Here is a 70,295-nt window from a genome sequence, read left to right on the forward strand (position 1 = left end):
GACCTCCCTGTCCCCAGGGGAAGAGCAGGGTTATGTGGTCAATGGCAGCCACTCGTTAGAGCACCAAGGAGTCTTAGATTCCAGCACCAGGGCACAGCAAGGAAGGGGCATTGACAGCATTGGGACCGCCCACTCCTTTACAGCCCCAGCCGGCTCAGGCAGGCACTCTGGTAGATATAAATATATAAAACAAACAGCCCACTCTTAGTTGCAAACTAAAAATAGGAAGCTTGGAATCCGACTTCCCAGACGCTCCTGGCCTGGACCACACAGGTGTAGCAGCGGATATTGGGGGGACATGGGCCCTCACCCTGCACTCTGCAAGGGTCCCATGGGCAGGAGTTGAGGGAGGTCTGGGCCTCTGCCAGTGAGGGCTCTTACACTCATTTCATTTATGACCCCGGGCTGAACGGAGCTGAACGGAGCCACTGAAGTGCTCCGTGCTGGGGTGTGGTGTGCAGGGGAGAACTGTTTCTTCCTGAGGCCATGCTAGGGGTCTGGCTGTTTGTGGGAGTGCAGTCTGGGGCAGGGAGGGGTGCTGGTTGAGAAGGGAGGCAGGTCTGGGTCTGTGTCAGGTCCCTTATGTCTCATAGCATCAGCTCCTCCAGATTTCTCTTCCCTTGGCTCCAGCAGGACATGAACTTCTCGGGACAAGAGTCAAAGGCTTTGTCACAGGGGCCTTTCTGGGAGCTGCTTCTCAGTCTGCCACTAAACCAGTCACAAATCATCAAGATAGTGGATTCCTTGATTCTCACATGAGACACTGAAGACCTCAAGGCTTTTAGGCTGGCACCACCCTCCCTGGGCGAGCAATTGATTACGGACCATGCAGGATCAAGCCTGAGGCTCCTGAAGCTTCCTCCCCTGGAGCTCAGATCTTTCCAGGTTCCTGTCTTCTGGTGGGGCCTGGGAGCTCAGGGTCTGTGTGTGACTGTGCTAACATCTGGTACATGTGACCAGGAGGGTGGCTGTGCAGGGCAGAGACAGGAAGCTGCTACCACCGGGGCCACTGCTGGGTGGGGAAACTGGGGCGGGGCAAGAGCGGCTCTCTTGAGACCGGGGAGTTCTTCCTAACAACAAAGCAGGGGGGTTTAAGATGAGGAGATTTGGTGGGGTAAGGGGACTGTTCCTTTCTCTCTGCTGCCTGGAAGCCAGTCCTTCCGCCACCCACAGGCCTCAGTGGCAACTGCATGGCTTCCCCCAGCTAGGACTCTGCCTCCAGCTAAAGGGAGACATCTCTTGGTCTGTTTCCTTTTGACAAGTGGGATGCAGGTGACAGGAGGTAAATAAAGTCAGGGGTTTTGCTCTTCAATTTTAGGGGCCACCTACATGTCCACCCTCAGATAAACCAAATAGAAGCATGTGGGTTGTGAGGACAGTTTCCGGTTCTAACCCAGGGAGAGGTCCTGCTGGGTGACCCACCTAGGGTGTACCCTCGGACAGGACATGCATCAGCTGTGGCTGGAATCCTGTGGCACTGCCGGGTAGGAAAGGGTCCAGGGAACTGGACTGGGAACATAGGAACTTCGTGTTGGGGGTTGATCTTAGGCTGATAACTACAACAGGACAAGATCTTGGAACGTTGAAGTAGGCACCACAGAGCTCTATGTATCTTAGGAAAATCTGTATGTCCCATCTGGTCAGGGACGCAGGCTAGGGGTGGGGCTCTGGGTGGAGGTAGATTATCAAGCTAGGTCCCCACACTATTATTCACAGCCTCACTGTTCAGGCTATGGACTCAGCTCAGCAATTCCCAGCTCCAGGGAGCCACGGAACCCATGACAGCTCCTTTGCTAGTCAGAACGAGCTCATCTCCAAACGACTGCTTCCCAGTCCCATCTTCTCTGCTGTTAGTATTCCAGCAAGCAGATCCCAGTGGGGGCGAGAGCTGCTGCTATCTCACAGGGGCTCCCAGAGGGATCCTTATCCCCAAACCCCCTCACTAGGGCTTCCCAGAGAGGACCCCACTGAGAACCTGTTGGCTGGCTGTTCCTTCAACCTGTCCCTCCCCAAATCTGCATCCAGGTGACAGATAGGACCATGCTTTTGCCTCTGTGTGATGGGCATAGCCAACTGAGGAAGAGAGGGTGAGTGTAATCTTGAAGGCCCATCTGATGTTCTGGGGTTCTAGCCCAGCCAGGGTCTCTCTAACTGCCTTGAAGAAGTTGGATGGTGGACTTCCCAGCATTGGGGTATCTCCCCCACACAGCCAGTCCAACCATATCCAGTCCCCCCATTTCCTGCCCAAGAGTAGGGCATCTCACCCTCCTTCATAACTCTAGAAGCCAGGCACCGGTCCTCCACAGATCTGTTATATTATTGTAACAAATACAGCTTTTCTCTTACAGTTAAATAGTACCCAAGATGGGCAGTTGGTCTGTACAAGCACGTTGTGCTAAAAACAACAAACAAACAAACACACAAGCAGCCTATAGTGCAAAGCAGGCCCTCCCCTGTCCCTCAGTTTGGAGACCACTTCAGGAAGACCTGCCCACAGCAGGCAGGATACCTTAAGGATCGGTACCCACCCACACACTTAGAGCAACATCGTATCAACCTTTCAGGTTCTTGTGCTTTCTTTCTTTGTAGCCAGTGCTTTTCAAGTAGCACTTTAAAGTAGCCTTGCAAATAGGAACCACTGGTTTTTAAACCCCTCTAGGCTGCCTGAGCCTACTGTAGGATCCACAACAGACTCGGCCTTCACTGTTAATCAGGGATGAGAAAGGAGTTGATGGGGGCAGGGCGACTTTTCTATCTCCACACACATTTTGGGTATCAGGAAGGGTAGTTGTCTGGGATGGCTTACACAGTGCTAGGTGCTGGGATCCTGAAAGTACCTTTCTTGGTGATTTGGGACAGTCTGCACCATGGACCAGTAGCGAAGCGAGTAGGAGGACAATGGGTCTTAGCTGCTTCCTGAGAAGAGGTGAGAAGGCCCCTCTGGGTGCAGGGAGCTAAAAGGTTATCCCAGCTACTTCCAAGAGATAGAATTTTCTTTTCCTCCAGTAAGAATGGGACAAGAGAAACTGCAACCAGAGGCATTTGCTCAGGATTGTGGGGACCCCCGGGACCCCCTGGCCTGCTAGAGTGCATTCGTGGCCGTCAGGCCCAGGCAATGGGGCAAGCCAAGCTCCTGCCAGAGACCCTCACTAAGGAGCCTTGTAAAGGACATTTCAATGGCCACAGAGTACGTGCCTCACTGAGTTTGAAAAAAAACCAGCCGTGGGCCAGCTCGGGTAACAACTTTTTAACCTATCCCACTCACCATCTCCCACAGATCTAAGCTGACATCTGACCTCTGCTTGGACACCGCTCTGCTGCTGCACACCTCGCCAGAGACTCCATATGGCCGCCTGGAGTGTCTGGTCCCCCTCTGAGAGGAATGTGTGGTGTGGAGGTGGCAGGATCCTAATGACATCACGCTAGCAAGGGGTTGGGCTTTCATACACAGGGACGGCCACCTGTCAGAGGTTTTAGATGCTTGAAGGAGTCACCTTTCTTTTTTTTTCAAGGTTGTTTGCTTCTAGGGTCAAACAAGTTGGGAGTGGGAGTATGACCTGGGAGGCCAGGCCCAGAGCAGCCTTGGCTGGACCTACTGAGCAGGGCTAACCACCCTATAGATCCCCAAGGTTTAAGACTTTCTGCCAGTAGGCAACTCAGGCTGGAGTGTGCTGGACAGTGTTGAGGCCATCCTTGTTTTTAGGGACCTGCCACTGGAGATGAGTCTGCTCTGGGGCCTGGTGTTTTCAGGTAAGCTAGACCTGATCAGGGGCTTCTTGCCTGGAGTTGTGGGGAAGTCAAGTTGGGGACACTTGTGTGTGTGAGTCGTGGCTCCTCCACGAGTCACACGAGAAACCATCTCAGGGGTTGGAGTTTCCAGTTGACAAGTATGGATGCAGAGAGAGGGTTGGTCCCCAGGGTGCAGGGTGAGAGGAAGTCCAGACATCTCTGAGCCTGAGTTTCTCTTGCCTCATGGGCTGGGGTAGCCTCCGATTCTGGAATTAATCCTGGGCATGGCTGAAGACCACAGAGGTGGGTTTGGGGTGCACAGGGAGAAAGGACATTGATTTGGGCGGCGCAGTGTCCTGTGGGAGGTCCCCACTTCCTCTGTTCAAAACTTGTGGCTGGACAGAGCTCTAGGAGCCATCGCCAGCTCTGGCCCCTGGGACCAAGCCAAAGTCTTTTTTTTTTCTTGTAGCCTCGGGCTGGAGGGGCAGATTCCACTGACCCGAGAGTCCCTAGGGTGCTCAGTAGGGCCGCCACACGGCCTCGTCCATGCGGCCCGGTGTGCTCAGGGCCGTGGGCGAGTTGCTGTGACTGCCGTCGGCTTCCACGCCATCAGCCTGGCCCAGGCTGGGGTTCATGAGATTGCCTGCTGACACCGAAGCGCCGCTGGGGCAGGAGGTCAGCATGCGGGTGGGCGAGCGCTCGCCACCTCCCGCAGCTGCCATGGAGAACTGGTAGGAGCCGGAGGAGGTGCCATAGAAGAGGTGGTAGGGCGCAGGGTTGGCCTGGAAGGGCCCGCTCTGGCTCTGCGGGGCCCCGGGGTAGGGCGGAGGGAGGTAGGTGTGGTGGAAGCGGCTGCTGGCCGGCATGCCCGCCACGCTCAGGCCGCCCAGGCTGGTTCCCGATGGTGTGGCACTGTAGGGGAAGGCGGCAGACATGGCTCCCGGGTAGTGCATCCTTGGGTCCGGGAAGCGGCTCTCTGTGAGACTCTGCAGCGTAGGGAAGGAGCGATCAAACTGGCGGGGGTCCGAGAAGGGGTTCAGGTCTGAGGAGCCTAGGGACAGACAGCAAAGGGGTCAGGTGCATAGGCCAGGCCCACTGCGGGCTCTCTCGTACTGTGGGGTGGTGACCTTCCTGGGTATCTCTTCCTCGGGCTGGGCTGTGCAGGGCTGTGCCCTGTGCAGGGGACTCTCCCTGCAGTATGAGTGGAACTCTTGGCCAGAGCAGAGGGGACAGTCCTCCCTCCCTCCTGTGTGTCTTTCCCAGCCTGCTAGAACAGACACTAGACTGGGCTCCCACTTCCTTCTGAAGAGCTGGCAAGATCAAAGGTGTGAATAGAGTCCCTGTGCGTGCGTGTGCGTGTGCGTGTGCGTGTGTGTGTGTATGTAAGTTGGTTGGTAGGTTGAGGTCTTAGCTGAGGGGGGATCTGCTTGACCTCACCCCCACTTCCTGAGCCTATGTCCCTCAAGGCTGCCCTGCAGGCTGGTTCATGTTGGTCACACAACTACACTCATGACACCTTCATCTGTCTCTGTTGAAAAATACTAGCTGGAGGCAACTGGGGGTCCCAACCACACAGCAAAACCAGGGGTGTGGAATTCTCAGGGAACTCCAAGATAGGGGTTGCCAATCTACACACCTACTTTTGGGATCATGGGAATCCCAGCATTCACACGGGCTTTGGAAACAAACCTAAATTCATTGGTGGGGAAACAGGGACCCAAGCGAGGGAGAGGCATGAGGGTCACAGAGCACACTGTCCTGGGCCCCAGCACTGGCCCGATAGCTACAGCTGGATCTCACTGTGGCTTCTGGAGCCATTCGGTCACCCTGGGTTTGACTCTCACTCCCATGTGCCCCTTGTCAAGTCACTTAACCTCTCTGCACCAATTTCCTAAGGATCTAGATCACATTTAATAAACTTAAAATGTGGAGAACAGAGCCAGGCCCAGCAGCCTGTGGTGTTCCCTTTGTCTCACTGCCGCCGCTGCCACATCTCTTGCGCTGGGTCCCCACAAGTGGCTGCTTTGGGACCCTGAACATGAAACCCTGACCTGGGGCCCTCCTGGTACCCTGGCACCAATGGCAGGGGATAGAGTGGTGGCCCAGAGCGTTGGCCTGTCAAACCTCAGCTCTTCTGTCTCCTTCATCACAGATGAAAGGCCAGGGGAGACCCTAGCCCTGGGCTAGCATGGTGGTTGCTACTCTGGGTGAGCCCTCTGGCCATGATCAAGATGTACCTGAGGAGTCAGAGCTCAGGCCTCCTGTCTCTGGGCTCTGCCCAGGGTGTCAGGTGCCCTCAGGTGTCTGGTATCCCTTGGGTCTCTGGGGTATGCATCAGTGCCTCTAGGCCTGGCTGCGGGTCACCATGAAGGGCTGCCGTTGCCTCCAGGTGAGGAGAACAAACAAGGGGCAGGCCATTGGAGCTTTCTGAAATAAAACCTGGGGACTCCTTGGCTGGTCAGTGTGTCTTGGGGCCTGGGAGGGAGAGGTGCCTGATACCCATCTCCTGAGGAGAGAATGCTGCAAAGTGAGAGGATGTTCCATACTGATGTCTGCTGGCAGGGGACCCTGCTCTCAAAGCAGAGCAAACAAGACTTGTGATGGGACAGTGGGACTCCGGTCCTGCAGTGGAGCTGTTACTGCTCCCTCCTGCCTCTGTCCTCACCGCTCCAGCTTCTCCTCCAGAGTGATGGAGAACTACCTGCCCCAGGTGCCCCCTTGGACCCTCAGCAGCTTCCTCAGACTCCTGTGCCCACGCTCAGCCTCGCAACCCCAGGAAATCTGAGCTGCTGAGGCCACTGTCAAGCAGCCAAGCTAGCAGCTCAGGGAAATGTTTATTTTCTCCAAATTGCCCCAACTGCTGCCTACAGCTGAATGAGCCCTTTGAGCTGTGAGAAGCCCCCATTGTGGGTGTCTGCAGAAGGGGGTGGGTACCCAGCCTTGGCATTGCCCGCAGTGTCCAAAGCTAGGGGTCAAGGCTGTTAACAGGCACTGAGGGAAGTGGTGGGGCATCCTGAGGGGAATCCCACCAGGAGAGAGGGCCAGAGAATGTGACTCTTCACTCATGAGCCTGCCAAAGCCGCTCTGTGATAGAAGCCTCTTCACTTTGTGGATGACAAAACACAGGCTCAGAGAAGTTAGGCGACCTGCCTAAGATCACACAGCTAGCATAAGGCAGAACTCGAAATGATCAGGTTGACAAGATGGCCAAGGATATGTTTCTTCCCTAGGGTATCTAGGACTCTCTCCTAAACACCAAAGGGCCAGTTGGAGCCACCGCGGGGCTGAAGAATCCTATCTCCGGATTCAGTAAGAGAAGGCATGCTGTCCAGGCCATATTAGTTAGGTGAGGCCCAGGGCTGTGGGGAGGCTGATTCTGGCTCCTGGGAGCGCACAGTCCAAAGACCAGGCTCTCTCACTTGACAGAGCAAACATGCATTCTTCTCTCCTGAGAACCGATGGACAGGAAGCACTCTTGAGCACTGATGGCCTCTGGGGGGTCCCGGGCTAGACCCCATTCCTTTTAGGCCAGTCTATGTAGATGCTGGCCTGTGGCGGGGTGAGGTAAAGGCAAGCTCCTGGAGTTAGGTATGAGGTAGACGCAGAGCAGTTTTCTAAAGGGCCCAGGGCTCAAAAGCCAAATCTCCAACTCAAAGGTCCCTGGGTTCAGGCACACTGAGGGATGGCGCTATGCCCCTGACACTGTGTCACGCACAGAGCATGAGAATAATAATATTCTCAGCAATGCCTTCTCCCCTGCCCCCATGGAATGACTGGTGCGGAGAAGGGCAGAAGGTAGGGCACAGAGATACCAGCAAATAGCCCAATCTGACCCTAATGTTTAGGCCCCTCAGGCCTCTAGATGTCCCCACCAGGGAGACACTGGACTCAGCCACCAGAAGGCCCTGGTCCTCTTCAGCTTCAATTCAATCAGGGCCACAGTGGCCCTGAGCCAGCACTGGTGATCTGAAGGGACAGGTACCACACGGGGCAGCAGCTAGCCCTCTGGCCTCTGTGGTTTGGCATCTGCCCCTGACTGGCCCGAGCCAGCTGCATTTAGCCTCCTGTCTCTGGCTTCTCACAGAAGCATGATGCCAGCCACGGGGCTGGCGAGGCACCTGCCCCATGTGGGCCAACGGCACACTTGCAGCCCAGCTGCCTCATCTGAGCAACCCGGGCAGAACCCGACCTCAGTGCTCTCTGTTCCTGTGACTCTGCATGGAGAGACTGAGTTAGGCATCCTTTATCATAATTCCCGGTGTGACTAGCACCCAGCCCTGGGAAGAGATAGCCTCACCCCATTTTTCCTCATGCACTGTGAGAAAGCCGAGGTAGCAGGGCTGTGTGTAGAGTGGGGACACAGTTGCCACGGCTCTATGGACACCGCAGGATTACCCTCATGTCCCTGTGGACCAATGAACTTCAGAGGGAGGGATGGCCACATCTGTTCACACTCATCCCAGGGTCAGGCACCGTGCATGAGTCAGGGAACATTTGCTGAGGGAGTGGGCAAAGGCTTGGTACAGAGAAGCCCTCAGGAGACCTGGGAGTGTAGACTGCAGACTGCCCCAGCTGTCCACCAATAAACATTGGGGGAGCCATCTTCCCCAGGGAGTTGGCCTGGATCCTAGATCCTTATCCACCCCCTGCCTGTTCCCTGCGGGTCTCTGCTCCTCCGTACCTTGGATTGGGGTCTGGGCCTGGCTGCTGAAGTGGCTCGTGGTGCTGAGAGAGCCACGGGGGCTGGGTGTGCTTGGTGTTACACGCATGCGCAGGTCTCCGAAGCGGTCGGGGAAGGCTTTGGTCTGGTCCTCTATCTTCTGCCGGTGCCCTGTGAAGCATGGGGAGTCCATCAGTCACTACAATGCCTTGCCCTGCTGGGAAGTTCTTTCTGGAGTCTATCTTAGGTCTCTGTGGAACTCTCTGATTTTCTGAACAGAACTGAGATCGGGCTGTCTGATCTCTCCTCAGAATGGTCATGCTTAACATCACACCCGGGGCTCTGACTGAATGAGCACGCCGTGATGTTCAGCTCTGATTTACCTAAACCTCCTCAACATGGTCTGACAGGTAAGAGTACCTAGGCAACAGGCCTAGCAGAATGGTTCAGGTGGGCACGTTGCCAAGGAGTCAGAAGCCGCCAGAGGTGATACCACCCTTTACCCCTCAGCACCCTACACTCCTTGCACCCCCATATTTCATGCATCACTGTGAGGTCATGAGGCTGTGGACCGATGGTCACCTGGCCCTGACCAACCTAGCCACCCTCCGGCTTGTCTCCCCTTGGGGCCTCGGGGAGGGTAGAGGGGTGTGTGGGCTTCTGGTTCCTGCGAGGGCACAGTGTACCTGGTGGAGTGTCACATTTAAGAGACCGCCAGCCCTCACCACCACGCTCTGCACAGCCACAGTTTGGGACAGCATCCCAGGCGGGCTGTGCACCTGCTGAGGCCTGAGGGACACCTGGAGTGTCACTGAGTGCCACAGGCACTCCCAGTCACCTGTCTCTCATTTCTCAAACAACACACCAGGTTTATAAAACAAAAATGAGCCCTGGCCACCGAGGCCCCTCGTCAGCGAGGGCCCATAACCAGTAGCTCTCACGGTTCTCTTCCCAGCCTCTCTTTGGGTTCATGTGAATGGAAACCACAGAGGAAGATGGCACTCATGGAACTTTCTAAACAGGGTGTCTGATTGTGTCACTTTCTCCTGGAGTGACACTCCTGGAAGCTCAGTGTCCAGGCCTCTGAGGTGAGAACAAGGACCAGCCTCTCAGAAATGCCCTCACTGCCACCCTGACTCATGAGGGTGACACAAAGAGCAACATTACTGGATGTCCCCCGAGCCTGCTTGTCACAGCCCCTACAGGTGTAGCTGCCTTTCATTCCTGTCCTCAATAGTCAGCGATTCTGAGTGTCCCCTTTTCGGTCCACCCAAGCTCAAACCTCCTGTTTGGCATCTCTGCCCAATTCCCAAACACTAGCCCCTTCTGCCTCAAGGCTTTCTCTGTGACAACAGGGACTGTGGCTCAGAGACATGTAGAGGCTTGTCTGAGGTCACACAGCATGTCAAGAATGGCAGGGAAAGTGTAAGAGGGTGTTTGGTGTGATAAGTTTGCCCGAGTCTTTGGGTCCGGGGTGACGTGGATTCCTCTCAGATGGACAGAAAGGTGGGCGGTACAACCGAGTCTTTCCCTGTTCTTCCTGAGGATGAATAAATGGCCCCAGGGCTGGAAATACAGGACTTGATCACTGACCACAGACCGCTGGGATGAGGGACCCTGAGGAAGCCATGGAAAGAGCCTAATTCATGACTTTGAAAAAGGGGCCTCATGGTTCTGGGACCTATGGACCTCAGAGCTCCCATACCTGCCTGTCACAGGTCCAGATGGGCACAGGACAGCCTCAGAAACCGAGCAGGGGGTCCTGAAAGGCACAGTTGCAGGTGGCCAATAGCGGGGGAACACTGCTGTCCTTTCATGAGGTACCAGCCAAGTCCAGCGGTCTGCTTGGCAGCAGCTGTCACCACCCCAAGACTCTAGGAAATGATGGGGAAGGTGTGGCCTGAGGGGACCTGGGGCTGGCTGCAGACTCTAAGTCCTGCCCCACCCCACCCCCAAGTCTGTGATGAGACAGGCAAGATGGCTGGGGACTGGGCAGAAGGAGGGGCTTGTGGCTCACTGAGGATGCCTGGCTGGTGTCATGATGATGTCATGTTGTGTCATGGCATGTCTCTGGTTCAGTAGAAGTGGCGGAGCCCAGCTCTGAGGCTACTAGAGATGTGAGGGGTGATGAATTCCAGGACATCTCAACAGGCAGGAAGCCCACCAGATAGACGGAGGCTGAGGGCTGACCAAAAGGCAGCTTAGTGCAAGGAGTTGGGTGTCTCAGTCAACCACACGCTCTAAGGCAGCCAATGAGGCTACAGGAATGCTGGCGTGTGAAACCTCAGGCCTGCTGTCACTGATGAGCGAAGTCCCCTGGTTCTGAGTCACAGTACACTGTGTTTGCAGCTGTTCCTTTGGCCATCAGGAGAGCAGAGCAGGCTTGGGGTGAGAGTGTGCTCAAGGATGGGCCCCAACAGGTGTGATCTGGAGCTCATTTACTTCACTCGGGTCTACCCTGAGCTACAGTGGCATCCCTAAGACACTGACCACAGGAAGTGTTCCTCCAGGCCCAGGGTTCCTTCTGTACTCTCTCTCCTAGGAGTTCCCACTGGTCAGAGCTGACCCTGAGCCTTCACAGCCAGTGGGGACACCCCCCCCAGTGGCTTACCCAGTGCTCCCCCATGGTGAAGGGCCGACTCCCTGGGAGAGAGGATACCACAGGATTGCTTCCTGGGGCTGTGCAGTACTGAAGCCATTGCTGGGGAGAGGCAGAGGGGAGTCTGCTGACCCCACATGGCCAGGGCGCCAGAGAGTCTCAGAGCCACGAGGCTGAGGCTCTCATGCTGGGAGCAGAACTGAACGGAAGTGCCTGACCTGTGCCCCGGGAGGAGGTGGGCCACAGAAAACGCCTTTCATTCCTTTTCCCACCGCAAAAGAGCGTGGAGCTGTCTGGCTCCCTCAACCACTTGGGTCTCGCCCTTTGGTGCTTCATACTCCAGTGGTCGTCCTCCCACCACCCCCACAACCTGCTCACTTATGTCCCCTGCCTTGGAGAGTTACTGACTTAAAACCACAAGAAGTTAGCATTGGTCATCCGGGGCTCCAGTCCCTAGTGGAAAACTCCTTTACAACCTCTGTCCTCAGTGTGGGACAGCCTCGGCCAGAAAGGCTCCTGGCCTTTGGACCCACCCCGAGAGCCCTGTGAACCTCCCTGAATGCAGTAGGAAACAGAGGAAATTGGAATCTGCTGGGCACAGTGAGCTCTGTCCATAGCAGGCAGGAGGCACACCCCTGCTGACCCTCATGGCCTTCCCATGAGGGAGGACCAACACATTCCCATTGTACAGGTGGGAACACTGAGCCTGGGAAGAGCCACTGATGGCTGATGGCTTTATATGAGACAACTGGGCAAGGCTCTCCCCAGAGCCCATCTCAGGAAGGGTCCTGTGAGGCTCAAGGCATGAGTGCCACAGTGTTGGGGCCCAGCCCAGAGTGCTCTCTGCACTCAGAGGAAAAGGATTGGGTGTCTTAGTTACTTTTTATTGCTCCGATAAAACACTGGGAGCAAAAGTAACTTGGGAGGAAAAGAGTTGTTACTCCCAGGTCACATGACTCTGTCACTGAGGAGCAGGCCAGTCAGTAGGCTCCTCCATGGCCTCTGCTCTTCAGCTCCTGCCTGCAGGTTCCTGCCCTGACTTCCCTCAGTGATGGAGTGTGACCTGAGAGCTCCAAGACAAGCCCTTTCCTCCCCAGGTTGCTTGTGGTCATGGTGTTTTATCAAAGCAAGAGGAACCCTAACTAGGATACAGGGTCTCAGTGGACGCCTGAAGGGTTCTGCCTTGCTTTGAAACTCAGGGTTGAGTCCCAACCACACGACTACTTCAGCCCACCTTGCTTTCCTCTGAGCCTTGCCTCAGTTTCCCTATCTGTCAAGGGGTTGCCATCCTAATCCCCGCCCTGCCCCCAGGGGTAGATGATCTGGTAAAATAGAGTCCTCATGGGGAGAGGGATGTCTGGGGAATGGCCCTTGACCTGTAGGACTTTGTTTGAACTGCTTCAAGCAGGGAGTCTCTGATCACAGTGAGTGTCTGGGTCCCTGGCCACAGGAGGGCAGATCCCAGCCAGCTCACTCCAGGGCCAGTGACCCCAGGCCCATTGCAGACAGCCATCATTCAGTGGTAGCTCTGGGAGAGTTGTGGATTCCCACTGGGCTTCCCCTGTTCCTTCTATAAAATGGGGACACTTAGAGCCTCCCCTTCACCGTAAGGGTGGAGTCAGGTTTAAGAGGTACACAGCCAGGTGGGACCTACCTTCATGGGAGGTGTCAACCCTGCTCTGACCCACCTCCCACTCCTGGGTCAACAGCTCCCATTGAGCAGAGCTAAGCCATTAGTGGACCCTACAGACAGGTGACAAACACCGAAGGCTCTAGACTGGAGATTTCCCAGGGATACAGAAGTAGTCTAGTTGGGGTTCCCTATGGCTCCCAACCAGGCTAACATTGGTTTCTCCACCTGCCAGAGCCCTGGTGTCTCCTGAGCCAAGCATCTGCCAGGGTTAGTCCCTGCCGGCAGCAGGTGGGGCAGGCGGCTGGAATCACAGTGCCTGGCGGACCACACATGTGACTTTAAGGCCACCACCCTTTGAAAGGCTCCCTTTCCCCTCCCAGCACCCCCACGCCCACCCGAAGTCTCAGAGATGGAAAGGTCTCGAGGTGAGGCTAAAACCTGGAGCGAGTGCCTCCAATCGAGGAGAGCTGGGCTCCGGCTGGCAGGGGGCCAGTTCCAAGTCTGGCCTCAAAGAGGCAGGAGGTAGGATGCAGAGGGTGGGGGGAAGTCCGGTAGGGCCCTGAGAACAAGGTGAGTCCCAGCCATCGGCTTCTGGGCTGGTCCGGAGCTTCCAGCAGCCTCCCTACAGCCTGCAACCCACACACAGCAGCCACTGTGCGCCTGCCGCCGCCCGCCGCTCGAGCTTGCTCTGCGGCCTGTGGGGAGATTTACACCGGACTCGGATCAGCCGCTCCGATGGCAGGCGGGTGCCGGGCCTGGGGTGGTCTGCTGTGAATTGGCCCCCTGTGAGCAGATGAAAACCAGTGGTGGCTGGGCAGGGAAGCTGGCTGGCAGAGGGCCAGTGGCAGGGAGGTAGCAGGCTCCCGCCCAGGGCCGCAACTGGGGCTTCCAGGCCTGGGCCTGATTAGGGGAGCTGGGAGGTCTGAGGTTAACCCTTTCCCTTCTACAGGGAGGGTTCTTTCGAATCTGCCAGGACTTACTTGGGTGCTCCCAGGCTCTGGGGGACGGAGTGACCAGGAGTGGCCGTCTCTCTGGGCCCAAGCATCCTGCTCTCAGCTTGCCCACACCTGGAGTCCAGGATGACACCACCCTTCAGTTGTCTCCAAGGTCCAGGTATGGCACTGGGCCATTTTGCCTGCCCATACCAGGTCTCAAGAGGCCACACAACTATTGGACTACTTCCTTTAGGACTGAACCTCAACCAGGAAGTCCTCCCATCCTGCCCACTTTGCCTACTATGGCTTCCTCTCAGCTTTGCTGAAGGGAACACGTGATGTACTTAGCTCACTCCTGACCTATTTAAGGAATATCAACTACATGCTCCTGCGGGCATCCTCAGGGCCAGGAGCAAGAGGCAGACATGCAAAAGAGAACACTGGTGTGGTGGAACATGCAGACTAGCACAGAGGCATAACTCTGGTGTGGGAGCAGCTGTGCGAAGGCCCTGAGGCAGGACTGTTCCTGGCAGAAGCTAGCAGCTGGAGTGGGGACGAGGGTGCAAAAGAGGAAGAGGTCACCACCAGATTTGGCAGGGTCACGAACACTTTAAAACCCGTTTCCCCCTTCCTCCTGTGGAATGTGAGGCCCAGGAGAGTGAGAACCAGCAGGTGGCAGGTATAGCTTGTGCCTGGGAAACTATTTGTGGAAATTGCATATGTGCATATTTAGAAGAGAAGCTTCCAGGCTGTATCCTCAGCCTCCAGAAAGGCATGGAAGCTGGATCCCACACTTTTGGTAGCAGCACCTGCTGAGCCTGGAGGATGGGGTTAGTTGTTCCCCTGCTGCCAGTGTGGCCAGCTCCCACCCCACCTCCCATCCCAGTGCTGGATCCTGCTCAGCCGCCTGCCCTGCATCTGAACCAGTCCCCAGTGACTGGGAGGAATCCATCAGAGACAGAGGCCACACAGGCAGGAAGCCACTGAGCCAGCCTCAGCCCCAGCTGGCCACCCGGCTGCAGGCTGGGCACACTCTGCAGGGAACTAGAGGGGACCTACCTGGCCACAGAAGCCACAGCTGGGCCTCAGGGATGCAGGACTGCCATTCAGGCTCAGGACCAGCCCTACCCACCCACAGAGGCTCTGACCTCGCAGGGGTTGGCAAGTAGAGTGAGGGGAAACTGCAGAAACCTGAGAGCCAGGAGGCTGGTCAGGTCTCTAAGGGGTGTGACACTTCCTATAGGATAGTGATAAGTCAGGAACCTTATGATCTCCCTAAGTCCCAGACCACACCCTCGGCTTGTACCTCTGGGAGACCCGCTGGAACCTGGAGCTGCTAAGGTAACCTCAGGCAGTGGCTCTACACCCCCCAGGGTATGGGATGTGACTGAGGGTCAGTTCATGGAAACACTGCATGAGGCTGTGGACACAGGGTTCCTCAATGCTGCCGCTGTGTGTGTAGGGTCTTCCCCTTTATATAGGGAAACTGAGTCCAACAAAAAGGAATGCTAAGCATGTTGGATCTAGAGAACAGAAACTGGAGACCTGATTTCTGGGCCAGGTAGGTCATAGGCAGAAGTTAGCATATCCCAAGGATGGGATAACCTGGAGTAATCGGGAGAATAGCCCCTCTCCTCTGCTCTGTTCAAAAAAAAAAAAAAAAAAAAAAAAAAAGCTATTAAGAAAGCCCAGAGAGGGATACAAAGTGTCTTAAGTCACACAGCAATCTCAGCCTCTGACCCTACCCACCTTTTCTTCCTGTTTTGTCCCCTCTCCCAGCCAGCTTATTCCTTAAAGGGCCCTCTAAGGTATGATGGGTTGGGGAACCAAGAGAAGTGGTCAGAGGACTCACCAGTGGCTCCCTGGGCAGGCTGACCCACATCCTCACCCACAAGCCTCAGGAAGCACAGGGCTAACAGGTGTACACAGGATACCCTTGGAACCTGCAGGCACTGCCTGGCCACTTGGAACCTCTCTATCCTGTCCCCTCCCCACCCTCTGACTCCCAGACCCACTGTGGGCCAGGATCAAGTCCGATCAACCTCCTTCACAGAGAAGGCATTCAGTGCCCGTCTCCTATGGTTGCTGAGGTCCTGGCTGAGGCTACTGCCTTCAGTCACCTCCATAAGTTGCTTTGTACAATGTATCCATTGCCTCTGCATAGCAGCAGCCTAGGTAATTGCTTGTGCAAACCCATTTTTCAGACAAGAAACATGAGGCTGAAAGGGACCAGCCCAAGACCCGCAGTTCAGGGGATGGGAGACGGTGACCCTGAGGAAAAGTGACTTCCCCAAGTCCATTGTCCATCTCTGGACCCTTCCCAAGAGCTACCTGCTGGAACACTAGGCGAGGGCTAAAGCCTGACTCCCAGCTGGAATGCTCTCCCTAATGTAGCCCTGATGAGCCACACTCCTTTGAGTTTCCTGGGCACCAAGCAGAGGTCCCAGGTCCTGCCCTCCTGTCCCAATCCCTGGCAGCCTGAAGCAGGAGCACATCCCTACTGGCACAGATCAAAGTCCCCATAAGCACTGGGCCATCACCTCCCTGTGCAAATTCCGCCCCCTGCCGCAGACACGGATGGGCTCTGATGGACCCGGAATTGTGGTGTGCAGTTGATACTAGTTGATACTTAGTACACACCCACTGCATTCTGGATCTGCCTGGATCCTGTAGCCAGTGTGCCTGGGCTTTCAAGAACCAGGCCTTTCAGAAGTGGGTGTGGCTTCATGGCACTCTGGGTAGCTGTTTCCTTACAGAGGCAGAGGCAGCTGGGGTGCAGAGCAAAGTGGCCTAAGCCCCATCTCAAATGCTGCCCGTTACGGTGTCCTTCCTCTTTCCTGCTGTCCCTAGAGAGGCTGGGTCATCTTGGTCTCCTTGCTGACCCTGCAGAGCCTGGGGCTGAGCCCAGAGGGCTTAAGTTTAGCACAGAGATCCTTGGAGTTCTTGGAGGGGGACACAGAGCTACAGGTCCAGCCCCCTGGTGCCCTTCTCCCCTGGACCCTTTGCCCTGACTAGGGCTCAGTAACACTTACGTCGGGGTTCCCGGGGTCCATCCACAGTAACCTTGATGGCTCGGTGGTAGGTGGCCACTTGGGTAGGGTTGGTGAACACGGTGATTGTGAGCGTGAAGCTCTTCCCTGCAGAAATCAAGGCAGGAGTTGGATGAGTGAAAGGCTCATGCACAGTCCCCGGGCCTCCCTCTCTGCCACCAGACCCCAGCTTTAGTCCCTTCCGATCATGGAGAGAAGGCAGGGAGAGTATAGTTCAAGATGCTGGGCTTGGAATTCAAGGCTACAAAAGGTGTGGCCCTAGCTGTCCTACTACACAGGGCCCTCTTGACTTCCCCCCTCCATCCTAGGACTATATTTTTGCGATATTCTTTCTATTTAGGGACTCGTGATTTTGAGGTAAAGATCTCAGATGGGTGTGTGCTTTTCCCTGGGAGTACTCAGTGATCTTTATAGAAAAAAAAAATGAGAACACAAAACATATTTTAAAAGAAGAAGAAATCCCACCCCCAGTTCCACTGGCTGAGACGGACAACACCATTTGTCCTTTCTCTTCCACTCTTTGAGGCGGAACAGTTTTTACACGGTTGCTATGGTGATAACGTCCATAGCCTTTCTTCTTTCCTTTTGTTTGCTTTTTCGAGACAGGATCTCTCAATGTATCCCTGCCTGTCTGGGAACTCAATGTATAAACCAGGCTGCACTTGAACTCACAGAGATCCACCTGCCTCTGCCTCCCAAGTACTAGCACCTGTCTTGTTCGTTTGTTGATTAATTTTATTTATGTATAAGAGAATTTTGCCTGCTTGTATGTATGTGTGCCGTGTGTGTGATCCGGCACCCACAAAAGACCAGAACAGGACGTGAGATCCCCTGGAACTGTAGTTACAGGCTGCTGTGAGCCACTGTGTGTGTTGGGAATCAAACCCAGGTCCCCTGCAGGAGGAGCCAGCGCTCTAACCACTGAGCTGTCCCTCCAGCCCCCTGTCTTGTTTTCTTTCCTTGTGGCATTACAAGTTCTCCGGAAACTCCAATTTTTAATGGCTGCGAAGTATTCCCCTGACAGAAGTCTCAGCTTTGATTGGTCCACCCCCTTATGTCACCTTAAGTTCTTGCTGTTGTATGCAGCCGGAGCTGTGAGAGGGCCGACAGGGGAGTGGTAGACAGGATTGTTATTTCCAGAACCCTGTTCTATTTTTAGATAGACGTTTGGCTTCAATGTCTCCATTCAAAATTCCTCAGAGGGGGAAAAAATCTTTTAAACTAATACTTTTTTGGTTTTTTTTCTCTTTACCATTTAGAATATGACCTTCCGTGTGTCAAAATCTCTTGTCTACATCTCTTCTCCGTAGACTTCCTCCCAGTGAATTGCAAGAGGTGTTGAGGGAGTGTGTCAGAGACCCGGGATGAGTTTGTGGGGGGCCAATCTTGACTCTCTTGGGACACAGACCTCATCATGAGTGACGTGAGGCCACACACGTCACCCAAATGCCACTGGCTTCTGTCTATCACAACGGAAGATCTTCAATTTCTCTTGATTTTGTTTGCCTTTCTTGTATTAGTGAGACTGAAACTTTGTCTCCGGTCACTATCCATCACCAGAATCCATCACATATCACTACCTCCGTTCCTGAGACTTTCCCCTTGGGGCTTGAGGGCCTTTGACAACTGCTCCGACTGAAGCTTGTTCACAGCTATGGGCTGTGTGAGTGGCAGCTACCACAGTCTGATTTCTTTCTTTTTTTTTTTTTTTTTCTTTTCTTTTCTTTTTTTCAGAGCTGGGGACCGAACCCAGGGCCTTGCACTTGCTAGGCAAGCGCTCTACCACTGAGCTAAATCCCCAACCCCCACAGTCTGATTTCTAACCTCAGCCCTTTCTCACACTCAGTTCTCTTTCTCTCTCTTTCCCTCTCTCTCCTCACCCCTCTGTGTGTGTGTGTGTGCGCGCGTGCGTGTGTCTGTCTGTCTGTCTGTCTGTCTGTCTCTTTCTGTCTCTCTCTCCCCCTCTCGTTCTCTTTCTCATTGTTAGCTTCTACAGTCCATGTTAGAGGTCTCCCGAGGCAGGATATAGATGAAGGTGTACTTTCAACATACTCTACCATGAAGGCTCTGAATGGTACACAAGGCCACTTCAGGGTGAAGGGACATCAAAGGGCAAGCCTGATTTTTCCACATCTTAGTCATTCTATCACTCTGTACGCTGGCTGTGGCCAGGGCTTCGTGTCTCTGCCTGCTTCCCCAAGATCTAGGCCAGCATCATTACCATTTAAGAGGAGACTGGGTGGGTGGGGAAAGGATAGGACTCCACAGACATCCGAGCCTGCGGTCCCCTCCTCCAGCTTTGCTTCTGGGGATTGAATCTCAACCCCAGTTAGAGGCTTGGGAACCCCCCTGGGCAGCCCAAGTCCAGGCATTTGTGCCCCTTTGGAGTGGCCCCCAGAGACACCCTGGAGCTACTGGAGGCAGGTCATGGTAATGGTGTCCTTAGGAGAGGACCAGTCTTCATAGTCCTGCTGTACAAGAAGACACAGGCAATCTCATTGTTCTCTTTGCTCAAGGGAAAATTCTAGCCCCGGAAACAGGAGCCGCCTGAGCATGGCTAAGGCAGCCAGTCAGCCAGCTGAGCCTCCAAACTCAAGGGCTTCTGGGAGCATGCAGCACACCCTGGGAAATAGACCCCCTCACTGGGAGGAGGTCTCTGAGGCAGCCAGCAGAGCCCAGGACACAAAGGCATTTATCTTTGGAGGTTTGAATTAGGAAAGTCAGCTTAGCCCCACCCGTAGGTCAGAGACCATTTGCTTGATTTCTGGAAAGAGAAGTGCAGACAGTCTGGGGACACAGGGCAGGTGGCCTCAGACTCCTTTCTACTCCCCCTGGGGACACTCTTCTCTCTGCCTTCTCATTTTGAGGTCATTTCTCTCCTAGACTCCTCCTCCTAACCAATGAGGCACCAAGGGGAAGTTGAAGTGGCTGTCTGACCTCATTGCTTCTGGGGCCACAATGAAGGGGGTGGGTAGGCTGATACCTGGATCCTTAGCTGCCAGGGCTCCAGATTGAGGGCTAAGTCTGTACCGGAGAGTTGCCTTTTCAATAAGGACTTTCCCTAGCTGCTTTATTTAAAAGGTGACGTTTCAGAGGCCAGGGGTGTGTGACTTCAGTGGTAGAAGGTTTGTCAAGAATACTTGAGACCCTGGGTTCCATCCCCTGGGTCAAAAACCCTTAAACAAACAGAGTGGAGATTTTCAATTTGGCCTCTGTGGTTGACCCTTCTTAGGCATAGATCGGGCTAGGGATCTGGGACAGGAAAATTTGCAATCGTATTGTCCCCAACCCCTAACTGGAAGAGCCTCTCTCAAGCCAGAGTGCAAGCCACAAGCCACAAAAGTATAATGAGAAAAGCTTGTGACCTTGTCACCAACAAGCGACACAGACATTTACAGATCACGTGCAGTCCTCCTTGATTTCTCTGAATACTCTTGATGTTCCTCATACAGTCAATGTTATGATCGTCACCAGAACCACTGCCAGAGCTTACTATGCTGTCTGTTCCACAGAAAACCAAAATACCATGATCCTCTCCTCCATGGCTAAATGTAGCTGTTCCCCTCCACAGCTCCATGTGCCTCCTGCCCCAGGACCTGTATAAAGTTCCTTTGCAAAGTTCACAAAGTTCACTTCAGAATCTGCCTGTTCTCTCTCTCTCTCTCTCTCTCTCTCTCTCTCTCTCTCTCTCTCTCTCTCTCTCTCTCTCTCTCTCTCTCTCTCTCTCAAGCACAAGCACAAGCACAAGCACACAGGAACCAGAGTGTTTCCCTATCTCTCCCATCCTACTCCCAGTCCCCAGGATGCCACCCTATGTATGATAGAGACTGAATTAAATATTTTAAATGCACCAATTTTCCAGATGCAAAGACTGAGGCTCACAGAGGGGCTGTGGTTGCCAGTTCACACAGTATCTAAGCAGGACCCACAATCACACACACAACTATACACCTGCCACCCTGCCCCAGGAAACAAACCACACGCCACTCCTGAGCTCACCAGCAGATCTCAACCACCCACAGAGCAGAAAGGGAGTCAGGACATCAGGTTTGGGGCTAAGAGCAAGAAACCTTAAAAAAGATAGTGGACCACGCTGCCCCCAGTTCCCAGTCCTCCCCTTAGTGGTGCCCAGTGTGAGCATCTGTCTGGTGCAGAAAGCTGAGAGGAAGATGAAGGACGTGGCTGGCTGGGCAGGAGCCCCAACCATGCTATGGGGCCAGGTCACAAGGCCAGGAGTTGAGACCATGGAACTGTGTAGGCTAGCCTAGCTGGTGGGGGTTGTGGGTGGGTGTAGAAAGGCTGTCCGGTTCAGGTGTGTGGTATACACTGCAGCCCTGACCAATCAGCAGCCTCAAGAGGGGCAGGAAGTATGATTGGGATAAGCCCCGCCCACAGGGCGGGGTTCCTGGGGCCTCGCCTCAGCTCCGTAAGCCCCACCCCCAGCTTCAGCAAGACCTGTTAATCCCTTGTCTAGTGGTCCCAACAGGCTGCACCTACAGCTCTCACCCCAAGCTTCTCTTCACGCACTTCTGCTGCTTCTTAGCCAGTTAATGACAGGGTGCGCTGAGACTCCTCCGTGCCTAGAAGACAAACTGGGGATTTGCCGTGGTGAAGGGGCAGGAGAGCAGCAGCCCTTGGGTGGATGTGTGCTCACTAGAGTTAATGCACATGTGGACAGATGAGTGTGTGTGTGTGTGTGTGTGTGTGTTACACACACACGCCTAACACTACATAGGGCTACAAAGAATTTTTCCTAGAAGGGAAAAATGTACTTAAAACAAAAAAAACTACCACCACAAACAACAACAACAACAAAACTTCCTAAGCCATAAACCTAACTCAATTTTACCTAAACGAAAGCAAAATTGTGGGTTCTTTTGATAACTACTGAATTTTTCAGAGGATGGGGGTCTTGTTTTGTTTCTGTCTGGAGGGACCAGGCTTTGAAACCCAGCTCTGAAAAACAGCCAAAACAGAACACCCCGCCCCCCTAAAAAACCCTCCTCACTACTCTAGAGAATTTCCCCATCTCCAGCAAATCCTGGCACAGGCCACACACAGGACACTAGGTCACATTCTCACTTTGAGTCCTGTCATCCCATCCCGTGTTGAGGGGGTTCTGTGAAGCGAGTGCTGTCCCACTGCTTGCGTGGAGGAGGCGGAGTCTCACTGGGTCATTTACATATTCAGATCCGCATCTGCAATGAATGGCTTTTCTTTGGAGCTACTACGGAATGACGGAGATTGGCGATTGCTGGTAGAAGGTGACCGTGGCCCCTGAAGGAAGCTGAGGTGCGGATTAGGAGACATTGAGGGCAGGGGGCGGTGCAGCGGCTGGCCTAGGCGCTGGCTGGCTAACACTCCTTTCCGTTCACACCTGCAGTATTGTGAGAGTACCGGGGTACTGGTGCATGCCGGGTGCTAATGCATGCCTTTCCTTTTTGGAAAGGGTTCTGGGATTCAGACAGAAATCAGGATTAAAAAAAAAAAAAAGCCAAAATTCTTGGGTCCTCTAGCCCGACCTAAAGTGGCTCTTGGTGTCAGTCCCAGGCAGGTTTTCAGGCAGGGATTTCCCAATTGGTGGGACAGGCATGGCAGAGCTGTGGCACCATGCCCTCTGGACCTCCTCACCACCCTCCTCACACTAGCACCTCTACTTCTTCCACTCAACAGCGCACACCTTCTGGGTTTCCCCCACCCCCGGCCAAACCACACTGCAATCAGAGACTCAGTGAGTATCAGCGCTCAAAGAGACCTCAAAGGCTCTTCTAGTGCCAACCATTGAAAGTACAAAATCTCTCTCATGTACCTGGACCTCAGTCTCTGAGAACCCATACACTTATACTAGTGTCTTTAATCCCCCCATCTCATTAAAATGTGCTATTATCACCCCCCCATTTCACAGATAAGGAAATGGAGGCACAGAGAGGTTAAGTCAGTTTCCTAACGCCATCCAGCAAGTCCCTAGCTGGCTTGGTACTCAAGCCAAGGTCAGCCGCCCTAGCTCAGACGGGAAAACCAGAAGCCGAGAGCTTTGTCTTGAGTTCTGTGGGCATGGGGATGTCATGGGGCTTCCTCCTCCCCTCCAGGACCAAAAGATCCAAGAGCACGCAGTTCAGTGATGAGGGGCCTTGGATCTGGGGTTACAATTCACTGAGCGATCATCTGTGGGCTGGGTGTGGTAGAACACACCTGCCACCCTAGCATTTGGGGGGCTGAGGCGGCACTGACAATCTGGGGTTAATCGCGACATAACAACTCCCAGGCCAGCCTAGACTACACCATGTGTGAGACTGCCTCAAAATAAAGCAAAAGTGCTTCCCAACAGCGGAGAGGCCACAGTAAGTTAGAGGATCAGCCATTTTTTCTCCCCCCTCCCCACCTCCCAGGAGAGGGAACAGCATGGAGGGAGAGGGGAGCTCTGAGTGTCTAGTACCTTGTGGGGTTCAGGGATCCCACTTCACTTTCTACCAACTTCCCTAGGGACTATGCGCTAATGAATCCCCGTCACCTGGACCCTATACCCGTGACGTGCCACTCAGGGCCAGGCCTTCGATTAAGTTGCAAAGGGCTCAGGGACTGGGGATGACAAAGGGGGCTTGGAGACTAATTAGGAGCAGCAAGGAAAGCTTAATTCATAAAAGCAAACATTTTCCACCCATCAACCTGCAACCAGTTAAGGGCTACGTTTGAAAGAAATCTGTGCGCGGGGAAGGGGGCCAACAGGAACAGGAAATGTTCGAAAGAATGTAAACTATTTCAGTTTCATAAAAAGTAACAAGTAAACAGTTATTACATGCAAATAACACCCTGGTTCTAATTAATGCCGAAAAGTAAAAAATATGTTTGACATTTGTATGTATATACTGAACGGCTGCAGCGCACAAAATGGTGCCCAGATGCCCGGTGGGAGTAGGCTGGCAGCTCCCAGGGAACTCCAACCTTGAGAAGGTCTTGTTTATTGGTGTTGAAAAGTACCATCTCGCCCCAGCCGTAGCAGCCAGGAGCCGGCTCACTTCCTAACCCGGAGGGCTCCCAGAGCTCGGGAAGGAGATTGCTCAGCCACAGGCTTAAAGCCGCAGATCCCCCTATCCTCAGGGCATGGGAACAGGGAGGGCGCCTCCACCCCAAAGTTACGTGATGACGGGTTTCGGGTCCCAGCAACCTCCCACTCAACAGCCCCTGGCGGCAGCCACAGCGGCGTCTGGTCCCGCTTTCTTGCTACTACCAGGGTGGATCAGACTGGGGCAGGTCAGCCAGCGTGAGCCTGGGGCTGAGACGCGGCGCAGCCTTCAAACTTCTCTTTCCAACATCCATCACCCCACTCGGAATTCTCTTTTTGAAAGAACCTGAGCTCTGGGGAGACTGCGTGCCTGGGAGATCACAGAGAACTCCTATCCCCCTGCGGAGAGTGGCTGGGACGCCTCAGCCCCAACTGAAAGACATCTACACCCTTCTTGAGCTGCGCACACAGGAACTTCCCTCAGCATCTTTTGTGAGATCACAGATGCTAATGGGGAAAGAAGAGCACCAGAGGCTACAGAAGTTGCTAAACCCTAGAACCTGGGAGAAAACTCCCCTATACTAGTAAGAGATCACAGACCTATCCACATAAAAGGGCGGTGTGCTGCCTCCCGGAGGGAGACTTGCTACCAGACAGCACCGGGCCTGCAGATCTGTTTCCGGGGCTCTTCCTGAGACCCAGAGGTTTCCCCCAATTCCTATCCCCACCTTTGCCATCCCAGAGTTCCTCCTGCTCACCTCGCCCGCTGCGGCCCACGAAGCGGAGGTCGTTGAAGCGGGCCACTTGGTTCTTCATGACAGCGGAAGCGTTGCGCAGCTCGGCGGAGTAATTCTCGTCATTGCCCGCCATCACCGTCACCACCGTTCCATCAGGAACATCCCCCAGTGCCACCACCTGAGGAAAGAGGACCGCTTAGGAAGGCCAAACGGAGGGGCTCACGCAGCTGCCCGCCTGGGTCCCAGGCTCGCTGAGGAGTTCTGAGTCCGGGGTGGTAGAGGCTTAATGGTGTGTAGATCCGTTCCCAACACAACCAAACCCAAAATGATGAACTTTCTAACCCCCATACCCAAATCTTGGATCCAGTGACTGATGAGAGCCCCAAGAAGGCACCCGTTTTTATTAAATTAGGTCTAAGACAGAGCTGTCAATCAGCAAGGTCACAGGTAAGGGTGGGGCGGCAAGGAGGCTACACTGCTCTCCGCCAAAGAATCGGCAACGGGGCTAACCCTTGCAATCAGTTAAAGCATTGGCCCTTTGGGGTACGAAATATGGTCCTGCAGTGTGACCAAGGCCCAGTTAGATGGCCTCAGCGGAGCCTGGATTCGTTCTGCAGAGAAAATGCAAAATGCAAACCAAACTGCTGTTTTGCAAGTTGATCTAGAAAACCTGGGGCCAGAGGCCGGGTGGTTTCGATAACTGAGCTTGTACCTGCTGGGAACTGTTGGATGGGTGGGCGGAGATGTCCCTTAAATGTCATCTCTCCCCCCCTTCCTTCCCACCCAAGGCGCATCAAGAGGCAGATGCTTTTTGAACCAGACTTTAAACAGAGTCACAGCCATTTAAACGTGGCTGCCGTGTGCAGGGACTGGAGATCCAGATGGTAAAGATTTCAAGGAGAAAATGTTTGGGGTCTGATTAAAAAGGCCAGATTTCCTGTCAACATCCTGTCTTCTTTTAATTTCAAAGATTCCTTTTAAGCTCCAAGTGACAGTAAAACCTCCGATCTGACGATTACAGTCACACGGGTCTCCTCCCCCTCCTCCCCTCCTCCCCTCCTCCCCTCCTCCCCGGGAGATTTCCCCCGCTGGTATTTTAAGATGTCACCCGGGAGACCTCAAAGAGTCACTAGTCTTTTTTCCCCCCCTTTCCAATTTGAAATCTTTTTTTTTTTTTTTTCTTTTTTTCGGAGCTGGGGACCGAACCCAGGGCCTTGCGCTTCCCAGGCAAGCGCTCTACCACTGAGCCAAATCCCCAACCCCCCAATTTGAAATCTTAATGGGAGCAAGGAGGACCTCAGCTGCCTGCAGCCGGCGTTTCCAGCCACCTCGGGCATCACTACCTCCCCAGCCGCTGTCCTTCCTACTCTGCCCTTTCACACGGCAGCTGCGAGAGGTTTAGGGGAAAACCAAGGCGTTTTCGTTTCATCTGGCTGCCCCCCTTACAAAAAGAAAAGAAAAAGAAAGAAAGAAGAAAACGAAACAGTTGCCTATCCCTGGTATAGTTGAAAAAGTAAATTCTCTGAAGGACTCCGGGCTAACAGGATGGAGGCGCTCCCCAAGGCTCTGCCTATCATTAGGGATGCAGAAGGTCGGAGGCAGCCCTTTAGGACCGGCCTACGGTCGCCCTGTGCAAAATTTCGGCCGGCGACGTTGAGAGTGTGGGAAGGAAGTGTTTCTGCAGGAGGCTCGGCGCCTGCCGCGGGGTAGGCCAGGCCCTCCTCGCCCTCTGCACCCCCCACACCTCCCGGGTCCTCGCCCAGCTCTGGCGGTCCTCATCCCGGTTACGGGTTAGGCTGTGCCAAAGAATCTGGAAGTCCCAGCCCACCGGTTTCCATGCACTGTGCAGGGCCCTGCGAAGGCCAGGTGGAGCGGGGTATGGCCCCGTCAAGCTGTCAGTGCAACCGAGAAGGAGCGCCCCAAGTCTCCGTGTCCTGCGGGCAGCGAGGCCGCGGTGCACCGTTCTCAGCGCGGGGTTCCGGGTACTGGCTCTTGCAGTGGGAGCAGCGGGAGTACTCCCCACGCCCAGTTCTCCTGGACGCCCTTCTGGTATCTCTCCTGACTGATGTCACCATATTTCTCTCTGGACCCGGGCTCAGGCAGCGGGGACACCCAGGTTCCTTTCATGTTCTGCCGGGCCTGGGCTCCTGCAGCGTGGGTGACCAGGCACTCCTGTGTTCTGCTAGCCGGGTGACCCCCTTTCCTCCCACCCCAGTACCTCCCGTGTTCTCTGAGTCTTGCGGGGTCGCCTGGAGTCCAGCGGGGGGTCCTTCCGGGAGTGGGATCCTGCAGTAGGGGCGCCCGGGTACACCACGCCGGTGTCTTGCCAGCTGGGTGACATCCCCTTCCTTGTCCTAGCAGCTAGGTCTCCCCAAGTCCTCCCCTGTCTGGGCTCCTGCATTGGGGGCGCCCAGGTTCTCCGGTGTCCTCCCGGCTCGGCCCCTGCACTCACCTTGAAGGCGACCGGCAGCGTCTTGTTGCAGCGCCAGTGCGAGGGCAGCACGGAGCAGAGGAAGTTGGGGCTGTCGGTGCGCACGAGCTCTCCCGCGTGGTCGGCCAGCACGTCCACCATCGAGCGCACTTCGGGCCGGGTGCGGCCGCCGGGGCCCGCGGCCGCCTGCGCGCTCAGCGCGCCGCTGTTCTCGCCCATCTTGCCGCCGCCGCCGCCGCCGCAGGGGAAGGCCGTGGAGGGGGGAGTGAAGCGGCGGCTGGTGCTCGGGTCTACGGGAATACGCATGCCGCGGCCGTCAGGGCGCGGGCGGCCGCAGCCGCGGGAAGCGGGAGGCGGGAAGGCGGCGGCTCGGGGCCCGGCCAGCGCGGGGGAGGGGCGTCGCCGGGAGGGGGGACGCCCCGACGGTCGGCCGCGCGCCCGCTAGTCCCGCATCCCGCGCGCGCGGCCGCCCCACCGACTCAGCGGCCGCGGCCCCAGCCTGGATCCTAGAGAATCAAGTGGCGGCGCCGCGGCCGCCCGCGCGGGGTTAGTACCCGGGGCCTCGGGGCGGGGCCGTGCGAGCGACGCGGGGCGCAGCCAATCGCAGCCCCCAGGCTCGGGGTTCGCCGTGGAGGACCGGGTGGCTCGGGCCCGCGCGAGCCAAGCAGGGGCCAGGCTCCGCCCTGGAGGGTCTAGACGCCCGGGTCCCGGGAGCCGCGCGGAAGCCGCGGTCCCCTGGAGTCAGGAGCAGCCGCTGCGACCTGGGCAGAAATCGGTTTCCAGCCTCCTGGGTGCGCCTCGGTTCCCCTCCCTCGAGTCGCAGCCTGGCTGCTTCAACTCTAAGTCACCGCAGCCCGGAACCTGCACCCTCAGCTGGTCACCGCGGTGACACCCAAAGACTGGTTCCTCACTCCCTCTACTCCACAAACGATTTTGACCCTAGAGTTTCCACCCCACGAAGGATTCCACAGCTCTGCGCGGCCTTGGCCCTCGCCTCTGTGGCCTCTGTGTCAACCTTCGAGGCAGACAGAATGGGGGTTGTCACACAGACCAGCAGTGGGATGGGGACAACCACCCTGTTCCTGCCCACTCAAAACTGGTTTCAGGATCGCGCAGGCCTAGTGGAGCTGTTCTCTGTCGAGGCAGCTCGTGGCTCTTTGAAAAACACAACAGGGCCTACAACGGTGTGCATTTTGGAGTCATATCACCCCACCACACACGCACGCAGTATACCGTCCGGTGTAGTGGAAGTGGTTGCGGGTCTGTGACAGAAAGAAAACTGTCCATGACTTAGCGAGCAGCCGGACCGCTTTCTCCCCGTGGATAGAAAGGGGTCCTCCCAGGGCCGAGCCATCATCTTCTCGGCCTTAGTCCGCTGAGTCCACAGCGCTGTCAAGTGCCCTGTGGGAATTCGACCCTGGGGTCTCCATTGTTATTCTGCCTGGTGGCCCAGCCCCTCCTGGGGGGAAATGACAGCAAATCTTCCCTGTCCCGTCTCCTAAGCCTGGCATGGGTGTACATACAGCTAAAGGGCCCACAGTCACTGACGGCCGCCCTCACTCCGCGCGCTCCTCCCTGGACAGCTGCAACGAACGCACATGTTTCCCTCGGTGCTTTGGAAATTCGACTGCATTTTCGTTGGCAGTGGCGGTGGATCTGTCTACAACGACCAATTTCAAGACCCAGAAGCGACACAATCTGGGACCCGACTGGGAAAGCGTCGAGACCTAAGCCTGGCTCTGACCTCAGCCCAGCACACTCCATTTTGTCAAAAAACGAAATCAGGCCCTGGGTGCATGATGGCGGGGTACCAGCTCTGTCCTGAATCTAAGGAGCGCCAGAATTGTCTTCTGCTCCTCTCTGAGCCTTATGCCAGGGCCTCAGGTCACCAAGGAAGCAAGGACAGTGAAGGTCCTTGCTGGACATTTTTGAGAACCTAAGATTCGGAGTTGCGCATCACTAGGCCTTGCGCCGCTATGGAAACAGTCTCAGAACCAGAAGAAATCCAGGGAGCCTGGCCCTGATGCAAGGGCCCTCAGGGGTTCTCCCGGAGAGGGAGCACTGCTAACCACCAGGTAGGACCCACACCCGCGACCGACGAGGTATCTATTCTGCCCTCGAGCGCCTGCGGGCCGTGACTGGCCGCCTCTGTGATGTGTAAATTCGATTTCTTAAGTGATTCCAGTTTGCATCTGCCCGGTTTAACTAATCCCTCCGCCTGATATCTATTTCTGACCTTACAACAAATTAATAACCCGGTCTCCCGAAACTGGGGCTACAGGGAAGACCCGACAGCTGACCCTGGACCAGGACTCAGCTACAACCCTCGGAAGACGCCGGCCCAGTGTGGGCACCAGAACCAAGAGTTGGGGAAGTGCCCCTCGACCTCTGAGCACGCAGCCTGAGGTCGAGGGTGCAGGGTCGCCCGGGCTGAAGCAATGACGAGAACCATCCACTAGTTGGCGCTGGCGTCCTGCTGGCTGCTCTGTTGCCCGGTCAGATGCAGAGCGTGCAGCCCGGGTTTTCCAAGGGACCGACCAGGCGTCGTCGGGGGAAGAACTACTTCTGGAGAGTGCGCGCCTGGCTCCTTTATACCTGTGGTCACATATCAGATAAACGGATGGTGCCGAGGGCTGCCTGCCCGGATTCTCAGGAAGAAATGGCCTTCTCTGGAGTCTCAGGCACCGAAGGGCCTGCGACCTGCAGAACTCTCTCTTCAACAGAAATGCACCGCACAGTTTCCTTAGTTCTGTTCCGAGACCCATTCTGAGAGTAGGACAGAAGGCGCAGACTTTCATCCCTATGCCTGTCTAGAATCGAACTAGCTTCCTTCTTCTCTGGACCGACACACCTAGAACTATCTATGCATTGTCAACTTTTCAGACCAGGAGAAGGACTGCCACTAACCAGGACCCATCGCCCTTCCCCTCTCCCTTCCCCACGGCGCAATATGTTCCGTCTCCCTTTCTGTCCCACCTATGGAAAACAGTCTGCCTTCTCGCAAATGCCCCATCTAAGAGCGCCTCACCGTGTCCCCTACAGGGACAGGAAGCAGAGATCAAGGCTTCTTTCTCACCTACATGTTCGTTGCAGTGTAAATTGGACAGCCCGGGTCATCTCCAGCAGGTTCTTATCTTGGGAGGAACTCCCAGCTAGAAGAAGACTCTAATGGCTTCTTGGCTGTGCAGTGTTGCCTCTGTCTCTGAGGAAAAGGACCAAGTGGGTCTGATACCCTGGGAGTCTAGAGTCTGGGAAGGGTAGGTCTTGGCACAGCTGTTTCTGACTCTGTTAAGTCTGCTTCCCCCAATCCCTCTAGTCCAGGGACCTTGCATCAGATATCCCTGAGCCTTCCTTTCATCTGTACAGGGACAAGAGCTGTACCTGGGCTCTTGTGGAAAGCACTTGGCACAGGCCTACAGAAGGATGCCCTATCATGCCAAGTGTCTTTGGCAAGTGTCACACCCTCAACTCTAAACCATCCATCTGGTTGTAGCTTCTACAGAGCTTGCCAGGACTCGGAGCCTAGGCCGTGACTATGGCCATCTTGTTCCTCCTTCCTCCTAGGCTGGCCTGAGGTCCACTGCTGCCAAAGACCTTCTGGTGCCCGCTTTTCTATGGAGCCAGCATTGGGGGCAACCTTCAAGGGACTTCTTGCCTTCCAGGCTCCCAGACTCTCACTACCGCCCTCCCACGCGCAGCCCTGACCTAAGTAAGTGACCTTCACCATGGACATCATAGTCCCTTTCTCTCCCCCAGAGGTGTCTGTTCCTTCTAGAAACTGAACTTCTCCATTCTGGACCTGGGACCCAGTGTGGACCCTGCCTTCAAGCAGTCCCTAGAACTCTCAGGGAACTTTCCTATCCACAAGGACATCTTTCTAACACTTTTTCTTGGGGGAGGGGGATGAGGGGTTCCTGCTAGGAGGAGAGGGGCAGTGAGCCGCCCACCCTAGGCTGAGAAAGAGAAAGCTAGAAAAGGCTGTTAGCAAACCAAACTCCGCATCCAGTTTTCAGATGTGTGTAGTCAGCCACATGCATGGTATAAATATCGAAATACAAATACGTCTTGTACCTTGTCAGTGCACACATACTGAACCGGTCAGAACCAGCGACAGATCACGGTACTGTAACTTAACTGAGGAGCGATCTCCCAAGAGGTAGAGATTCCACCTCAGAGGTTCCAACACTGGGTCACATCTCCTGACTTGAGAGGAGGAATGGGTGGGTGGGTTTTCCAATTACAGAACTAGAACTGGACTTAGAGGTAGGACGGGAGGGGAGGGAGGGAGAGCTGGGAGATGGGACACCTTTCCTGGCTCTGTCATAATGGTGGTGGGCTGGGGAGGGAGTGCTGGTCCTAAAATGGGTCCAGCTAGAAGACCAGAGACCAGACTAAGAGTCAGACAGGCCGCTGGCCTTTGAGATACACTGCGGTCCTCTGTAGCTGCTTAGCCCATTCGGTGTGATGAAACGGGGCATCAGCAGAGCCTTCAAACCTGGAGGACACAGGAAGTGCCTCTTGAAAAACTGAGGAAAAGGGCGGGGTGCAGACTGGGCTGAGCTTGCCCCTGCCTAGTGCAGTGCTTCCGGGTCCTAAGTAGGGGCCAGGTGGGCTGCCTTCAGAGCCTGAGGGAGGGAGGGTGCAACCTCGGCACACAACAGGGACGACGGGGAAGGACATATCCTGGGTTAGCTGGCCCTCCAGCCAAGGGGACACCGGACACCCAACGGACTTTTTCTGTGCTCAACACCTACAAGCCATTCCTGCACTCTGAGTCCGGGCGCCTTTTAGGGGATAGAGGACCCCCATTCCCTCCTATCTGTCCTATCTGGATGCAGATTAGCTCTGAGGAGGCAGGCTTGAGGGAACCCATTGGGTCTTAGGGATGGAAAGGAAGCCCTGCTGTAGCCTCTACATCTGGAGGGAGTTGGTCCAGCCAGGCAATGCAGTCTCTGCCTCCCATGGCTGCTGTGTGGGTAGGCTTCGAGAACCCTTGTTCTTGAACTACCTGCTGACCTGCTCAGCGGGGGGCCCACCCATCTGAGAGGCCGACATTTTATTCTCTGCGTTCCCAGGATGACCTGGGCTCCCAGAAGGATGAGCTTCCTCTGCAGGGACTCAGCACCTCAACAGCACCACTCCCCAGTGACTCCTCTTGGCGCTGGCTGTATCACAGCGGGGAGTCCCACTGTGCCCCTGGAGCCCAAGAAAGCCCTTGACAGAAATGTGTCCTTTTCCCTCAGCTCCGCACCTACCATGCCCACACAGCATGGGGCAACTGCTGCAGGGGGCAGGGACAGGAAGAGCACCTCTAAGTGACAGTCACCTCTGTCACATTATATATCCCATGCCTTTTACGCCACCCAGAAGTATTTTTTTTTTCTGGGATCTTGGTCATCACGTCCATTTTACAAGAGAAAAACAGAAAGCCCAGAGAGGTTAAGAGACTTGTACAAAGTTGCACAGCTGGGAAACCACAGTGCTGGGATTTCATCCAAACAGCCTGACCCCAGAGCCCACGTTCCTGGCCACTCTGTCTCAGGGAGAAGAATCAGATTTGAGAAATGACAGCCGTGGGACAGAATTAGAATCCTGGCAGAAGAGTCCTGGGTTGGCTTCAGAATTCTAGTGTCACTCATGAAGCCCCTAAGACGTCAAACCCAAGACTCTGACATTGTCAAATAGCAGAACCCAGACCTAGCGAGGGAAGGGTCTGTCGAGATCACAGCCTAGGCCTGAGTAGTGTCTGGGCACCTCCTGCTGCCACTGCCTGCTGGCTGGGTCCCTGGATCTTGTCTGTCCCGGTAGGCTGTAGGTCCCCCTGTCCCCAAAGCCCACCCAGCAGTGCCTGGGCCACAGGGTCCTATTAGGGATTTTCCACCTCTCCAAAAAGGTCTTAATGCCTGTCAGTCCTTGTGAAACTTTAATTAATCTCAGGGGCCGATGGCTTGAAGGAGAGCAGCCTTGGTCTCCCTCACAAGGCTGAAGATGACGGCTCCATTTATGTGGTGCAGAGGAACGCTGCAGACATTCCTGCAAGCAATAAAAGCCACATGGCGGCCAGCGTCGCCCTTGGAAAAGAAAAAAAAGTGCAGCCCTCTGCGGGAAGAAAGCAGCTGTGTACTGTATGCATGGCGTGAGATAAAAACAGGCGTTCTGAGGTGGAGAACAGTCGGCCTTTTATGCCTCCTCCATGACCACCGACAGTGGCAGGGCCCAGTGGTCACCCTCTTGGCCACAGGCAGCTCGGGGAACAGGGTTGGCCCCAGCGTAAGGCCTTTAGCTGCTAAGGAAAAGAGCGTCAGCCCTTCCACCTGGGCTGGGTCTAAGCAACCCAGCTGTCTCTGAGGTAGTGCCAGCACCCTAGGGTGTGACCTGTACCCCATGTCACAGGGCCCTATTCCTTGGAAGGGCGTGCGGTATGTTGAATGCATGCTCTGCCGCAACGACTTTGAAAGCTTTAGTTCCTTGTTGAACAAGGATATATATTATATTTTTCTTGGGGTCCCCCAAATCATATGACCACATTCCTGGCCACAGAGTCCCCACGGATCAGGTACCTACCCCATGCCATGGCTGGGCCTGTCGGGTGGAAGGGTGTTGTTCATGTTGCTTAAAGTAGCTTAGATGAACTTCAAAACTACTGTGGAATGAGCACGGGCTCACGGCGTCTCATGCCAAAGAAGTCAGATTTGAACTCAGTTCTCCCAGACTCAAAAAGGTGGAGTGTGTGTGTGTGTATGTGTGTATGTGCACCTGAGTGTGCCTGTGCCTGTGTGTGTGTGTGTGTGTGTGTGTGTGTGCATGTGTGTGTGTGTGTGTGCACTTGAGTGTGCCTGTGCCTATGTGTATGTTTGTGTATATTTCTTTGTGTATAGGTACACAGAGGCCCAAGGTTGACACCAAGAATCTTCCTTGCTTACTCTCCACCTTATTTGCTGAGGCAAGGTCTGTCAGCTGAAGCCAGAGCTCACCACATAGCTTCTCTGGTTAGCTAGCTTGCTTCGAGGATCCCCTGTCTCCGACGGTGGGCTGTCACTCTCCCCTGGTCCCCCTAGCCACTCTGCCTTCTGCAATGCTCCTTATTTGCTGGGCCAGGCGAGCATGCACAGGGTCAGGCTCCTCCCTTATTACCAAGTAGTAGAAAGCACAGCATAAGGCCCGGGAACAGCCTGGTTAGCGAGGACCTGGCCCGTGTCCTCAGGGCTGGGCTGTGGGGTAGTCCTGTAACTGTGCCATTTATAAACCTCGGAATAGGTCATTGGCCTGACCCTGGGATGTAGAACAGAGTCAAAGGCCATCGGTCTTCTCCTTCTCTGGGTCTTGGGCTCTCTTTCAGGGACACAGTGGCTCCTGCCTCATCCCTAAGACACTTAGAATGTATCGGCCTACAGTAGATGTGGTCATTTTCCATGGCTAGAGAAACTGAGAGCTAGCAAGCAGCTTTCACCCCACGTCCATAGTGGCCCTGCTCTGTCGGGAACCCCAAGTGCGGAGCGTGGAAGTGACAGTCACACTTCCTGACCGGTGAACGGTCCCCACTGTGGTCCCCATGCATGGCCCTAATTCCTAGCAGACTTCCTCCTAACTGTGGCCTTAGGTATTAAGGCAAAGATCTCTGGGAAGGTTTTACATGGAGAGCTGTAAAGGAAACGGCCCTTTTCCTGCTGTTCTGGAGAACGCAGGGACAGGTGACATCATGGAACAGTGGCTCCGGCCCCCACAACTCTGCAGTGCCTTGACCTCGGACGTCCTATTTATGGAGTGGCAGGAGTAAGTGACCTCGGCTCAATCGATTCATTGGGGCGTCATGCGTGGATGAAGACTCCATTTCTATCTTGTTCTTCCAGAACAAGGGCCCTATTCCAGGGTTCTTGGAGTCTCCGTCATGGGGGAGTGGACTTGTCTGGCAGGTGAAGTGGGAGGAGACCCTAGCCCTGCCCCCGAGCCTCCCACGTCCTCCACAGTGACAGTCCACCTGCCCGGTTCAGAGAAAGGTGACTCATGGGTAACGGGACCCTCCAGGCACCTCCAGTCCTAGAAGGCAGAATGTTAGCCTGGGCTGGACACTGGGCTCCTGCTTAGAGTGACAGGTTTTTTTTCCTCAGCTTTGTCTCCTGCACCTGAAAGAGGGAAAGGTTCCTGTGCTCAAGACGGGTTGTGGGGCTCTGGCAGCCAGGAGCTCAGAGACCACAGCTCCTCTAGCTGATGTCTTGGAGAAAGGGAATTGCTGAACTTGTCCTGTTAAGGCCCTGTGACATCCCTGGGGACTTTGTTGTGGGGAAGACTATTGAGGCCATGTCACATGACAAGCTGTTAAGGCAACAGGGGACTTCACTCTGGAGAAGGGCCACCTGGGTAAGAACTCCTCTTTAAATGAATAGGTTCCGTTTACTTCTGTGTATTTGCTATGTGTGTGTAAATGCGCATGTGCAGATAGGTTTGCATGGACATGCGTGTGCACGCCTGTGGAGGTCGGAGGTTAATGTCTTCTTCTATTTCTTTCCACTTTACGTATTTTTTTTTAAGATAGGATATTTCATTGGCTCGGAGCTTACTGGTAGTGCTAAATTGGTTGGCCAGGCAGTCTCAGGCATCCTCCTGTCTCCACCTCCTCAACACTGAGACTGTAGATACACGTGCTACCACACCTGCTGTTTGAAACGTGGGTTCTGAGGGAATCGAACCCAAGTCCTCATATTTGCACAGTAAACACTTTATGGACTAAATTGTCTTCTTAGCCTGGGCTGCTATCATCATCATCATCATCACCACCACCACCACCACCACCACCACCATCACCACCACCACCACCACCCCACCACCACCACCACCACCACCATCACCATCATCATCATCCACCACCATCATCATCACCATCATCACCACCATCACCATCATCACCACCATCACCATCACCACTATCATCACCATCATCACCACCACCACCACCATCACCATCATCATCACCACCACCATCATCACCATCATCAAGACAGGACCTCATATATCCCAAACTGGCCTTGAACTCCCTGTGTTGCTGAGGATAACTCCTGTTCCTCCTGCATCTACCTCCTGGGTCCAGAGACCTCAGGTGTGGGCCACCATGCCTGACTCCCTTTCAGAAGAAGCCTCTGTGGCAGTGACCACAGGATGCTGAGGTGGAACCTGAGACAGTGAGTGTCCGGCTCTGCACAAGGGGAGGAAGTGCTGAGAATGTTCTAGAAAGAGAATGGAGTTAGAGAGCCCCATTCTGGGAGGACAGGGACACTAGACAGATAGGGCAGGAGCTTAAGCCAGGCCAGGGCAGTCAGCTGATGGGAAAGGTTTATTGAATAAATGAGAGAGAAAGACCGAGGCTGCGTTATGATCCTGCTGAGTTCAGGCCTGGGAGGCCCATCTCTGCCTCAGGCTGTGTGGCCTTGGCGTTCCCTGAGGCCAATTGCTCACCCTTTCCATGGAGAGGACAAGTCACCTCCCATCCTCTCCTTGGCCTCCCTCACTCCCTCAGGTCCCCCAGGGTCGGTCTTTACTTCTCCCTTGCTTCTGCTCTCACAAGCCCATGCAGCCATGTTGGTGCGATGGCTCAGAGGCGCTTGCTGCTAAGCCTTTGAGATCTGAGTTCGATGTCCCGGGAGGGAATCCACATGGAAGAAGGAAAAAACCAGTTCCTGCAGGTTGTCCTCTGACCCTGAAACATGTGCTGACACATGTGTATGCCCACAGGTAAATAAATATACTAAAAATGAACATAGAAAGAGCCCAGTATATGCAGAGGCCGGACGGTGGTCCCCATCCTGTAAGGAGGTGTGTGTCTGGAGAGAGGCTCTCAGGGTAGGAGGGGCCGTGGGTTCTGACCATCACTTCAGCCACCTAAGCAGCTAAGTCCCCTGTGGGCCCAGAGGCCTGGCTCTTTTTTTTTTTTTTTTTTTTTAAATCACTGCTCTTTCCTTGTTCAACAAAAATCTTTTTTATATGCGCTTCTTTACTTAAAACCTTACAATAAGTATTATAAAAGCAAGCAATATATATTACATGTCTACAGCACACATCCGTTATGCAGCTGGGTACGCTGAGTTCAAGATCAAGCTCAGGTCTCGCAGGCTTAGCCACGAGCTCCTTCCCACCTCAGCCATTGCACCAGCATGGCTGCATGGGGTTGTGAGAGTAGAAGCATGGTTTGATGAAGACTGCTTCTAATCCCCGCACTCGGGACGCTGAGGCAGGAGAATCTCTGTGAGTTCAACACCAGCCTGGTGTTCATAGTGAACTCCAGAGCAGCCTGAGCTGTGTCGTCGAGCGCTGTCTCAAAGCACATTCTTACAAAACAAAGTATACGGGTGTGTGTCTGTAATTCCAGCGCTTGAGCGGCGAAGCAGGGAGATCAGGAGCTTAAGGTCACCCTCTGCTACATATGGAGTTTGGGGCCAGCCTGGGCTACATGAGATCCTGTTCATAAGTAAATACATAGAAAGGGCTTTAAAGCTCCTCTGTCTTCCAAACCTCAGCACCCGTGGGGGACACAGATAAAACAAGACTACATTTAGGTGCGCACTCAGGAGCCAGAGGCAGGCGGATCTCTGTGAGTTCGAGGCCAGCCTGGTCTACAGAGTGAGTTCCAGGCCAACCATGGCTACACGGTGAGACCTTGTCTCAGAAACAACGAGAACAACAGCAAAAACAAAAACAACAAAAAATCACTCCCAACAAAGCACAAGCAAATAAAAGCTCACATCTACATTGCCATGCTCCAGAGCTATTGTCCCAGCCCCAGGTATGTTGTTATTCTTGGCTAAATAACTGTTTCACCTGCATTGCCAGTTTACCTAACTCACTGCCTGGCTCTCGGTCCAATTGCCTGATAGTTCTTAGAGCCATCTCAGGGCAGCAGGCTCGCCCAGGGCAGCAGGCTCGCCCAGGGCAGCAGGCTCGCCCACAGGCATCTCCTGGTACCCAGCAGGTAACCAGTGTCCACTGAGCATGCTCCCCGGCAACCTCCACAAATCCCAACAGGAATCCTCCCTGCCCTGCCATGCCTCACTCCCCAGGTGACAGTGAGTGAGTGAGTTCAGCCTGGGAATTCAGCTTGGGAGGGTAGGGCTGGGATAGGAGGAGCACTCTAGCTGTTGACACCCGGTTGTGTGTACCAACCCCACCCCCACCCGTGGACCCTGGCTCCTAACATGCATCAGGTTGCAGACCGGATCAAGTACTTGTCTCAGAAGCCTTAAGGATTAGGCATTTCTATCTTCACCCCCTTCTCTCAGGAGGAAGCTGAGGTAAAGGCGATGACTTGGTCCAAATTCACAAGGGAGCAGCGAGTGTCACAGCTGAATCCAGTCTCCAGAAGCAGGACAAGTCTGTGGCCTTGGCTCCACAGAGGATCCCAGGGATGGAAGGCCGGAAGGGGTGAATGGCGAGGACTGGGGAGGAGGGGAGGCTGCGTGGGAGGTCTATTCTCAATCTAAGCAGTGATGTGTACCTAGTGACTGGCTGTCCCTTCTCAATGTGTCTATGGCCTTTGGGGAGGGAGCCTCTGTGGATGTGGGCAGCTAACCCTGGGCTGCAGTGGGCTTATAAACCCTGCCCCACCATCCTGGCCACGGTCTCCTGACAGCGGTGCCCTTTGTCATTTGTTGCTGGGGCCAGTTCCTCACTGGTGACAGTGTAGCATGCCCAGAACGTTCACATGTCCCCAAACATCCTCAGACCCAGAGTTTCTCTCAGAAACTCAGAGACTTAAGTATCCAGTTCTCATCCCAGCCTGGTCCCCAAGGCTTGCAGTCTTGGACTCAGGGGCTGTGTGCTCCCATTGAAAGGTAGAGATAAGGAAAAAGGAGACAAGATGGATGTACTAATTTCCACTTCCTGAGTGTGCCGTGGGGGTTGGGGATACAGCAAGGGACATAGCAGCTGGCAGGGAAGACTGAGACCTGCAAAGATAGTGTCTTGTGACACTGCTGAGACAGATGGTGAAGACAGATGTGGAGTGACCCAAGGTTGGCGCTGAGGGGTGGCCACCAATGCCTTAGGGCAATCAGGGAGGGCCTCCTGGAGGAGGTGACTTGGGCTGAGCCCGGAGGGTTGGGGAAGATTTAAAGAGCCAGCAGCTGGTAGCCAAGCTCACCACAGGACACCAGCTTCCTTCCCCCGCTGGCTCCTGCCATCCTTCCTGTCTGGCGGTGGGTGTCCTCTGTCTTTTATCTAGTCTGTCCTGAGAACCAGAGGAGGATTCAGGCTCCCGGAAGCCCGGGAAACTGAGGCAGATGAGAGGAGGGATTCAGGTGGCGCTGCCTGAGCTACTTGTGGCCCGAGTCGGTGGCTGCGGCTCCTGCGGGTCACGGGCTGCGCCTGGGAGGACCAAGGCTGGTGCTGGGCACGGTCCCCAGCGGAAGGCGCCCGGCCCTGATTGGAACAAGGTGGCGACGCCCCGCCGGGCCGCATTGATCTCGCCCGGTGTTCCAGCCGCGGGGCGGGGCCGCGCTGGGCGCTCTGCCGGCTTTCCCAGGTGTGGGGACACCCCGGGGAAATGGCTTTTCATGTGGTTGTGGCAAAGCCTTGCCACCCAGCATGTGGGGGAGGACGGGGAATCAGGGCATGCTGGCAGTGGGGAGGAGGGTCTGGAGGCTGGAGACCCACAGCCAGCCAGTGCCACACCCCGGGAGAGGGTCAGGAGACCGGGACAGGGGGACGTAGGGGCTACAGAAAGGCTGTGGGACATTGTGTTCCCTTACTGTCCTATTCCCACTGTGTGCCACATAGGTTTGGGACTCACCCCCACTTACACGCAGGGACACTGCTCTCCTGTGTTAAGGGATCTGTGTCAGAGGTTCTTTGTTTTAGTTCTGGGCTGCGGATGTAGTTCAGTCGGTGAGGAAGCTCTGGGTGCACTTCCCAGCAGCTCCCAATAAACTACTGGTTCCCAGTCGAGGCGGGGGTGGGGTGGGGTAGTGAAAGGTCAGATGTTCAAGGCCATTCTCAACTACCCCAGACCTTCCCTCAAAACATACAAAAGAACCCAAGAGCCCCAGGGCCAGGTTTTAGATGTGAGACTGACAATTGGTTCACACTGGAGGGAGGACTTTGGGCGGAATACCCCTGTGTCCAGCTCATCTTGCTGGAGACACAGGTATACAGAGGAGGTGCTGAAGTGACAGGGACCTGGGAGTCCCTACTACTAGTCTTAATGGACACTTTCCTTCGGACACACAGAAAAGTTCTCTTAATTAAAACAAAATTGTATTCCATCTATTTACTTGCGTGTGTGCATGCACGTGTGCGGAGGTCAGAGGACAGCTTGTGGGAGTCGGTTCTCTCCTTCCACCATGTAGGACCCAGGGATCAAACTGAGGTCATCAGACTTGGCAGCAGTCGCCTTTACCCCCTGAGCTACCCTGCCCACCACAGTTCTTTTTAAACCTCGAACTCAGATCCCTCCTGCTTCACAGAATCCTCTCTGATCCGGGACTAGAGCAAGGAAGTCTGGCCCTTGTTGTCAGTAAATGCTGCTGGTTTCCTAGTGTGATGCCTGGGGAGAGTGTGGCCTCTTGTTAAATATGGTGTTCCCTTAAATAGGGTGACACTGACAGACCCTACTACATGAGTGACCGCTGTCACTAGCTACTTATCAGCATGGGGTTGTGCTGGGGACAGAGTTGGGGACAGTGGAGCACAAGGAGGCTTGGGGGTGCCACTGATTGCCTGCCCCTTTCTGACTGGCCTGGATGGGATTCTGTGGGTCTTGTACCCTCCTGTGTTCTGTTTTTATCTCTTTCTATGCTGTTCCTCACCGCCCCAGTCCATCCACTGAGGCCTTCAGCCCGCCAGTCTCTTCTACTCTCTGCCTCAGGGCCTCTGCTGGCCTGCCTGTCCATCTGTCTGTCTGCACAAGTCAATTCAACTCTACCTGGTCCCTCCTCCTTCTCTGAGGCCCCTTTGCAGTGAGAATCATAATGATGTCTACATCCTAATCCCAAGATCTGGGGATAAGTCATTTTATAGGGCAAAGGGGGCTTCGCGGATGCCATGAAGGTTAAGGCTTGGGGAGTAGCCTGGGCTACACAGGTGGGTGTGGAGGTAGTGATGAGAACAATCAGAGGGCTGTGGGGACAGCAAGGGGTCTGGCGTTGGGAGAAGACTGGACTCATCAGCACTGGATGAGAAGAGGGCTGGAGGCCAGGGGCCAGGGACGTGGGACATGGGACGGGGAGCGGGAGCAGGACCCAGCGACTAGGGCAGCATCAGAACAAAGTGTAACTCCATCCTTGGCCCTCATCGGATTCCTGTAGGGATTTCTGGCCGTACTGGGTTCATGGCCACTCCAGAGAATGGCAAGGACTGCCCTGGGTCCTGGCTCCTCTGCTGACATCAGTGCCCTGCAGGCAGCTCTGGTCTCCTGGGAGACAAGAGCTTTGCTCTGACTGGAGTCTCCCATGCAGAGGAGATGGAATAACCATAAGCCTGTGTCCAGTGCAGCAATGTTTCCCTTGTTTACCTGAAGCCAGGAAGCCTGGGTGTCCTGTGTTTTACATGACTCCCCATTCTTTCCTCCTCATCTGAGGTGAATCCTGCTTATACACCCGGAGCGTAGCTCAGCGCATGCTCGCCTAATGGGTGGAGTGAGTGGGCGGACGCTCTAGTGCATTGACCACTCCAGACCATGGCCAGGAAAATAAAAGCAAATAGTCTGGCCCTTGGGAGAGCAAGGGAAGAGGATTGTGGCAAGTTTGAGGCCAGCCTGGTGAATTGTAGGCCAATCGGGGCTATGTGGCAAGTCCCTGTCTCAGAAAACAAACCAAAAATCCAACCATCTCTACATCAGGAGCTCTGGGCATTCTCTAATGATCCATGGGCAATGGACCCGGTGATGTCATTAACCCATTTTCCAGGGAACAAAAACTAAGGCCCAGGAGACTTAGCCATAGAGTGTTAGAGCTGGGGAACTCCAAGCTCTCAGAGGAGCTGCTCCAGCCCCCGTCTCCCTCCTTACTCTCGTCTCACAGCAGAGTCTCTTTTAGCCCAAGGTGTCTTCATTTTATGACTACCAAACTCCTACTCATACACCAAAGCCCCATCGTCATTTTCCCTCTTTGTGAAACAACCTCCAATACTCCCTTGGCTCCCTGTCCTGGTAACTATAAGGACTTACTGGTGGCCCTTTCCTTTCCAGAATTGTGATGCCCTGAGGACAGACATGGGTCATTTCCAGTTCTCTGGAAAGGAACAGAGGCTTCCTGGAGCTTTGCAGAGCAGGCAAACGAGTGAAGTCTGCCTTTCCCACTCTGGGCCTCGGTTTTAGAGTTCAGAGTCCACAAGAGGGAGAAGGGAATCCTTCACTCCCTTGTCTCTTAAAACAAAACACATATTTTTCTGGGTATGAAAATAATACCTATTCATTAAGGAAAAATTGGAAAATAATAGAATTATGGAGAAGAAAATTAAAACCACCCCAACTCTGCCACCCAGAACCATTGCTGGTGTCTGCCCTTCAGATGCTACCCTTCCTCCTGTGTAGCTCTTACTGCCTCCCTCATGCCTCCAACTCCCCACCTCCCTTACTGCCTCCCTCCCTACTCCCCACCTCCCTGCCCCCACGTCCCTGCCCCCCACGTCCCCGCCCTTCTTTGCATCTTCCTATAAGGCTGTTTGAAATGACTCCACACACTGTCATCCAGTCCTTTCCATGATAGCAGCAGCTAGAGGCTACTGAACTGGGGCCCCCAGATTGGGCCACCACCCTATTGCCCTGGGACAACAGCCCAGCTGTCTAGGGTGTCCCTGAATTTCCATCATTGTGAGGGACACCCCTTGCATGGAATCAGTCACATCCCTGACCCCACCACCCTTAGAACAAATTCTGGGACTGAGACGGCTGGTCCAGGAATGGGTGCCCTGTGCTCTAGCCCTCCACCTGTTTCTCAGGTGTCCCCTCAATGTCCCTACTGGACAAGACGGTTCTTCCCAAGAAAAGCCCATTCACACCCAACGACTCCTGATTCTGTTCAAGTGGAAAAATACCCAACACCCACCGAGGCATGCCAAAAGCTTGTCATCCGTCTCTGAGATGCTCAGCCCCAGGTCCCAGTCCTAGGTCACCCCAGGCTTAGGATACTGTGACCTCAGGCTAGACAAAGCTCACTTTTTTAATAATCCATGAGCTGGCCAAGCATCAGATCCTGGAGAACTGTGTTCTTGGAGGTGGGGAGTGGTTACCTCCTGCCCCACGGCACAGAACACAGAAACACCATGTCTGGGCCTAACCCGCAGAGAATTTGCTGAGGCCCATGTAGAGCTGATTTTCCACCACAGGCTGCTGGTGCTGTCACAGAGAGCTGAGGGACCGGGGCCTTGTGGTCTGGGTAGCTGAGGGGATGCTCTGTGACACCTGCAGCTAGCTGTCAGTGGCCACAGTCTTATCTTTGCTGGGAAGCTTTGGCCTGACAGCAGGCGAGGTAGCCTGGAGTCCCCTTCTCCAGGCCTGTGTACTCATAGGCCTCATCCCTGCTGTGCCGGGAGGCCCCCCACCCCTCACCTCGAGGCAAAGCATTCGCCCTGCCTGGTGATATAAACTCTTTTTTAGGCTGCTTCACAGGAAGAAGAGGCCAGAAATGAGCTCTGGGGTTGCCCAGGACCCTGGGGACACTTTCTATTTGCATGTCTTCCCCTCACCACCCCAGAGACCTGTGGATTTCACCACACTCCTGAGAGGCTTCCCAGCTCTGGCACAGGAGGCTGTGGCGGCCAGAGGTCCATGGTGTCCCCCTGTGTGAGGGCTGAGGAGCTCGAAGCCCAGTAGGGTGCCAGCTTCTCTGTAGCCCTCTTGACTCTCAGGCACCTCCCCCCCACCCCGTCCCTGCCCATCACACCCGTGTTTATGGTTTTAGACAGAAGCCAGGGGTCTCTAAGAGGTTTCCTGTTAAGAGAAGCAGGTCTAGCACTGCTCCCCCACACTCCCCCGCCACAGCTTCTCCATAGCCTCTCTGGGATCCCTAGTTGGTTGTGCCTACTGTGGCAGGCCTGGCTGCCGATGTGACTGCAGTGACCTTACCTCTATGAGGCTGTGTGCATACGCATCACACAGAAAGTGGGCACAGGGCCCAACACCCAAGGCCGAGGGCTCATCACACAGGGCATGGGGTAGCTATGGGTCAAACTCTGGCTGCTGTGCTGATCTAGTACAAAGGAAGACCCAGACGGGAAGGGTTTGGGGAGGGACAGTTCCACAAAAGGTAGGGGTGTACCTTGGAACTGCTTGGAAGACGGGAGGGCTGCCAGCTCTGTGCTGTGAGCCTGGGGCAGCTGGATGTGGGGGATGTTTGCTGGGGGAATTGCCTTGGTTGGCCTCTCGTATTTATTGTCTGTTTAAACAATGGCGTTAATAAAAAGCTTTAATTGAGCTGCCATCCTACCCACACTGGGACACGAATCACAAGTGAGAAACGGGGAAATACAGACAAATGACCAAAAAAGTCAAAGCCCCAAGATCTCATCCCCTGAGAGAACGGTGTGTGTGGGGGGGTGGGGACGTCCCAGGGACGGGGCTGGGCTCTATAGTACAACAGCGGCTAAGTTAGTCACCAGGCTCCACATCCCTTACGGGGCCTCTGTGGAGCTCAGCCTTGTCTCTGTTGCCACTGACAACCTTGAGGTGGGTGCTGTTCTCGCCGGGTGCAGTGATCAATATCGAGTCAAAGATGGTTGGGTACAGCCCCTGGGGCAGACGTCAGAGCTGAGAGGAAACTAGGGATTGGTGAACATGAGTGTGAATTCACCTAGGCTGAATTGCAGCCGGGCCTCTGTCAGACCTGCCCTCGGATCCCACTCTGTGTGGTATGTGCTGTGAGAAAGACACACACGTCTCCCACACGAAACCCTGGATGCACACAAACCAGGCCCCTGTCATGATCCTAGCTTGGTTCCTTGTCCTGGTGCCACCGTCTTCAACCTCAGCCCCAGTCGCTGATGAAGCTACCCTCCCACTACTCTTGCTTACCAGGCCTCTTAGAAGTTTCCCTCCCATGCCACAGCTCAAAGTCAAGGGCAAAAGGCTTTATTACCAGCCCCATTGTCTACTCAGGCAGAGCAGGAGGGGTGGCACCTCCTGTCAACCAGACCTGCTACTCTAGGCCACGTCCCTGAGCTCCAGGTGCCCTCAGGTCTGGACAGGCTGGGAAGGCCACTGGGGCCTCATCGAGCTTGGGCTGTCCATGGCTGGTGTGCAGAGTTGGCTCAGGGGACTGACCACAGAACCCCCCCATGTCGCCACGTCCTTCCGCTCCTCTCCTTTCCCCGCCCACACCCCAGGCAGGGGGCTGGTGTGGTGTGGACCTGGGGTTGCACGGAGATCTGAAGGAGTCTGCAGGCCCCTCAAGTAGCGTCCAACCAAGCTCACTCTGACTGAAGGCCCTCTCTCGGTGCCTCAGTTTCCCACTTTTGTCCATCACCTTCTGAGAGTTCACAGCCAAGGTCCATGACCTCGTCCTCTGGGCCCTCAGACCCATTCCTCAGGCAACAAAATGTCTCCCACCCCCAACCCTCACCCCACCAACATTCTTCTTCCTCTCTAGAGTTTTTGGAATCACGTGACCAGTGCTCATGGGAGCCTGTGGGAGCCAAAGAGTATTCCTTCGTGTAGGGAAGCCCAAATTTCTGTTGTGGTGAGGTGTGAATGCTCCCAGGCCAGCTGCCTGGATTTGAACCCAGGCTGGGTGGTCTCAGGGTGGAACAATCTCTTTGGGTCTTAGCCTCTTTATTAAGTGGGCTTCATACTAGCATTTCTCTCTCTCTCTCTCTTTTTTTTAAAGATTTATTTATTTACTATATGTAAGTACATTGTAGCTGTCTTCAGACACACCAGAAGAGGGCATTGGATCTCATTACAGATGGTTGTGAGCCACCGTGTGGTTGCTGGAGATTGAACTCAGGACCTCTGGAAGAGCATTAACCTCTGAGCCATCTCTCCAGCCCCATACTAGCATCTCTTAATAGGCGTCACTGAGCAAAGGCACAAAATTCACTCAGGACCTGAATCCTGTGACTATTTAAAAGCCGAGCCACGATCGACCATGTTTTCTAGAGAGTCAATTTGCAGCTGTCTTGGCAGGAATGAGTGTGCTCTAAAGAGATCCCGATGTCCCTCTCAGAAACAGGATTGTCCCCTGGAGTCTAAGGCCAAGAGAAGGAAAAGGCTGAAGCCTGGGGCCAGACCAAAGAGAAACAGATTTTCATAGTCTGAGGACTCGACCAATCTCCTAGCTAGAGATACCGGAAGCCAGATGGTGATGGGCAGGAGATGGGCGGGACCACACCCCACACCTTGACCTGACTTAGCCACGCCCCCTTGTTCTCTATTTAAACTGAAACCTCCTGTCAGGACCTGAAGGTGGACATTGGTTCTTTGTTCCCCTTCTTAATGTGACCTCACTAAGTAAGTCTCTCTCTCTTTTTTTATTACTCTTCTCTTTAACTGGTCTACTGAGGGCGCGTGGCCGAGCCTGGCTTGTTACAGCCGCCAGGAGCCAGGCTTGACCCTAACAACTTCAGAACCACCGAGTGGATTTCTGAACTTTGCTTTTGTACTTTCTCCTGGGCTCCCTGCAATTCCTGGGCTGGTGCTGGTGTCATGGGGAGACATCACGGCTTCCCCTCAAACAGCCTGCCCCAAGGTTGGCCAGGGTGAGCCTTCTAAAGACCGTGCTTGATAGCAAACCAATGCTCTGACACAACCCTGTATGCTACAACATCTGCCATCTTTCGGACTGTGAGCCCTCTGTCGCTGTGTGCAAGACCCGATACCTGTGCTGAGAACACACAGGGACACCCCACGTTCATCTCCTTGTCTCTAGGAGACAAGACAGGAGTTAGAGCTTCACGGCACAGCAGCTCACGGTAAGGGAAGAGTGGTCCCTACTTACAAACATCATTCATGGTCCTCCCATCCCTCCTCCACGGTCTGACTCTGCCCACTGTAAACGCATGGTGAATGAGACCGCCCATGGTCTGAGAGAACACAGGAAGCAGTTGGGCATGCTTTTTAGAAGAATGGTTAAAACGGAATTAATAGGGGGCTGGAGAGATGCCTCAGTGCTTAAGAACTCGTGCTGCTCCTCCAGGGGATCCAAATTCTGTTCCCAGCACCTATGACGGGCAGCTCCCAGCTGCCTGGAACTCCAGCTCACACACGCAGACTCCGTCACATACCTGTGCACACGTTCACACCCAGACTCACACGTCTGTGCACACACTCAGAGACTCACACACCTACACATAATTCAAATAAATAATATGAAGCTGTCCTCACGACACAGGCATCCCAGGTACTCGGGAGGCTGAGGCAAAAAGGTTAAAAAAATTCAAGGCCAGCCTGGGCTCTAAATACAGAAGGGTTCACAAGGCTAGCCTGGACTATATATACACACAGACTGAATTCACAAGGCCAGCCTGGGCTATATATACATACAGACGGAGTTCACAAGGCCAGCCTGTTTTAAAATAAAAAGCAGAAAGGAGACTGGGGCTGTAGCTCAGTGGTAGCCTGCCCAGCATTTATGAGGCCCTGGGTTCAATTCTCAGAACCCCAACGACAAACATGCGAATGAATGAATGAATGAATGAATGAATGAATGATAAACATCCAGTGTCTTGGTCACACCAGGCTGTGTATGGAGTGTTCCGTGTTTGTATGCAACAGTGGTCATGAGTGGGTGAGCAGCCACAGAACACTCTCACCCGCATGACCCTGAGACAGGATTCTTCTCATCCTGTGGGCATGATGACTGCCAACAGTGTTCCCAAGGTTCTGGGGTACTCTCCGTGCGGCCTCACACATGGTGGGAAACCACCCCATGGAGCATTCTAGAAGGAAATACACCGAGTGATGATGCTTTTGTACTAGGTCTGCCGCTTGCTTTTAAACTCTGGGTTTCGTAGGTGTTTTGTGACTGGAAATGCTATGGGGTAGGGGTTGGCTGGACTTTTGCCCAGATGCTGTCACTGGCTCTGAAATCTGTGGTGCTTGCTCTCACCATAGTCTCATACCTCTGTGTGTATGTGCGTGTCTCTGTGTGTGCGCGTGCACATGTTTATGTGCATACGTGTGTGTGCATGCCAGTGGTGGCCAGAAGTCACCACTGCATCTGAATCACCTTCTGCCTTCGTCTCTGCCATTCAAGTACTGACCGGGCCTGACCCTGCTTAGCTTTTGGGATGATACAAGATGGAGTACATCCCGGGTGGTATGGTCATAAACCACCTTAGTCTCTGAGACAGGCTCTCCCAGTGACTCTGGAGCTGGCCAGTTGATTAGACTGTCCCAGGAATCCCCCTGTCTCCTCTACCCCGGTGCTGGGATTACAGGTTGTCAGGGTCCAGCTCTTCTGTGGGGTCTGGGAATCCGGGCTAAGGGTCTCATGCTCACCTAACAGGCTCTGTTTCCTCAGCCCGTTCCTTCACCAATCACGTGCAGACCAGGAGGCTGTGGCAGCCACAGGGAAGTGGAGGCAGCCAGGTTTCTCAGGCCCAGGGTCCCTCGAAAAGAGGGCCTCCAGCCCTGGCTTTGTGTTCTGGAGTCTGCTCTGAAATTGTGTTGCTGTCTGTTTTTTATTTAAAACATAGTTTTAAATGATGTGTGTGTGTGTGTGTGTGTGTGTGTGTGTATGTGTGTGTGTGTGTGTGTGTGTGTGTGTGTGTGTGTGTGTGTGTCTGCAAGTGAGTAGAGGTGTCTGCAGAGGCCAGAGGTGCTGAATTGTCTGAGTTGCCATTCCGGGAAAACGTGAATCTCCTGAGGTGGGTGGTGGGACTTGAACTCAGGTCCTGTGGAAAGAGCAGTGTACTCTCTTAACCATTAAGCCATCTCTCCTGTTCTCGGTGTCTGTTGTTTTCAGATAGGGTTTTAGGTAGTTCAGGCTTGCTTTGAAATCTTGATCTTCCTGCCTGTGCTTTCAGAGTGTGGGGTTATAGACCCGTGCCACCATGAATGGCTGTCCTGAAAATCCCCCTGCACCCTCGTGTGTGTGTGTGTGTGTGTGTGTGTGTGTGTGTGTGTGTGTGTATGTGTGTGCGGTGTGTGAGGTGTGTGTGTAGTATGTGGTGTGTATGTGCTTTGTGTGTGTGTGTGGTATGTGAGGTGTGTGTGTGTGTGTAAGTGTGTGCGGTGTGAGGTGTGTGTGTAGTATGAGATGTGTGTGTAGTGTATAAGTGTGTGTGGTGTGGGGTGTGTGTGTGTGGTGTGTATGGGTGTGTGTAGTATGGGTGTGTGTGTAAGTGTGTGTGCGGTGTGTGAGGGTGTGTGTGTGGTGTGTATGAGGTGTGTGTGTGTATGAGTGTGTGGGGTGTGTGAGGTGTGTGGGGTGTGTGTGTGTAAGTGTGTGCAGTGTATGAGGTGTGTGTGTAGTATGAGGTGTGTGTGTAGTGTGTATGTGTTGTTGTGGCATGGCGTGTGCAGTGTGTGTGTGACAATGTGTGTGCAGAGGATAACCTAGGGCATTGGTCCTTGACCACCTAGTTTGACACAGATATCTCGTTCTGCTGTGTGGGCCAGGCTAGGGGGCCTGTGAGCCCCAGTATTTCTTCTCTCTGCCTCCCAGCTGTAGAGGCTTTGGCCTTCCAGATGTGCACAAGTGTGCCTGACTTTCCGAGGGTTCTGGGGATCCAAACTCGGATCCTTATGCTTCTGTAGCAAGTATTCGGTTACTGGGCCATTTCTACATCTCAATCCTGAAACACGTAATAAATCTTGAACGTGTGCCCTGCATCTTCACTTTGCACCGTGTCCTGAAAACATCACTGTCTGTCCCTGGGTGTCCCTGAGCTGGGTCTCATTCTGGCTGGTTGGAGTTTCTGCCCTTGTCCTGGACAGACCACAGACTCGGTCGCCCCTGGCACAGTCTACGTGTCTGAGAGGCAGTGAGCTTTGGCTCTCTGGCTGTGTGTCTAGAAAGGGATAAAAATAGGGGTGCGAGCAGCTTGGGAGCCCTGTGGTCTCACCACGCGTACGCACTCACACACACTCGGGAACGTATCTTCACCGTGCACATCTGCACAGACCTATTTCAGGGAGCTGCCTGTGTGTCACGGGATGTGGGGTAGCCACCACGGCCACCCTCTGCCCAGACTCCACCTGCCTTGAAGCCATGTCCAACCTTCATGGCCTGCTGTCTCCTTCCTTGTTCCTCTCTTGCATCTTCTCCATGGGACACACAAGCTCGCATCTCCAGGAACTCCTCCACGTGACCTTTTCATTCCGTTTACTCCGCACAGTCCAACAGCCCCCGTTACCCTCCCAGATCTGCCTGTTGTGGATCTGGTTCAGACTCCCCCTTCCTCAGGAACATTGCGAATGTCTCACAATGAATAGGGTTGGGAATGACCAGGAGGCGTTCTGTGGCCACAGTGCATCTGGGCCGCAAGGGAGAGGAGACATGGTCCAGGTCGGAGGTGACTTTCGTGTCACACAGACCTTGACATTTACTAGGCACTGACCTCTTGCTAAGCCTCGATTTGGCCAACCGTGACATGGTGTGGATTCTCAGAGTGGCTAAGTAGAAATAGGACCTGACTCCCACAGAACCACCATAGTGCCGGGCCCACAGGAAGTGGTCAGCAGGGGCAGCTCTCGCCTCCCTTACTTTTTCCTTTGGTTTTGCTGCGAGGAGGCCTCACCAACTCTCAACGTCTGGGGGCACTGGGAAGTCACTCATGAGGCTCACTCCACTACAATAGAGACTCGATGTGCTCATCGGCCTCTAGAGAGGTCCTGGGAGGCTGAGTCAGGGCAGTGGGAGATCTAAGTGGGGTTGTAGCAGGCTCTCAGAACTGCCTCCCTTCTGGGCCTCGCTTCTCCCGTCTGTAAACCTTGTGGGTACGTGTTTGTGTGTGCTTGTGTGTGTGTGTGTGTGTGTGTGTGTGTGTGTGTGTGTGTGTGTGTGTGTGTTAGCCCCAGGGGGACAAATACAGTTGCCTGCTGTGTTCACTCCTGCATGTTTATGTGCAGTAGGCCAGCTGTTCTCAACCTGTGGGTGACGCCCCCCCTTAGGGGTCGCGTATCAGATAATTTACATTATGATTCATCACAGTAGCAGAATATCAGTTAGGAAGTAGTATCAAAATAATTCTATGGCCGGGGGGGTCACGGCAGCATGAAGAACCGTATGAAAGTCACAGCGTTAGGAAGGTCGAATACCCCCCAAAGAGGAGAAAGGGACATTGGGGAAAAGCAGAGTACGTCTCCAGGGAGCTGCAGGGCCCAGGCCTCACAGCCTGAGCATCTGATCTATGCAAGGCTCTAAGGAGGTCAGGGGAGATCCTGCCTTCACTAGCCAACAGGCCAGAGTCATGGCGGAAAAGCAGGCAGGGAGTCGTGAGGACAGGCACAGAGAGTGGTGTCTTTCATCCCTGGCTCCTGGGAGGCCAAAGTTTCTCTTCTGCTTTCTTTCTTTGGAAACACAAGGCAGGTTTTTCTTCCTACATCTATAAGTAACATAGGCTCCATGTTGAGAACTTCCCATAAAGCCTCTGGGCTCCTACGGCTCTGCCCGCTTCCAGTAGCGGGAGCTGCAGCTGACATTTTATTTCCTTTAGTTTTTGCCCGGAGATGGCCTTGTGTGGCTTCCTTTTCTCTGCCCAAGGGACTTGGCTTCACATAGAGAACAGGGCCAGGAAGATGTTGTGGGCCTCACTAACCCATGAGGAACTCTGCTCCACCCCGCACTCTCAGGACCTGTAATTCTTCCTAAGACATCTTGGATCTGGATCGAAGCTACTTCTCAGCCGGTCCCTAAGGCCTCCAGAGCTGGGCCAACAGGGCTAGCACCTGAAGGAGACCTAGAGGATATCCTTCAAGGTGCAGTTCTTGGGCAGCTACCAGCACCCTACATGAGGTGGGTTTGGGGCGTTAAAGGAAGCCCTCCTGTCCTCTCCCCCCTCCCTTCACCTTCTTCCCTTTCCTTTGGGGTTTTCGAGCCATCCCCCCAACATCTGCTGCCTCTCACATTAACCACTCCCTCTTCTTGGCAGATGAAAAGGGGCCAGATGTTGCCCGACAGATGTTCAGGTGGGAGACAAGGTGGGTTCACCAATTACAGTCTCATGCCACTGGAACCTGGCAGGAGTCAAGGCCCCCGTGGAGCCCCCTCTGGGAGGTGTTTGGGTGGGTGGTACTGACCGTGGCAACCTCGCAAATTGTAACTTATACACATCTCTCCTCTCCGCCCACACGCAAGTCTGAGCCTTGTGCCAAAAATGCCTTTCCCAGACTTAAAAGAAAACCCCAAAGAGGAACCTAACCCTCTGAGCCGCCAGCACCCATAGGCTGGGAGAGCTCTGGCTTGGCGTTCAGAGAAAAACCAGCCAGCCGAGGGGAAGTAAAGAGGGCATGGAAACCCACATGGAACAGCAGTGCCCGCTTATCCCGCCCTCAGTCACCACCCCTCAGCTCCCCCCCTCCCCAACCCACACCTCCCACACCCCCACCACAGCAAGGGACACCGAATGTCACCCGGGAGCCCACATCCACTCCCTGAAACTCTCTTTCGACGCTTCAAGAGTGGGAACGATGACAGCAGGCACCCCAATTCCTGGGAAAGGAGGCTCTTGAAAGGGGTGGCCTTGAGACTGGGTCTTGAGGAGAGAGGCACGGCTCCTACCTTCTATCAGCTCAGAGCCTTCGCCTCCCCCGTTTATTGGAAGAAGAAGAGTATGGAACCGTAATAGTTTGTGGTGTCGATGAAGGGCTTGGTCGTGTCGGGCTCTGTACTAACGTCATCCTATCCCTAGGCCTTCAGTGAATGCTGCCCATTCCCTCCATTTTACAGAGAGAACAAGCACAGAGAGGCGCACAGTTCTCTCCGGGATGCAGAGCAAAGATGTGGGAATGGCCGAGTATATATACAGCTAAGTCGTGTGCCGTGTCCTCCTCCCCAGGCTCTGTGTGCAAAGGGCCCTGCAGCCTTTCCGAGTCACCTGCCCAGCTCTCTCCAGCACTGGGGAGGCAGGAGCCATACGCTGGAGACCGTGAGCACCCTGGGGGCTTCAGACAGGAGGCCAGCCTGTGTGGCATACACGCTAAGCCTGTGCTGTGCACGGGGCTTTGGGGGGTTAAACCACATTTCCAGCCCCAAACCCCTCTATACAATGGGTCAAATGTCCTCTTTGACATTCCTGTTAGTTCCTATCTCTCTCTCTTTCTCTGTCTGCCTGCCTCCCCGCCTGTCTGTCTGTCTGTCTCTTCCACTTTGTCTGACTCTACTAGTCTGTCTGTCTTTGTCTGTCTCTCTTTATCTGACTCTGTCTCTGTCATTCTCCCTCTCTCCCCTTCTCTTTCCTCCTTTCACGGTCTGTCTCTGTCTCTCTTTCTCTCTCTCATTTTTTAAGACAGTCTTAAATAGCTCAGGCTGACTTTGAACTTGCCGTTAGAGGGGAAGGATGACCTTCAATGCCCGATCCTCCTTTCTCCGTGTCCCGAGTGCTAAGACTCACAGGCACGCTTGGCTTGATGCAGTGCTGAGAATCGAACCCAGACCCCATGCTCAGGAAGCAAGCACCCTACCAATTGAGTCATATTCCCAGCCCCAACCCCCTCTATACAACGGGTAAAACTGAGGCTCGAGGAAGCCTGAACAGATTAACATGCCCCAGTCGTTAGTTGCTAAGTAGCTTCAAGCCATGAGCCCTGTATAAGGGGGCCGGCAACTCCCTCACACTGGTTCCCCTGGAGCCGAACCCAACCTTTCACAAACCCAAGTCTCTCCTTGGAGCTCTTTTCCTCATCTAAGGAATAAGGAGGTGTGGTCTCCTCCACCACAATGACTGGTTACTGAGTTGTCAGTCTCAGTTCTTGTCCTGACTTCTGAAGGCAGGATGGTTCATCCTGCCCTGTCCCTCCGCTCCAGCATGAGTAGTGCCCAGGGCCCTTCCCCAGGAGCTGCTGCTTCAAGGCCTGTGTTGGAGCCCAGACAGGACATCCAGGTTCTGAAGCCTTTCCTCCCTCTTTCCCTCCCTCCTTCCCTGCTCTGGAAATGACTCAAGAAATCCTGACACTGACTCTGGGAACTGAGACTTAGAGCTCCAAGGCCCTGGTCTGTTGAAGATCATTTTGGAGAGACTCCTGGTGAGTGGGTAATGGAGGTGAAGGCTGGGCTGGGAACATAGCTTAGAAATAGCACACTTACCTAGAATGCCTAAGGCTCTAGGTTTAACACACACACACAGACACACAGACACACAGACACAAGACACACAGACACACAGACACACACACACACACACACACACACACACACACACACACACACGACTCACTAAGCACAGGTCTTCAGATGTCACAAAACCAGACATGTACATCAAGCAGTTAGAGCAGAGGGACAAGTGTGACCCATGCAGCTACAGCCCTGTGAGTTTTGACAGAGATGTCAAAAATGCATACTGTAATACTGTATTAACAGTAACATCTTCAACAGACAATGCTAGGAAGATTGGCTTCCCCCAGGATGGAGAACTAAGAGAAGTGTTTAGCCCCACCCTTCATAGGAAGAACTCCAAATGGGTCAAAGAAATTTTTTGAGGGTTTATTTACTTTTATCTTATGTGTGAAGGTTTGTCTGCAGCCATGTATGTGCACCTCATGCATGCAGTGCCGTGGACGTCAGAAGAGGACGCTAGTCACCCTGGAACTGGAATTTTAGATGGTCGTGAGCCGCTGTGTGCACACTGGGACTCAAACCTGTGCTGTCTGGAAGAGCAGCCAGTGCTTTTAACCTCTGAGCTATCTCTGTAGCCTTGGGTCAAAGCTCTTAATGTCAGACCTTTGACTCTGACTCTGTTGGAAGAAAAAGCGAGGCAAACACTTCCAGATACAGGTTGCCTCCTTTCTGAGTGGACTTCTGGTTCAGGCAATGAAGGCCAATTGACCAATAGGACCCCATGAGATGAAAAGACTCTGTAAAGCAAAGGGGGTGAAATGTGCAAGAACAGCTTATAGAATGGCAGATCGTGTTGCTCGCTCTGTGCCTGACGAGTTAGTATCTAGAACATACAAACACAAAGTGAGCAGACGGCTCTCCAAAGATGAAATGCAAACGGACTTATGAAAAACCAGCTTCCCCGGCGAAAGACACTCAAAACCACACTGCGTGCATTTTGCCCCAGTCAGAATGGCGGGCATCAAGAAAACCAGCAACAGCAAGTGCTGGGGAGGCAAAGGGGAGCCCGTTTGTATTGCTAAGCTAATCTTGCCTCAGTGCAAGTCCATTAGAAGGTTTTCAAGAAACTGGAAACAGCTGGGTGTGGTGGTGCACACCTTCGCTCCCGGGATTTTGGAGGCAGAGGCGGGCGGATTTCTTTGGTTTGAAGCCAACCTTATTTACATAGCGAGTCCCAGGTCAGCCATGACTGCTGAACAAGACCCCATCTCAAACAACAAACAAACAAGCAACCCTACAGGCAGAATTTTCACAGGATCCAGTTATACTACTCCTGGGCGGTCACTCAAAGGAATCCCAGAGCCACAATAGAAGACAAAGGAAAGTGTATGTGCACATGTGTGCTTGTGTGTGTGTGTGTGTGTGTGTGTGTGTGTGTGTGTGTATACAATATATATATTCATTCTTAAAGAAGAATGTGGACCCATCACATGCAGGAAAATGGAGCAGTCACAATCACACAAATTAAATATAAGAAATATGAGTAGTATGTTTTCCCTCATTTGTGGGTCCTAGATTTTATATAGGTACCTAAAATCATGTATGTAAATATGACAAGAAGGTAGAAGTGAAACTGCCCAGGGGGGCAAGTGGACGGGGAGGGGCAAGCAGAGAGAGGGAGGGAGACGTGGACGAAAACGCTCCAAATATAATATACCCATCCATCGATTTAAAAAAAAACTAATGAATTTAAAAACTTTTACATTTTAAAAAAATTTAAAAAGAGAGCCTGCTAAAGGCAGGTTCCTAGGAGCCGGGGTTAAGTGGCAGAGCTCTGGATGTTGTGCTGAACCCCAAGTCCAGGGTTGTCTCCCCACCTCTCAGAAGGCCAGGTCCGCCAGATGCTAGACTTTCTTCTTAGTCATTACTCTTTCCTTGTCTCAGAGTCTCCTGGAAGGTCATGTTTTCAGGTCCCTCCCCTTCAGGTAACCAAGCAAGACTCAGCTTTGATGTGGTCACCTCAAGGCCCTGCCATCAATGGGCCCAGTATCTGACCTGCTGGGCCGCCAGGGGCCGCCGGTTGGCCGTAGTGGGTGCGGATGAGGCCTGGACACACAGTCCCACTGTGTGGGGCCAGCTCACACACACCCAGACCCTGTGGGCAGTGAGGGGCTACTAGGAACTTCTCTCCAGCCTGGGGTTGGGGTGAGGCAGACAGGGCGGTTTGAGGAGCTGGTCTGTAGGGAGGCCTCAAGAGCCGCCATCAAAGAGGCCTGGTAGACACGGCGCCATGGTGGGTGGGGAAAGACTGGCGGTCACTCATCTCCCGCCAGGCTCAGTGGAGGAGGAGGCCGCAGGGTCAAATGCCCAGGATGAGCAACCACCAGGGCGGGCTGTCACTGGGGGATTCCTTGGGCTTTGGGATATTGGGGGCTAAATCCCCCAAACCTTCCTGTAACTGGGTATAGGCTAAAGCTTCGGAAAGGACACAGACCTCTCCTGCTTTCTCCCTATTTGGTGCCATCCAAGTCAGGCAATTTAGGCTAGACATGTCAGCACCCGACCCCATGTTGTCAGCACCCGGATATGCCCACACCTGTGCGTCCAGTTCCCATCTCTCCCTGATGTCTAAGAGTCAGGGTCTGAGCTGTCCATAGACCCCAGCCTCTGAGCGGGGCCCTCTGCTCATCTGGTCTCGTCCGTAACCCCAGAAGATTGGTGATGCCACCATCTCCTACAGAAGGGGAAACCGAGGCACGGGATGGCGAAAGGACCTCCCTGTGTGAGCTAGGAGAGGCCCCATGTAGGCTTCAATGGGAAAGTCCAGCTCCGGAGTCTGAGCTTCTGTGGAACGGCCGAATTGGCAAGCCGAAGCCATCTCTGTGTAGGGAGCCCCCAAACCTACAGCAAACAGAGCTACCCACTTCCTCAGATCCCAACCCCCACCCCAAAGGCACATCTTGTCGCCTGTGTGTTTGGCAGACACACTCTGCCTGTGTAGGAGCAATGCCAGGTACCTGCAGCTTGGAGGTGCCTTAGTGCCATGAAAGGCCTAGGGTTGCTGGCCCCTGACAGAGCCTAGGATGGTCTCTTGGACCCTCCATTCTCTCCTTGGCCTCTGTCACAGGGTGGGGTTTTTTCCTCCAAGGAAAAGCATAGGGTATCCTAGGCTCAGTGAAGGACCTGATTCTAGGAATGAGAAAGCCTGAAGGGGGGGGGGCCTGGGTAGCTTCTGGAAGGTTCCACACAAGCCCTGTCTGACTGTGAGACAGCCCAGTTGTCTGTCCCTTGTTGCTCCCAGAGGCTCCACATGCCAGTTGAGCATTGATACCCAGGGGCAGGGAGGGCATGGAGAGATAGACACCAGAGAAAACAGACATGAAGTTATTCTCTTCTGGTCTGGGGGACTCAGGGTTCCCCGACAATGCGAGGGACCCACCCTGGGTGGGGACAGGGACACACAGGGCTTGGGGTCAGCCTGTCCTCAGAGCACCAACTCTAAGTCACATGTCCTCTTTTATAATGAAAGAATGGTACTCAGAGACATTAAGAGTCTTGCTTGGAGTCACACAGCGCATGGGCATTGGTGACTGGCAGAGGACTGGGTCTTCTGCCAGCACCACCCAAGTTAGCTTGGGTGAATTTCCAGACCCAAACCCAACACACTCTGCTTCCACAGCCTGAGACGGGAAGCTGGAACATGGCTTTGTCAAGCTCTCTAGGAGTGGGACTGAGGGCCTTGCTGAGGGAGCGAGGAGGGTCGGCGTTTGGAGGAGGCAGGACAGGGGAAGTGGAGAGGCTGTGAGAGAGCAGAGACAGGGGCTCCCTACTGCAACACTCCCAAGGTGGAGGATCCTGATAGCCAGTGTGTGTGAACGCAATGGCGCTGGAGTTCATGACCTGAGCAGAAATCCAGGGTCCATGACCCTGGCTGGAAACAATGACAATTTTCCCTCTGTTAGCAACATTGAAACAACGTTCAGCCTCTTTTTTCCACCATGATGGTGTCACTGCCGGAAACCACAGGTTGTGTTAGTTCTCCGAAGGGTCATGGCAGATGACCCTTTATATCCATCGTCAGCATTCCCCCCACCTCCAGGTACACTGAATTTTCGATCCCCAGGGAGGGCTGCTGTCACTGGGGTGTCTCCAGAGAGGCCCGAGGTCACAGTTCACAAACTGGCCTTAATATGTTGGAAACTGTTCCCCAAGCTCCGGGGCCCTCCACAATCCTTTTGAATACGTTTTGTCTTTAAGAGTGCAGTTTGGGGAGTTCCCGGTTTTCTGAGAGTCCAGGATGGTGTGTGACTACAGGGGATCCTGAGGCTGGAGCTGAGGGGGTTGTGAATTAGGGAGCTGAGCAAGGAGGGAGATACGAGACAAGGGCAGAGATCTCTTTGGGGTCTCCAGGCTTCGGGGTGACCCCAGCTTCCTAGGTACCTTCCACACCTGCTGACCGGGGACCAGCCACTCTGCCAAGTGACCTCTTTCTTCTTGGGCAAGAGCTGCTATGGTCTTTTCTTTGTCCTCCTGCCTCCAACCTCTAGGCCTTTGTGTCAGGACCCCCATCTAAGGCAGCCGGCGCCAGCCCTGTCTTCTAAGGTTCCTTTGTTTTAAGTCCAACTTCTCCATCTTGCTCACGGAGAGCAAGTGTTTTTTTTTTTTTTTTAATAAACTCTTACTTTCTTGCAGAGCGATTGCCTTTAACCAATACCGAAGACTACAAAGGGTGTGTACGTAGTAGAACAGCAATGGCTGGCAGTTACCGGACCCGGGGCAACCATTCATCACCAGCCACAGCCAGGTTCGGAGGGAGCATCCCAGCTCTCTTGGCTCAATCACAATCTAACCAACCGTACAACCTGCCCCAGGCTTCCCAGGTCATCGGGAAAGAGATGCACCTGATTTTTAGACAAGTTCTTGCCACACAGACCCGAAAGTGTCCCAAACCCTCGAGAATCAAGTGCTGAACACTGCCATGGTCACAGTGGGCCACCTCTGTATCATCTCTGGCCACTTCCACTCAAAAAAAGGCACTGTCTCCCAACGCTAGAATTCTAGACTATTCTTCTAGTCTAGAGGAGCTAGTCTTCTGAACGGCTCAAAGCAATGCTGTCTGCACAGCCCAGACGACAGAACACCACAGCTAGAGGGAACGCATCGGAGGGAGAGATGTGAGTGATCTGTATTGGGTCATTTGTTGAGGCTGGCACAGCTGTGTGGCTGAAACTTGGGGACTGGGGTGCCCTAATCTTAGGTGACAGCCCCGTGGGCTCTGGCTAAGGGTCAGGAGAGTAGCTGAGGTATGAGAAGCCAGCATACCTCAAAGGCCAAAGGCAGGGCAGGTCTCTCTGGGGTTCAGAGGCTCCACATCAGACATCTTGTCCCTATCCTTACAGGGGGATACATCCCAGAATTCCAGATCCTTCCGTGCCATGAATAAAGACAAAAGCCACCCCCAAACACCTTCCTCTGTGGCCAATACGTCAGACTTTCCAGGGACAGGGTCTCCCACAGTATCCGCCGGCGTTGAGCAGATTCCCATAGAGGCCTGTGGGTCCTTTCTTCACCCTTTGTCTCCACTGTCCTGGGAGGTGCACAGAGAATGCTGGGGGCACGCAGCCCTGGGCCTCCCCGATACCTCTGATCTCTGTCTGTCTGAGCCCTGGTCTGGGTAGATTCTCCCTGGTGCCCTGTGGGGGAGACAGGAACCGGAGGGCGGCTCTCTTGCCTTTTGCTCTCCCCATCCCAGAACCCTCTGAGGTCTATAGGTAGCCACCGCCACTGTCACACTCGACCAGCCAAGAGTCAAAGTCACACCACGATGCTCATACCAGGAGACCACGGAGGCCACCAACCCCTCCCTCCTTAAGTTCTCAGAGGCTAGCCCCTGAGGCGGCCAGTCTGAGAACGCCACAGCTCCCCACCAGGAAAAGCCAAGCAGAGGCCCACCGTCAACACTCACCTCGTATGAAGGTTGGCGTGTAGTTGGGGAAGGAATCGAAGATGCTGTTGGAGGCCATATCCCACGCTGACAGAGGCAAGGACTCGTTGGCCTCAGGGGGTCGGGTTTGGACCCGCTTGGTTGGCTGCTGTTTTGTTATATATTTTTTTTCAAGTTGCTTTCAGAAATAAAAAAAAAAGGGAGGGGAGGTGTTGCCTTTTTTTTTTTTTAAAGTTTGGTTTCTTTTTTTTTTTTTCCTCCTCCTGTTGCTACAAAAAAGAAAAAAAAAAGGGGAAAAAGAAAGAAAGAAAAAAAATGGGGGAAAGAACGCGAGAGTTATCTGTGGGCGAGAGAGAAGAAAATCTCCAAGGAAAGAAAGTTTCGGTTTGTACCCAAGAATTTGGCCTCCCAGTCCCACAGGAATGTCTAGCCACAAATTCTCAGCAGCGCTATGTGCAGAGTATCATTAAATGGTGGGAAGGGGCTCAGAGCAGCCAGGGCGGAGGAGCCCAGGGCTGCGGCAGCGAGACCAGACTCAGCAGCCCGGATGAATGAATGAATGAACCAGGCTCGCCCTCCACAGAGCCCAGGCTGTGGCGGGGGCCCAGGGTGGCCAGGGGGTGGGGACGCCAGGAGCCAACCAGCTCCTCGGAGGGCCCTGGAGGCGGTGAGGGCCTGGCCTTGTGGTTCTGTGGTTGAGGGACCAGGCCTTCCCAGTGTCAACCCAACCTCACATCACAGGGTGCAAGAAGCCAGCTCCCGGCCTAGGTCCATTGGCTAGGCCACTGTCACCTGGGCTGTGATGTCACAGCCCCTTAGAAGATCCTGTGGCTACACCCCCCCCTTCTTTGGAGGCTGAAAGGAAAAGAATAAAAAGAAAGAGAAAAGGTAGGGTTTCTGTTTGTGGGTCTGGCCTCTTCGTCGTCGTAGAACCCAGGAAGCAGAGCTGGGAGCCACTGAGTGGGCAGTGGGCTGTGGTTTGCAATGGCCCCGGAGACACCGTCATAATGAAAGGCAGCGCTGGTCTGGCTGACTCTTCCTCAGGAGTCAAAGCTTGGTTCCCTCAGAGGGTGGAGGACCCCTCCCCACGGCTGTCACTGCCCTGGGCTGCGGCTGACACCCTGCCATGCCCGTCACCACACTGCCAGGCAGAGGCATCCACATATGTGGCTGGGTGGCACTTCAGGGGGTTTTATGGGAGTTGGGATTTATGTACAAATTGGAAACACATGGAGCACGGCTGCTGTGGCCTGCCCACCAAGAAAGGCCTTGCTTGGGAAGCTGGGGCATGGCTGTGCCGGGACTGCCCCTCCTCCCTGCTGGAGCCTGAGGCCTGAGCTCACTGGTCTAGGGCCTTTGGATGCCCTTGGAGTGTTACAGGCCGAGACTCTGAGCTTCCTGACTCAGGGCCTTTGCGTTGGCCAGGCTCTCTGTCGGGTGTGCCAAAGCCCAGAAAGGCCCAAAAGACAGGGAACATACCCTACCCTACTTGTGTTATCTCAGAAACCTGTCAGGTGAGGGGCAAAGACCTCTTGTCTCAAGAGATCTTCCCTCCAAGTTCACAGGCCGCACCACAGAGGCCAAGGCCATGAAGACAGTCCAAGATGTCAGCCACAACCGCCTAGAGTGAGATTAGAATTCCACCTTCAGCTCTCCTACTCAGGCCTCAGTCGGGACACCACGGCGGCCCTCACTGTCCTTTAAGTTTTCTTCAGACTTCAGATAGGCGCTCTACAGCCTGGCACCATACCAGCTCTCACCCAGAGAGTCCGAGCCAGGGGTCAGTCTCCAGTACCAGTCTTAACTCAGGTCTAGCACTTAGGAGAGGAGGGGCTATTAAGGCCCTGGCCTTTTCTGCCTCTCAGTTAACCTGGATCTTCTTCTGTCAGAAAGAAGTGTTCCATCTGGAGCTTAGGTTTGGTCTTCCATACTGCTGAGGTCAGAGGGAATTTGAGTTCCGGCTGGCGGTGGTAGCTGAAGGGCTCTGGAGAAACCTTTGGGTCCTGAAACTACTAGGCACTGGGGCCTTCCACTTCCCTTCCCTGGGCCTCAGTTTGTATTCCTGTAAAATGGGGATGACACCTTGGTCGGAAGAGCCTTGCTGGTTGAGGGTTGGCACACACTGGTTTCCTCCGTGGAGTCTCCGTGACGCAACAGGGCTCTGTTATGAGTAAGCCGGGCAGGGAACCAGCACGGTAGTGTGGGGAGAAGGCTACTTTACTCTGACCAGCGCAGTGAATGAGTCAGCTGGCCCGGCCGGGCTCTGGGTGTCAGGGTCAGTGGTGGAGGCGACACCTGCTTTGGAGGAGTCTGGAGCCTGCGATGTGAGCAGAGCAGAAAACAACACGGCAGGAAGACCCCCCTTTTCTAGAAATGGAAACTGAGCCCCCCCAACCCTAGGCAGGCAGACTCATCCAAGCACCCCTGAGTGAGTCAATGGGACCCAGCTCCCCGCTCCCAGCAAGAGGCTGTTTCCACTCTGCCAACACCGCCCCCTCCACTTTCTAACTTCTCACCCCACCCCGCTGGTTTTTCCACATCTGTGTGTGCCCCCCAAGCTCTTGTCACTCCATCACCCTGAGGGGCTCCCCCTTTCTGGAAACTGAGCCTAGGCCCAGGAACTGGTGGGAGCCCAAGAGGCTTATGTAGGGGCTCAGGGCTCATCCTAACCTGAGGTCCTTGCTGTTCTCACGCAGGGCAGCAGTTACTGGTGAATCTCTGGCAAGGTCCTCATCCGCCATTCCCCTTGAGAGACATAATTTCCACATGTGGGCTTCCTTGAGCACTGGAAGCAGTGCAGAGCCTAGAACCAGCCATGCCTGAAGCCAGCTTTGGTTTTAGGTTGCTGTGAGATCTTGCAGGCTTCACTCTTCTGAGCTTGGTTTCCCCATACTATGGGGCCAATTGTAGTTCTTCCCCCATGCAGTAAGAGGAGACAGTGAGAAAACAGCCAGGACTAGAATTGGCTCATTTTTGAAGATCGGTTCCCAGCTCTCTCCTTCTTCCTCCCTCCCTCCCTCCCTCCTTCCTCCCTCCCTCCCTCTCTTCTTCCCTTCCTCCCTTCCTTTCTTCCTTTCTCCCTTCCTCCCTCCCTCCGTCCCTCCCTACCTCCCTCCTTCCCTTCCTTCTCTCCACCGTGTGTATTTATATGCATACGATTGTGTTCACGTTCATATGCATGTGTGCTCATGTGCCTGGAGAGAGCAGGGGTTAACTCGAGGTGCTGTTCCTTAGAGCCTGGAGCACATCCAGTGATCTAGACTGGCTGCCCCCCACCCCTACCCCCGGGGAGGTCCTACTGTGTGCACCTCCCCAGCGGTAGGATTACAATGTGTGTCACCACACTAAGCATTGTATTTTTTGAAATATGGGTTCTAGGAACTGAAGTCAGGCCTCGTACTCTTGAGGCAAACACCACTGAGTAAGCTGGCACTCACGGCCATACTTGGGGCATACGTGATACAGGTCAGTTTTTCTCTTACAATGTGCTAAAAAAAAATTAGATCAGTTCAACAATAAAAATAAAAAGAATCGCAACAATTATATCTGCGAATAAAAGGCAATGATAACGTACCGTCTTAGAGCCTTTGACTCCATCTGTTTATTGATTCATTTTTGTTTTGGTTTATATCGCTCATTTTGTTTTTGAGATAAAAATTTTACCTGGTGGCTCAGGCTGGCCTCACATTTATAGTTTTCCTGCTTCAGCCTCCTGAGTTGCTGGGCTGCCGGGCCTGTGGCACTGGGCTCAACTTCAATATTATTTTTAGCAGCTTGCCTTTATGCTTTGAAATATTCAACTTCATTTTCCTAAAGTCAGAGTCTAGTGTTAGGCATCAGACCACCGGGACTGATAGCATCCCAGGAGAGTCTGGTCCAGGGAAAGGGGAGGATGGAAGGTGAGCAGAGAGAGAACTGGGAGAGCCATCAACAGGAGAGCCAAGCAGAAGCAAGAGGAACCAGACATGAGCCGGGCAGGGTGGCGCTGCGGAATACGTGCATTCGAGATAGTGATGAGAGACTACTGTCTTGGAAGCAGTCCTGTGGTGGACTTAGGGCTGGCTAGCGAGATACAGGAACACACACACACACACACACACACACACACACACGCACACATGCATACACATACACATACACATACATACACACACATGCATACACACATGCACGCACACACGCATGCACACATACACATACATACACACATGCACACACACATACACACACATGCACGCACACACGCATGCACACACACACACACACGCACACACGCACACACACATGCACACACACACATACACACATGCATACACACAAAACATACACACACACACGCATACACAAACACATATACACACACAAGCTAACACACACACGCGCACACACACACATGCACATGCATGCACACACACATACACTCACTCATGTACATACACACACATACACACACACATGCACACACACATACACACACACATGCACACACACATGCACACACTTACATGCACATACACACACACGCACACACGCACACACATGAAACGACACACAACCCAGCCACTTCGGAGATGTCTCTTGCAGCCTAGGGCAAGGACAGAATGCTTGGAACCTGCACCTTAGCTAACGACGCTCTGTCACCAATGGTGGCTCAGGGGTGGCTGGGAGTGAGGGCAGCCCCCCACAGGGTGACAGGAAAAGCGTAGGTGCTTCTCAGCAGTACCTGGGGCTGGAAATGAAATTGTTCCTTAACCATCAGCATAGCTGGGACCTCGACCTGACAGTGGGCCGGGCTTCTGTGACTTGGGAATCCTGTCATTCAGGAGCTTTGGCAGCAGTTCTCAGAGATGACCCCTCCCTAAGCTCTTGGCTCCTCCCTCTCCCCCAGTCCGAGGCATCTGGCCTCACTTTCCGGCAGAAAAAGAGGAATCAGAGAAGCCAATACCACACCTTGGTCTCCTGTCCTTTGCACAGCAGCTGGAACCGAACAGCCACAGATTTGAGCTGAGCCCTGGGCCTGAGTTCAGTTTCTGTATCCACCAGAAAGCCATGCACAAGAGAGGAGGGTAGTGAGCTGGCCACAGGGTTCTGCTAGTGTCCAGGGCAGATAGGCGCCTTCCCCTGAGGTGACTGATGCTGTCCGTTACAGTGTACAGCCTTCCTGGGGTCCAGGCTAGCCAGGCCTGGCTGAGAGACAGTGTTGAGGTCCTGACTTGTGCAGTGTAAGTTACATATCCAAAGACTTTTCTGGGAGTTATCTCTGAGAAGGACTCTGGGGACACGTCTCCTCCTCTGCCGAGTGGCTTTATTGTTTCTTGTCCTTACTGCTGCTTTCCCTGAAGGGACAATGGTGAAGAGCAATGTTGGAGGCCATTTTGTCCCTCAGGTCAAGGTTGCTGGGTCCCAACCCAGAGAGCACCGCCTGCCTGCATTCTGGGCTGTCGCTCCCCACCCACCCTTGCTTCTCTTTCCTGTTGTTTTGAAAAGCTGTCTGTGTTGCCCCCTCAAAGTCAAGCCCTCCCCTCCCCCACCTTCCTGCCTCGAACGAGGGACCCTTCACCCCTGTCCCAGGGAAGTCCCTCGTCACCTGTGACAGCTCAGAGTGTGCCGGTGACGATAAACTTCCAGGTATTTCCCAAGGAAAAAGTCTCCTCACAGCCTCTCTCACCATCAAGACCTATCAGCCACAGGTTTCAGCCTAAAGCTCGGATCCAATGGGGATAGGGTGAGTGCTCTCTAAAGAGCAGGACATGCAGGAACTGGCCCTGGCTGAGACACTATGGTTCCAGGGACAAACAAGGGTACAGCCTTGCTGCCATGGCTCACGGGTGCTGCCTCCCACATCCCTACCCATGCCCTTCTGCACGAACACTCCATCACCTGTTCCTTCTAGAGCAAGCTGCCGCCCCTCACACAGGAAGTAGACTAGAGCTTACAGATATGAGGGTTCCGTGCATGTCTTAGTGACAGCGGTTCAAGCCCAGTATTTGGCCTCCACCCCATGCCATGTCCCCAAGTGACTTCTTGACTCCTCCTCTTTCCCTAAAGTTCTAAAGAAAGACTGAGGAACCCAGGCCATGTCAAAAGAGCAGCATTCTGCTCCCCCTACCCCCTACTCTGCCCCCTATCCCCCCTCCCCCCACCTCAGTGTTGTCCACCCAGCAGCTGTTGAGCGGGGCTGTCAGGTCAATGTCCTCACCTGTACCCAGGGTACTGTAAATGACTCTGCTAGTTCTTCAAGGCTGGGTGGGTGAGGCATTCTCAGAAGGGAACAGTGGGTACTGGGCCAGGATAAGCCCCCACTCAGGAATGGCTGGAGAGCTATGGGTGGGTATATGTGTGTACATGCATGTGTATAGGGGACGGGTGATGGGAGGGGAATGAGGCTGACTCCTCAGGGGGCTCTCCTTCCCACAGCTCCCTCAGCCATTGTGGTAACAATTCATAAGGTTCCCCTGGATTCAATAGGCTGTTCCAGGCAGATCTGGATGCTAGAGGGACCAACCTGGCCTCAGGCCCTCATCCCTGTGATGCTGGTCCTTGAGAACCTCCTCCTGTACTCCTCCAAGTCCTGGCCTTCCAGCTTTGAGGCCTGCGCAGAGCTGTTCTCTGATTGGCTGCCCTAGAAGGAAGAAAGAAACTGCAAGCGAAGTAACCTGGTTTTCCTCTGGGTCTTTGGGTAGAGCGATTTATCTTCACATCAACCAACTCTGTGCCTTTGCCCTGGTGAGGGATGACTTCAGGGAGATCGTCCTGGCTTGGAGGCGCCCCTACTCACAGAGATGAGCTTACCCTCATGAGAAGCCCAACCCGACAGGCTCTTGGCCTTGGCTCCTGTTCACTCCCTCTCACTGAACTTTGGGATATGTTCTCCCTGTGAAGCTGAAGTAAGAGCTAACCTGACATATGACCTTGCCCTCGAACAATATTTTCCAGGAGCCTAGGGAGCTTCTAGGGGCCCCACATAAATCAGCTCCCCAGATCTCGTACCAATCCTTCCACACATAAAGGACTGAGCGTCAGAGGCTGTCTCGAGACCCGGTTCAGAGCAGCAGAACCAGAGGCAGCTTTTGAGCCCAGAGAATCCATCCATGGTCCCATTATCTGACTTATTTCATGGTTGGAAAAAAGAGGCCTAGGGAACCTGGCAAATTAAACTCCACAAAGCTGGATAAGGAGTGGTGACTCAGATCCACGGGCGCCCAGGAGGGCTGTGCTAGCTTCTAGGTGCTTTACAGAGCTGTGTCTGCAGCTAATTCTAACAGATGTGCGTGGGGAGGGTGTTATTGCCCGTTCTCTCCCATTTTATTGAAAAGGATGTAAAGAAACAGGCCTTCTGCTGCACATCTGAGACTCTCGGTGGTGAAGTCCGTGTTTGAACCACAGTAGCTGGGACCCCGCCCCATCTCAGCCCTCTCCCAACATGGGGTGAGGTGGGGGGAGCTTTTCTGGACTCTCCATTCCCAGCTCCCAGCCCCAACCTCTTTTCCATTTGAAGACCTGGGCCTGAGGAGAAGCCTTCCTCCTCTCCCCCCTCTTTCCCCTTTCAGTCATAATAGCTTGGTTTGCAGGGGTGTGCTGGCCGGCAAATTTGCTGACCCAGGCAAAAGGAGAGGGGCTGTCATTATGTGGTTGGGAAATGGCGGGGCATGGCTCATGCCACTGAGCTAGCATCGCAGGAATCCCAGCGGCCTTCCAGGACACGAGAAGATCAGCTCCCAGCCAGGCCTGCAGCTTCCCCAACCTTGTGTATGCTCACCCACATGGACGCTCGCTCAGAGCCTCTGTAGGGAAGAGGCAGTGCTGTGGGTGAGACCCTGGCCATGGAGGCTGCAGATATGGCTGACACTTAGCCAGGTGTAGAGGAGGAGAAACTTTTCCCTAGGTCAGCTAAAGTCATGCCCCACCAGTGACTTGCTGGGGACACGCACTTGGGACAGCATCACTGTCTTAGTTTGGGTCTCCATAAAGGCAGACTTTGAGTCTCGGAAGATGTAAGGCGTATGTCTGGGAGGTCGCCTCTGTCTGGTGGCAGGAGGAGAAGGAGGAAGTGGGGAGGGATCTAGGCAAGAGAAGGCAGCCAGCTCTGTCCCGCCCGGACCTCAGCCAGGTGGGGACCTCTCGGAACACATCAGAGCTGCTCCTGGGGGTGAGGGAGTGGGGCATGACCCAGCATTTCCTAGCGCCATCACTGAGCATGACTCTGGGAATGTTTGTCCTCAGACCAGTCTTGCTGTTCTCCCCAGGGATCAGGTACCCAGCCCGAGAGCCTCCCCAGGACAAGTCAGGAAGCCCCCATGTGTGATGGGCAGGAATTTACTGTGTCACACGCACCTTCACCACTGTCCTCCCCCTTTTGACTGCCACACTGTCAGGGAAGCAAGCAGATCTGTGAGTTTGAGGTTAGCCTGGTCTACATAGTGAGTCCCAGGCCAGTCAGGATTACACAGTGAGGCCCTGTTAACAAACAAACAAACACTGCTAGGTTTGTGCCTGAGATTTTCTGGTCCCATTTGCAAGACAGCCTGAGGATTACAAATAATATTCCTGATCTTGTGGACTCTAAGGGTCCCTCTCTGTCTCTGTCTCTCTGTCTCTCTCTCTCTGTCTCTCCCTCTCTCTGTGTCTCTCTGTGTGTGTCTATCTGTCTTTCTCTGTGTCTGCCTGCCTCTGTCTGTTTCTGTCTCTCTGTCTCTCTCTGTCTCTGTCTCTCTCTCTCTCTTTCTCTCTCTGTGTGTGTGTTTCCAGAATATTCTTTAGAAACAGTGCATAGGACCTGGATTTAGAGCTTCTTCCTGAATAGTTTGGCTGGGTGTAAAAATAACGATTGAAATCATATTTTTCCCTGTGCTTTGTGGATTCTCCACTCACTGCCTTCTCTGTCCCTGTACTGTTGTAGACTGGAGATTCTGATTTTTCTGTCTTGAGAGGCTGAATGAGGAATGACCAGGATGTGTGAAAATGCCAGATCCTCTCTTCAGAGGTCTATTAGGTGAGCAAAAACTTCAGCTCCCAAAATGCTTCTACTCACTGTCTCCTGTGAATGGTTCTGCCTGCCCCCTGCCCCAATTCAGGCTCCAGCTCTCCTTCCACCTCCCTCCCCCAGTTCCTGCTGGTGAAACCTTACAAATCACTATCTTGCTTTTTGGCTCTGTGGATGGCACCGAGGGCCTGGAACATGCTAAGCACATGCTGTATCATGAAGTCACATCCTATCCTCATGTCACCACTTAGTCCCATGTTAGCAGTTTGTTCTTCGTCTCTCTGTCAGGTAGGTGAAGTCAGTAGAACCTGCCTCAGTTTCTACAACCTCCAGCTTCCTACAGAAAGGCTTGCCCTCCCCTTACTGGCAGCTTAGGCCGCATGAGGCCTGCTGTGCTCTCGTCAGCCTCAACACTATAGCCTGATTCTACAGTCATCTCTGGGGATGGCCTGCCACCACCTGCCTCCTGCTCCCTGACACTGGCTCTCAGAAACCTTTCCTTATCTGGGCTCCTCAACACGCCTATAGTTTTCTTTTAAAAGACTTATTTATTTATTTTATGTATATGAGTACACCGTAGCTGTCTTCAGACACACCAGAAGAGGGCATCAGATCCCATTACAGATGGTTGGGACCCACCATGTAGTTGCTGGGATTTGAACTCAGGACCTCTGGAAGAGCAGTCAGTGCTGTTAACCACTGAGCCATCTCTCAACTTCTCCAATTTCTATGTTTCTGGCCTTCTTTACCAATCTGTGGGTTTCCTGAGGACCAAAAGTCTGTCCCTAGCTCTCTGCACAGGGCTTGGTACAAAGTACACATCCAAGGGGGTTTGTTGAATGAATATATAACTGAATGACCCAAGAAGGGGAATCTAATGAGTGAGTTGCTTTACTGCAACCCCAACTAAGAGGCTCACTGTTATTTTGTCCCAATTGTAGGGCTATGCAAGGGTTTGTGTTTGTTGGTGGGCTGGAGAAAATAGCATACACAAAATCACTACTTCCCAAACGGGACTCCGAATATACCGGGAGAAACCAGAGCCTCAGCAAGTGACTTCACATAGAACAGTTCAACTTGAGTCATAAATGCTGCTTGGCTGACGTGGTATCTATAGGTTCAGGAGGGGATCCAAGTATGCCAGGCAGGTTTGTGAAACTGGATGGGAGCAGAATGTGAGCAAAGGTCTGGGGAAGGAGGAGACAGCAGGGGCCAAGAAGAGGTTCTTTTACAGGCGCTGAAGAAGCACGAACAGGTCTACATTTGTGGGGAGCATAGTCCAGGCCTGGATGGGGCAGGCACAAGACCAAGTGGGCTGTCAGGAAGCCTCCCCATTTTCCCACAGCAGGTCAGTCCTGGGGGGCTGTGAGGGATGGGCACTGAGTACAGCTACTCTGAGCCCAGTGACATCCCAACTCTGCAAATGAAAATAGGAGTGTTTCCTGGGTTGTCCTGAA

The 70,295-nt window shown here is 54.0% G+C and overlaps 1 protein-coding gene across 2 annotated transcripts; it reads right to left on the reverse strand.

Moving 5' to 3' along the window:
• Positions 1-2,293: 2,293 nt before the first annotated feature.
• Runx3 (RUNX family transcription factor 3) lies at positions 2,294-59,975 on the reverse strand. Of its 2 annotated transcripts, XM_032896290.1 has the most exons (6): positions 59,877-59,975; positions 26,799-27,067; positions 24,368-24,524; positions 16,589-16,693; positions 8,411-8,560; positions 2,294-4,780 (listed from the first exon to the last, which is right to left on the reverse strand). In XM_032896290.1, exons 1-6 carry the CDS (start codon positions 59,932-59,934, stop codon positions 4,248-4,250), a joined length of 1,272 nt encoding a protein of 423 aa, XP_032752181.1. In that variant the 5' UTR covers positions 59,935-59,975; the 3' UTR covers positions 2,294-4,247. The 2 variants fall into 2 exon arrangements, with proteins under 2 accessions (XP_032752181.1, XP_032752189.1); XM_032896298.1 differs by lacking the exon at positions 16,589-16,693 and having other exon boundaries at positions 4,189-4,780.
• Between the last annotated feature and the right edge of the window lie 10,320 nt (positions 59,976-70,295).

Source organism: Rattus rattus, chromosome 1, assembly GCF_011064425.1.
Source record: "Rattus rattus isolate New Zealand chromosome 1, Rrattus_CSIRO_v1, whole genome shotgun sequence".
NCBI classification, from domain to species: Eukaryota; Metazoa; Chordata; class Mammalia; order Rodentia; family Muridae; genus Rattus; species Rattus rattus.

Coding starts and splice junctions, on each gene's coding strand:
- Runx3 (XM_032896290.1), bottom strand. CDS start 59,934: ATGGCCTCCAACAGCATCTTCGATTCCTTCCCCAACTACACGCCAACC. Junction 24,525..26,798: donor CGCTGCCGGTCGCCTTCAAG/GTGAGTGCAGGG, acceptor CTCTTTCCTCAG/GTGGTGGCACTGGGGGATGT. Junction 16,694..24,367: donor CGTGGGCCGCAGCGGGCGAG/GTGAGCAGGAGG, acceptor TGATTTCTGCAG/GGAAGAGCTTCACGCTCACA.